This window comes from Pithys albifrons, chromosome 7 (assembly GCF_047495875.1).
Source record: "Pithys albifrons albifrons isolate INPA30051 chromosome 7, PitAlb_v1, whole genome shotgun sequence".
NCBI lineage: Eukaryota > Metazoa > Chordata > Aves > Passeriformes > Thamnophilidae > Pithys > Pithys albifrons.
In genome coordinates, this window is record NC_092464.1 from 45906777 (window position 1) to 45967724 (window position 60948).

At 39.7% G+C, this 60948-nt stretch overlaps 3 protein-coding genes across 4 annotated transcripts; 2 read left to right on the forward strand and 1 right to left on the reverse strand.

Moving 5' to 3' along the window:
• Nucleotides 1–3218: 3218 nt before the first annotated feature.
• KIAA1143 (KIAA1143 ortholog) lies at nucleotides 3219–13793 on the reverse strand. The gene is made up of 3 exons (XM_071561354.1): nucleotides 13654–13793; nucleotides 12750–12909; nucleotides 3219–4672 (listed from the first exon to the last, which is right to left on the reverse strand). The coding sequence occupies exons 1-3, from the start codon at nucleotides 13759–13761 to the stop codon at nucleotides 4461–4463; spliced, it is 480 nt and encodes a 159-aa protein (XP_071417455.1). The 5' UTR covers nucleotides 13762–13793; the 3' UTR covers nucleotides 3219–4460.
• Nucleotides 13794–13929: 136 nt separating this feature from the next.
• On the forward strand, nucleotides 13930–53031 carry KIF15 (kinesin family member 15). Of its 2 annotated transcripts, none has more exons than XM_071561355.1 (35): nucleotides 13930–13997; nucleotides 16129–16171; nucleotides 17422–17605; nucleotides 19005–19081; nucleotides 20550–20587; nucleotides 22382–22479; nucleotides 22836–23015; nucleotides 23714–23923; nucleotides 24024–24149; nucleotides 25609–25731; nucleotides 26394–26517; nucleotides 28245–28336; nucleotides 29620–29829; nucleotides 30926–31103; nucleotides 31512–31650; nucleotides 34004–34145; nucleotides 34481–34669; nucleotides 35566–35673; nucleotides 36475–36580; nucleotides 37109–37274; nucleotides 38972–39122; nucleotides 40122–40207; nucleotides 40633–40708; nucleotides 40968–41054; nucleotides 42335–42439; nucleotides 43257–43379; nucleotides 44802–44948; nucleotides 45882–45986; nucleotides 46283–46447; nucleotides 46901–47007; nucleotides 48341–48413; nucleotides 48965–49002; nucleotides 50662–50827; nucleotides 51190–51321; nucleotides 51627–53031. In XM_071561355.1, the coding sequence occupies exons 1-35, from the start codon at nucleotides 13979–13981 to the stop codon at nucleotides 51708–51710; spliced, it is 4197 nt and encodes a 1398-aa protein (XP_071417456.1). In that variant the 5' UTR covers nucleotides 13930–13978; the 3' UTR covers nucleotides 51711–53031. The 2 variants fall into 2 exon arrangements, with proteins under 2 accessions (XP_071417456.1, XP_071417457.1); XM_071561356.1 differs by having other exon boundaries at nucleotides 52554–53031.
• A 100-nt stretch (nucleotides 53032–53131) lies between these two features.
• Nucleotides 53132–58937, forward strand: TMEM42 (transmembrane protein 42). Its single transcript, XM_071561362.1, has 3 exons — nucleotides 53132–53254; nucleotides 57739–57885; nucleotides 58698–58937. Exons 1-3 carry the CDS (start codon nucleotides 53144–53146, stop codon nucleotides 58836–58838), a joined length of 399 nt encoding a protein of 132 aa, XP_071417463.1. The 5' UTR covers nucleotides 53132–53143; the 3' UTR covers nucleotides 58839–58937.
• Nucleotides 58938–60948: the final 2011 nt, after the last annotated feature.

The following is a 60948-nucleotide window of genomic DNA, read 5'->3' on the forward strand; positions in this document are numbered from 1 at the left end:
ATAAACACTGTAGATTTCAATACTTTGTTATTTTCCTGACAGGTCTCATTCATTTTCCCCAGGAGGAAGTTGCTTCCCAGGGGCTGGTCTGAGATTTTATAGGTTCTCAAGATCTTGGGGAAGTCTACAGGAGGTTGCACTCACTCACATAAAACCCGGGGCTGTGTCTCTCCTGGTTTTAATGGCTATCCTTGTGACTGCTCCCTATGCAATGCTCTCAAGGAAATGGGGCAGAAGGAGAGGTATACGACATGAAAAATGTCTTTGCAGACTGATACCTTGCTCTAGGAACAGGAATAAAGGGGTGATACTGAAGAGGCAGGATACACCAGCCTTTCTGTTTGCTGAATGCACAAAGGATTGATTCATGGCATCTTGCCATGGGAGAGGCCTATAGGTTATTAACCAACTTCAATGGACAAACACTTGCTGAGACTGCATATCATACCTCTTGTGCTGTACAAAAGGTAATGACTCATCTTCAGGCACGCCTGATGCCCTTGAGAATGCAATTGGCTCTGCACAGCCAAGTGAAGCATTACTTAGTTAATACAGTACAGCATAAGGGAAACAATCAGCTGAAACGATGACATTGCTCCTTCCTGCTTCATTATAAATCTGCAGTTTCCTAACAGGATTATATACTGAAGCACTGTAAAAAAGGACATTAAGTCCTGTGATGAAACTTAAAAAATGTGTAATTAAAACAGCTAAATACAGGCTTCTTGTGCTCTGTGTCTCCAAAACACAGTCTCTGATCCTCCAAATGATATTTCTTGGGAAAGTGCTGGACTCAAAAACTATAGGAATACCATTCTGTCTCATCCCTTCCTCTTTAAACCAATGAAATGTACATTTGCAGTATAACAAATTTGGTTTTATTTAAGGTTACAGATGCAACCAAGGGTATGAACTCCCGGGGCACCTGCCCACACATGTATTTTATTACTCATTCTGTCCCCTGTTCTTGCAATTTCTAACTCATAATGCAGCATCTTGATGATTCACCTTGATTTCTAACATTTAGAGAAAGAGCGTGTTTCCTTAAAAGAAATGAGGGTGACAGAGCATCTCACCTTTCCTAATGACATCCAAGCACCTTTGTAATGTAAAAAGCCTCCACTGCTGCAATGCTACTACAGTTCACCAGATTTGTTCCAGCTTACTGCTCAGCCAACACTGCCAATTAATTATTTAGTCTTAATGAACTGGAAAATTTCAAGTATTAAGAAAAACTCTGCAAGATCCCTGTATTAGGTAACAGGCCACATCTGACCAATATTCCCATATTAGGTAAGAGGCTACTCTCACCTTAGGCAGTTAAATGCCTCCCTGACATGCGATCCCGTCAGATCTCGGAAGCTAAGCAGGGTCAGCCCCGGATTAGTACTTGGATGGGAGACCTCCTGGGAAATGCCGGAGGACTTCAATGTCACTGTCCAAGCTCGCTCGGCCGTGGCAGATGAATCTCAGGACTTAAAACGGTGGGGCCAGTTCTGCGCACGCTGAGCCTCACCTAAAATTCACTGTGCAGGCTGTAAGGGCACACCCACGTGGGGAGAGCCCTTCCCAAATCTTCCTTCGTGAAGCCGAGCCACACACTCTCACCTTGTTCCTCCAGTGCTCCTCTCACACTTAGCTGGATAAGCCCCATGAGAAAATAAATACACATACCTTCCCCAGTATGGGAGTGGGAAAGGACAGGGGATAGAGGGAGGAAAACAAGAGAAGGAAAACGCAGGAAAATTATCCTTTTTAGTCCTAGTCCCAGTTCCATGTACTTACTTCAGCTTCCTTTTATTGGAAATTCTTGTGATTATTCTTCCGTGATCCATTGGTTAAGGCAGGTGATTGCTTAAGACAGTTCCACAATTCTTTCCTAAGTGAAAGAATACTTGTTCCCTTTAGTCACAGGTTCACAGGGAGTTGATGGCGTGTGTGATTTTCCTGGTGCGTCACATTAAGAACACTGAATTTTCACATGACTACCTGACCAAAATGCTTTTGTGCATCACTCACACCTCTTAATAAATATATCCAATTAGTTATTGTTAGGTGAACTGGGAGTGAAATACAATGAATACAAAGGTCTCCTCCTGATCAGAGCACTACAAATCATAGTTGGAATAAAGGAAAGAAACTGGGTTTCCGTATCCCCCTTTCTTTCCCTTGCTGTGTTTTCTGCCTGAAGAACAACATACCTTTCATTATTACTTCCAAGTAAACCAAATTAATTTATTTGCATTCCAGAAATCTGTCATGAAGTTGTAGGGAAAGAAGCATGAATGAACAAAAGTACTGCACCCAATATTGAGGTAACCCTCCTTTTACTGGACACCAGTCTGCCAAGTTTTTCACTAAAAATGATAATTCTTGTTTAAATGCCATTACTAACCAGATTCAGACAGTATCTCAATTTTACTTTGAATGTGACAAATTAGTTGCATATTTGTGAGGCCCTCTAATTTTAAGGCAAATCCAACTTCCCTCTGATCTTTGGCAAGCACCTCTTGATAGCCATTTCTCCTGAACTGCCTCCCAGCTAAAGTGAAGAGCTTCCAGACTGTGCAAGAAAAATGTAAGCAAGTACATTTCTGTGCTGGCAAACAGAACCAAAAAAGTTTAAGTAAGCAGTCAAAGGTTAACTCATTCTTTCATATGACTGTCAGCAAGTCAGAGTATTTACTCAGTTGTTGGAAATATACTCAAATATTCCTTTGGTATGCTGGAATGCTACAAGATTTCTCACAGGTGTATGCATACATACATATGTGTGTGTGTATATATATATATATATATATATATAATTAACAAATTCAAGCAAGTTTTAAGTATACAAACTAAACAGAGATATTCATTCCCGGGAAACTTTGGTTCTGTATTTCTTCTTCCTAAATTCACTCTTCTTTTTTGTATATGCAGAATACAGACAAATTATGTATTTACAAATGTGCCATGTCCTCATGGGAATTAGTCAGGTTGTCACACTGTGCCTCTTTGGCAATATGAGACCAGTGCTACAAGAAGACTTTAATATCCACTTATAGGTTTGGTTTCAGTTTTCTGAAAGGACAGCAGATCTATTCATTTCCAAAATCAAGGTGACATGCACTCACTCACACAAACACTGAAATTTGTATCTGATGTTGTGCTGTGGGAAGTTGGAATGTACAGAGCAGTTACAGGAGGCTTCAATGACAGGTGACAAAAACTTCTCACCTTATGTACTGGCATTTTTATTAAAATATCTCTGGACCACTTAAAAGAAAACATAATTTATTGTTTAATACCAGACAAACAAAGCCCAGCTGTTTCACACAGCAACTTGAGATTTGCTCCTCAATGAAGCTTTACAGGCCAAATAATTTCAAATGTCCTGTCACACAGAACTGGTTTCATTGCCCTGTAACTGTACAGTAGTCTCATTTCTTGCTTATATATGGTTACAGAACACACCATACATCCAAACAATTTCAAAGTCACTGGTTCCATTTCCACCACCTTGTTCTCCCCAATCCCACCAGCATTCTATCATTTTGAATTTCAGCACATTCTGTTACAAAAAATGGTGCTGAAATGGTCACTTTCAGGGTACTTTACATGGGCAACTGAAACATTTTAAAACTTTTTATCACATCTGTAATGTTTCTTCATTTAAAATTTCCTGTTTACAACTTCCTACTTGAAAAAAACCAAAATAATACTTTTCCACAGCTTAAAGATACAGACACTTTAAGAAAAACCCCAAAACACCACTAAACCACTGAGCCCTTCAGTGTCAAACTGAAGTGCGTAATCTCCAGTGGTTTTAGCTCCTTTTGCATTAGTTGATAACATCAACTACAATCAAAATCTTTATATGTTGCAATCACAACCATTCAAACAAATTTGACGTTTCTTGGACTGCAGTCACCAAAGTCAGGATTAAGACTACATGATCTTATCAACTGCAAAGGGCTTGTCTGCCAAACCACAAGCACAAAGGTTGTGCAAACTTTTGTCAAACTTTGAGACAGAAAACTTCAGTCTTTGTTTCACAGCAATGAAATCTCTCTCTTTTGAACGTCAAGTCAACAATAACAGGTGAAAAACACACAAATGTTAACTAATGCTATTCAAAATAGAGGAAATATTTTTTAGTAATGGAGGGCATTTTAAAATGTATGTATTGAAAATTCATATAAGCTGGATACATACAGGTATATTTTGCTACTCATTTGTGACCTCAAATAGCTTTTACATACATGGTTAAATTCCCCTTTAAAATAAAGACATGAGACTGTACATACAGTTCCAGCTGAACTGCAAAGACTTAGCTCTTGCTAATTTTATACTACATTTCTCTAGTTGGACTATAGCAAAATAAGAGAGTACACAGACACCATGCTTCAATTTCTATGAAAGTGCTCAGTGTTACTCAGATGTCTAGAAAGAAAAGTCAAATATAAAAAATACAATCCCTAATCATCATTTTCCTCATCATCAAATGAGAGAAGACTGCTGTTTTTCACTTGCTTAGCTGCACTCTGAGAAGTATTTGCTTCTCTCTTAGTTTTCTTTGCTTCTTTCATCTTCTTACTTGAACTTACATTGAAATCCAAACACTTCTCTGATGAACGTTTGGCTGGTTTCCTAAACATAATTTTTCCATCAGCAGGTTCTGGTTCATCATCTATAATAAAGAGAGTAAAATCAGAACTCACCTGCACATGTTCATTAACATGTACAGACTTTCAGGATTATCTTGAGGAAAGATCAGTGAGACCTCAGAGAATATCACAATCATGAAAAGGTACTTTTTGGCCACAAAGTCTGTATCAAGGCACATCCTCCATGCACACACACCTCCTCCATGGCAACTAGCCCTTGAAGGCAATCCTCCTGCAGTTCCTATTAGAAATGGCGTTTCAATAACCAGAGCTTTAGCTTAAAAGAGATTGTGAGCAGTAGAGCTTTCCACACACACTTCATTCACATCCACTTACCAAACTGGAGAGAACAACTTCATAGGATCCTCTAATCCCACTTCAGTATTTGTAAAATTCATGACAACAAATGCACTTATTTCAGAATTATGACATTCTTTAAAGAAGAACGTGGCACATATACAAGAGCTTTTTTTTTTCTTCTAATATATTTTGTCCTGCTGAGACAGCTAATAAGATCACATGGTCATAAACTGCCCTTTTATTAACATAATGGATGAAAGTTTCAGTGTTTCTTTGTATCTGCAAACTCATCAAACAATCCCAACTCACTAATTTTGCTCTTGTACACACAGAGGAGCAGAAAACAATCTTAAAACAGGAGAAGTTCCTTCCATGATTACCAGACAGAGGGGGAAAGCTACTGAACAAAGTAACAGCATCAGGGCAGTATTTCTGGAAAGTGTAACTGTAAAGTCATGAATCAGACACAAAGGCTCAAGCTGCAGTAGCCTGCAATTGTTATAATGTACACACGGCAGGATGCTCAAGAGCCATAGGTTCTATGCCAGATATTTTTCCTAAATTACTTCTGTGAAATTCATTATTCAACAGAAATGTGTTTAACAAGATTATGTGCTATTTAATTATAGCAAATAAATACCTTTTCTCTTTAGCACAAATACTTTCCTCAGTATATCAGCACTATGGCAGAAGACGAACATTGCAGTGTTATCTACACAGCACTGCCTGAAACTCTCCTCGGTGCATGCTCAAAACAAAACAACTAATAAATCTGGTGGCTTAAGGGTTGTGTGGTACAAATGAAGACCAACTTCAGAAGCAAATTTCATTTCAATTCCTCAAGTTTCAGAGAGCCTTTTTAAGAATAAACCTAGCTTAAGAATCCAAGCAGCAGTTCTGTCAATGCTCACTTCTGAAAGGTGCATGTGCTGAAGGGGCTGGAGCACAAGTCTCGAGGAGCAGTTCAGGGAGCTGGGGTTGTCCAGGCTGGAGAAAAGGAGGCTCAAGGGAAACCCTCTTTCTCTCTGCAACTACCTGAATGGAGGTTGTAGTGAGGTGGGAATAAGTCTCTTCTCCCAAGTAACAAGCAATAGTACGAGAAGAAAGGGCCACATGAGGAGGTTTAGATTGTGTATCAGGCAAGTTTTTTTCACTGAGAAGGTGGTCAGGCATTGGAACGAGTTGTCCAGGAAAGTGGTCTAATCATCCCTTGCAGCATTCAAAAATTGTGTAATGTGGCACTCAGGGACATGGTTAGTGGCAGCATGGCAGTGCTGGGTTAATAGTTAGCACTCCATGGATCATAGAGGTCTTTTCCAATCTTAAAAATTCCTTGATTCTATGATTATACACTAGTTTGTTAGAAAATATTACTATGCAGAAAACAACTAACCAGGTTTGTGGAAAAATATTTCAGTTTTGGTGCACTGGAAAAGCACTCCAGTTACAAGGAACTATAAGCAACAACAAACTGGAGATATGAAAAGCATATATCTGAATGGATCCATTGTGAATTCTGCATGGAAAACTTAGATGTTTAAAAGTGCCTACAGTAAATTTCAGGAGGGATGTGTAACTGTTTCTGAAAGATATCACACCTAATGAATCAAAATGCACTATGCATCACTTTTTGCAGAAGCCAGGTCTCCATTTTTGGGCTCAGAGGCTTAATAGCAAAAAATTCCTCTTACTAACTGTTGCATAGCTGCAATGTTTATTTGGAAACACAGATCCTCTAACAAGATCTGAGGCACAGTATAAGGCAAAATCAGAAAAAGAAAAAAGTATCTATGAGAAAAACTCCACTTATGAGCAGATACAACTGTCCATGTCCATGCCAGTCAGTGTGCAAACAATGTACAGCATCTGTACAGCTGTGGAAATAGAACAACCAGCTACTGCACAAGCAGGAGGAGCAAAAACCCAAACCTCAATGGACACTTTTTTTAAAGAGTAATTACTACATTTTTTAGAGTGGTAAATTTAAAAACGTAACTCCTAAAAAGGTGATGAAAGCATATCCACAATAGAAAACTGATAAATAGCTATATACTTGTAATCCATGGAAAAACAGAAGCCAGAGATTTCATTTTTACTAACAACTGACCTGCTACTCACACTGTGACCTGCACAAAGTAAGTTCATTTTGCCCACTAGATGGAGAAACTGTTAAGTATCTTTGCAATATGAATTTAAACACCTAATAAGCCAAGTGCATAAACAGCAAAGCTCAAAAACTCCATCAAAATGGCAACTAGCTCAGCTCTGACCTCCAGGGCCACAATACTATTTGCAGATCATTCTGCATCAAAGGAAATTATTTTAGCTGTTGGCCTGGTTTAACACTGCCAAAATTTCATTATTTGCTCAAGGACATTGCTTTCAGCAGGAAGCCCAGGCCAGCTTTAGAGAGCTGTGTGTGTTGGCAGTGCTTGACAAAGAATGAAGCAGATGAGGAAACACTGTAGGCCTGGCCTTACCTTAGCAAAGTGTGGAAAGAGAGAGAACAGAGAAACTGTGCTTTTTGAAAGAATTTGATGTACCAGTTCAAGAAATTTGTGTTGATTTGTTAAGACTGTTTTTTATTCCAGCTGGTGAAAAACATCACTTTATCCTTTCTGATTTTACCAGGCTCTTACATGTCAGATAACTTTTCTGTTTGTATCAATGACCTGCAAAGAAACTGACTTGCATCAAGCAACGCAAAAAAAAAGACTGAAGAAACAAACTCACTGTTTGCAGCTTTTAAAAGAGTCCTGATAAAAGACTGTGTCACTATTACAAATTACAGAAAACAGGATTTCTGATAAATACACAAAGTAATATATATTAAAACACTAGAGGAGAAATAATAAAATCCACTTCTGATAAATGAGTCAAAAAAACCACACTAGCATTTGAAATTCTGACTGTTTTAGTCATTGCAGCTTTTACCTGGATCACAAACTGGTTGACCAAGAGGAGCACAGTCAGAGGTTGAGCAGTTTAAGAAGTCAAAAAGTCAGAAATTTTTTTATCTCTTTTAATTGCAAGTTATATATTACAAGAGAAAGAGAAGATCTGAAAAAGAAGCACTGCTATTCAATTTACAGTACTTTTTTATTTAGTAGTCATTTGCACTGTCAGCAACACCATTTTTCAGCAGTTTCTGCCCACATGGGCCAATGAGGCAACAACAGGAAACACAGATGTCACTGAACTGTCAGGAACAACAGGAGGAGCAGCGTGAACCCTGTGTCTGTTCAAAGATAGAATGCTGGGAAAAAATTATGATAACCTGGCAAATTGCTTAATGGTTTTTAAGGTCAGAATTCAGGTCAGCCATTTCAGATGCTGCTCTAGTGCTTTCTGGCCACCCGTTCTCCATGGATGCCTTTGGAAGCATTTCCTACAGGAATTCAGCACACTTGGTGGTATGAAGATTAAAAGGCCAGTCTTGCTCTGGTAGTCAGTCTCAATCATTTACGACAACACTTGGGAAGGATTTTGTTACTTAAATACTGAAAAATTAGCTTTGATTTAGGCTGCTGCTATTTCACGTGATGAAGAGCAGCCTGAACTCTGTTACGTATCTGATACAACAGCTGCTTCATCAGAACAGCTCGTGCTTAATCAGAAAGAACTCCAATGCCCAAGACAGCACAGGCTGTGCTCTCCTCACCTCTTCCCTCTCCTCTCTTGTTGTCCTCCCCCAGCCCCAGCATATGGAATGAAACCAGTAATATCACAAGGCTTTGAACCAGTAAGGACACTTTTGCCCAAGTTGGTCATTTGCTTGGGCCAGAGTGTCCCAGAGGGCAGATGGACTAGAAAAGCAATAGAAAAAATCAATTTCATAGGCCGTAACAAATGCTGGGATAAACTGTCTTGCAGTAATTGACATATTTTCTTTTGTGAAAATTTACTTTCTCATAAGACTGGGGTTTTTTGTCTCTAAATAACAGTAACAATTTATAAAATTATGCATAAAACATAAAGCAAAATTACTGTTGATAAACAGATGACTTCTTTTTAAAAAGCCTCTGAGTCTGTGCTCCCTGGAGAAAAATATTTCAATACAGAAGGCATTTTCTCATATAGGAAATGTTCAGGCCTAAGTAAAAAAAATCCCTGTGACTACACTTGCAAAAGCCAAAGGAAAAGCTCCACTAGATTTTGTTCTGCCTTAGGAGGCAACTAAGTGCAGTGTGGGCATGAATCACCCGGTGTTACCAAATTCATGCAGAAGTATTATTTATCTGTAAAAGAAAATGCAAGCCATGGGAACCACCGGTGTCTGAAATTAAAAAAAAAAGGTGCAGCAGCATTAAAATGGTTATAGAAGAAAACGAAAGGATGTAAATGAGATATGGGAAATCCTAGAAAAAATCCCAATCCAAAGCCTGAAGATAAGGTCCTGCAGATGAAGGCAATTGCTACAGATGTAAAGGTGTTGTAGTTTGGAATTATTATGTAAATTCTCTCCCCTGCCACTAACTGCCCATGCTAGCAGTTAACAAAAAGAAGTAGTTAACTGCTGATCACTTAGGTGGGGGCAGGTTGCCTCTTTTGTTTTTGGGGACATTTTTCCATTCTTAGCTCGGCGGAACGTAGGAGCTGGGTGTGTGCTGCCGAGGAGGGAAGCTGCTCTTTTTTTTATTCGCCTGCTCCTGCGGCTGGCTACTGCTGGGACTTCTGGCTGAGCCGCTGCTTTTCTCCCCGCCACGGCTGTTTCTCCTGGTTCCTGCATCTGGGATGCCGGGCCTCTGTTCCAGCCTCACCACCGCCTGCACCGTCACGGCCTGCCCGCCCCGGCTGGGGCAGTGACCCGGGAGAGAGAGAGGTTTGCAGCTGCTTTCCAGGACACGTGGCGGTTCCCCACTTTCAGCTTCCTTTCTTCATTTGGGACAAGAGACACAGAGTTCATCTGAGAGCTCACCCTGCTGCCAGCCGGGCTGTGACACTGATACTGCCATAAGTGTAACTCTTCTCCCGAAGGAAACTTGTTGTTGTGTGGGGTTGTTGTTTTGTTTGTTTTGTCTCTGTGGTGTTGGGGAAGTGGTTTACTCTGGTCTGTTTATAGTTATACCTATACCCATATCTATATATATATTTATTTTTATATATATATATATATATTTATAGCAGTTAGGGACAGTTATCCTTCTTGTATTAAAATTCCTTTTCTTAAATTTGATAGAGTGGCGAGATTATTGTGGAGAAGCCCCCCCCCCCCCCCCCTTGTGGGTAAACATTTGGTTTTTCCCCTCAAACCAAGAGAAAAAGAGATGAGGGCAAAACCTTAGAACGGGAGTACTTTCTGTGTTTTGAAAGATGAACAGTTTGTATTCACAACACACAGTTAGCAGCACATTGCTTGGGATGTGTCAAAGTGCCCCAGCACTGATGCTGGAAAGGAAGATTATCTGTGCAGAAATGCACTTCCCTATTACCTTCTCAGCTTCATGTCATTCCACCAATGATCTCATTCGGGGCTATATATTATGGTCTAGTAGACATTAAATTAATTTCAACCCTGGGATAAAAATAAAAGCAATGTGAAATGCAATCAAATCATGCAGCACCAAACTTTGCTTGTACTTCTCATTTTCAGAACTGACAGTCAAAAACATAAAAGAAATTCACACACTACTCAAAACTTTCTTTATTTAACTGGAAGTAACCAGCTGTCTAAATACCTGCCTCCAACCAGAAATCAGAATTTAAATCTAGAGGTCAGGATGGCCATGACTCAAAAAAGCCACCAGGAAGCTACAGCACAGTCACTTTCCTTCACTAAAAATTCCACACCGTGTCCTCTCGGTAGCAGAGGAACAAAGTAGCACTTACCCTGTTTATTGCCATAAGCCATAAAAAGGAAAAGGAGGCCAAAACCCTGGATTAACAGCAAAGGCAGATGAATAAATAGCAACCCAATAACGTAGAAAAGAGGGCAGCAGTCCCCAACACTCCTGCTACCTACTACTGTGGAGTTTTTTCTTCGAAATGCAAGTTATTACTGAAGGGCTGAAGGTGTAATAAGCAGAGGTGCCAAAGGCCTACAGGGACTCAACACTACCATCCTCCCTATACATAATTGTGTTTTAGGAATGTCTTTGTCCACCAAATAAGTTCAGTCACTCTGTTCAAATAAATACACTTCCATTTCATGCTGTGTATTCAGTTTGGTTGCTCTTTTGGACCTTTTTCACAGCATGGACTCCACCTCAAAAGATTTTCATGGGCAACTACTCCTTATTTGCCCAGCCTTACAAAATCGTTTTTCCTCCTACTGTGATCACTCAAAGTTCAAGTTGCTTACATGAAAAGGAAACCAATGCTCAGAAAGAATGATGGCATTTCTTTCCAATAGGTTGAAATTTCTCCCAACACTAGGACAGTGAAAAGAAATTGTGTGACAACTTCACAAACTGCAACACCAACATCTCTAAGCATTCCACTTCAGTAACAAGAGCCCACGAAGTCAGCCTGAAGATGAACACCTATTATCAGGGCAGTTCAAACATAAACACAGCCCTTAGTCCACTACCTGGTTAGACCCAACATACACACACCTACCTGCTGAAACAAATCAGATGCAGTTTTATTAGTTTCAAGCTAACCTACATTATTAACATTTCAGCTTTTTCATCAAATCTGCTTTTCAAAGAATACAATATTCTTGACGTTTTCTCTCCCACTACTGTTGACTTCTCCATTTATGCCGTTTAAATTTTAACACATTTTAACACATTTTTCTACATAGTTTGAATTTTCAAACCCAAATTGCAAAGAGAAGCTAATGATGTCATATTGATAGCTCATGCTAGGCTTCTTAATGGCTCTAAATTCAATTTACAGCTTCTGTAAATAGCCACAATGGCTAACTGTGGCAGAGGTGTACAGTTGTTATGAACCACCTTTCTATTTCATACTTGTGAGGTTCCAGTCCTACATTTTTAATTGTCAAGACATTTCCACCAGCAACAGTAACAGCCACATTCACTCTGTCAAGTCTTCTGTCAGCAAAAATTAAAGCTACATTTCACCACACCCTGTGTGAGGATTGAAGTTTCTGGACTCTCAAAGCACTTATGTCAACCATACCTGAATGATGAACACTGACAGAAATTCTTAACATAACTGTATTCATCAGCTCTAGTTTCATGTCTTCATTGTCAAACTGCAGCAACCTCCTCACACCACTTCCATCTTTCCATCTAATTCTTTGTAGAAAACAAACATTTTTTTCTGTACCTTGCACTATTGTTTCATCTGTTCAGTTCTGCTGAATATATTTGCAAGTCCCAACACACACTGGGGTTGATTTTAAGGAAGAGATAAGATGGAGCAGTCAGCTCAGTGAACACTTTCCTGGACATGCACACCTGCCATTCTTCCCACTGGAGCACTGACCTCACGTCCCTCCTGCCCAGACACCTTCCAGAACTCAGACAATTCCCTTTAAGGCATCCACTCCACAGCCAAATTTGGCTGAGCTAACTCATGAGTTCAAAAATTATTATCAGAGGTGATGTCAGAAGACTGTGTACCAGGACAGCAACAAAAAGATTAATTTAGGGTGGTGTTTGAAGGCAGGATGGTGCACAATCAAGGAGCACAGACCTGCTGTTAAAAGCCAGACAGCTCGAACACATGTAATGGAGATTAGGAATCACAAGTGCAAATTGGTTGGCTGAAAAATTCACAACAACTAATCAAAGGTAATACTAAACAGCAAAAAACTGAGCAAATATGATGTTCTCTTTTATGGGTTATCTCTGACTACACAAAGAGAGAAATTAGTAGTTTGAAATTCACCTGATTCATTTGACTTTAGGGCCTCTTTGATTTGCTGTTTAATTTTCATGGCTTCTTCGGCAGTCAAGTCCCCTTCCTTCAGCGTTACCACTTGAGGCTGCTCATCCTCCTTGTCACTGCCATTGTCACTGTCATCATCTGCAAGGGGGAGCTGCTCTCTCTAGGAAAGGGAAACAAAAGCAGCTTTCTGAGCTGTACTCGAAACAGGCCAAAGGGAAACGTAGGTCATGGTGGCCGGGCTACCAAAGCTGCCCAAACAAATCACTGCAAGCAGCACCGACACCAAATACCACACTCCTGTTTTCATTGTCTCAAACTTGAGCTCTGAGACAGGACAATCATTTGCAATAAAATTTTATAAACTTTTTGACTTGGAAACTTCAGTGCAGCAACCTACAGTTTGGCAATATTAGAGGAACTGAAAACATCACCTTGTTGAATAGGTAGTATTACCATGATCTACTGAATTGGCCAAGAGACAGACAGAGCATCATCTTTCTTGTGAAGTGAAACAGCTTGTGCTACATTTATTAAAGTTATACTTTTATCTGAAATTCTAGCACTGTTTTTTTTAATAAATCATTTAGACTTCGGACTCCACGGCAGTTTCCCCCTCGGGCACTGCCTGCCCTGCAAGGCCATGAGGCAGCAAAGGCCGGGGGGGGAGGGTGGGCACCGCCACTGTCGCTTTGAACAGCCCACACAGGGGCCAAAGCAAGTCACAAAGGCGATTCCAGTCAATTTTAAGCGGGTAACAACTGCTCTCCTCCGCCCTACAGGGACAAAGCCACGCAGTGCTGCTGCCGCACGGCCCGGCCGGGGAGGCAGGAGGGATGGGTATCACGGCTCCGGAAGCGCCGTGAGGCAGGCGCTGCCCCTTCCCACCCCCGGGGCAGGGCGTTACCTTGGTGTCCACCGTGGGGCCCTCCCGATACCCGACCTGCCGCTTGAAGCGGCTGAGGAAGGCGGGCTCGGCCGGCCGCACGTAGGAGACCTGGTTCCTCTTGCTCATGGCGGCCGCCCCTTCACGGCTCACCCGCTTCCGGCACGCCCCGCGACGTCAGGGGGCGGTGCCACGCTCAGCCAATGGCGATGGTGAGGGCAGGGAGGGAAATGGCGGCGCCCGCTTTGGCGTCACGGGCGAGGCGGGGTCGCGCCGCTGAGCGCCAAATTCAAAGGCGCCGCCATCTTGAGCGGCGCGCGGGAGGTGTCGGGGTTGAGGGATTATCATGGCACCCGGTGTGAGAGGTGAGGGGGGACGGGGTGGTGGCACCCGGTGTGAGAGGTGAGGGGGGACGGGGTGGTGGCTCCCGGGGTGAGAGGTGAGGGGGGACGGGGTGGTGGCTCCCGGGGTGAGAGGTGAGGGGGGGACGGGGTGGTGGCTCCCGGGGTGAGAGGTGAGGGGGGGACGGGGTGGTGGCTCCCGGTGTGAGAGGTGAGGGGGGACGGGATGGTGGCTCCCGGGGTGAGAGGGGACGGGATGGTGGCTCCCGGGGTGAAAGGTGAGGGGGGGAAGGATCGTGACTCCCGGGATGAGAGGTGAGGGGATGGCGGCGGGAGGGACCGAAGGATGTGCCCCCTGCGGGACCGCGGCGGATCCTGCTCTGGGCAGGCTCTGCCCCTGCGTTACCCGCCTGTGGGAACCAGGAGCGGCCGCGCTGGGGGTTCGGTGCCCCCGGGGCTCCAGCCCAGAGTGCCCGCGGGGAGAGCGCTGCCCCCGGCGGGGTCGGGGCTCCCGAGGGTCGGCCCTTTCCCAGAACCGCAGAGTATTCTGAGTTGGGAGGAACCCACAAGGGTCATCGAGTCCGACTCTTACCCTGCACAGGACACCCCAAGGGTCACACCGTGTGTCTCAGAGCCTTGTCCAAACCCTTCTGGGACCCTGTCAGGTTTAGTGCTGTGACCGCTTCCCTGTTCCAGTGCCCAGCTCTGCTCTGCCTGAAGATCCTCGTTCGAATATCCAGCCTAAACCTCCCCTGACACAACTTAATGCCATTCCCAGGGCTGTGCAACACTTACTGATACCAGTGTTAAAATGCACTGCTTTCCTTGATACCTTGTGCAACTGAAGAGTAAATAACTGATCAGAAGCTAAAACATTTCTCAGATGTTGTGAGTCAAAGCAGGTGGGCTCCTGTAGCAGCAGGATATTTAGGCAATATGAATGTTAGAGAAGATCAGCACCTTTGCATGTTTTTATTGAATCTGCTTTTAAAGGGATCCTACTGCAATAAAACCTGTGCACTTTGAGAGACTTTATAAAGTCTTTTTTATTGGAGTATTTTGAGAAATCATATTTCGTTGTCATTTTACATGTTTTTAAATGTGATTACGTTACTTAGTTATTATTTTGACAATATTTTATATATACAATTTCATGTCAGATGCACCTTTAAGTAAAAAATAAGTCACCCGACCTGCCTGTGGGGTGATATGCGTCATCTTGAAATGTGAAGCCATGTGAAATAAGGCTCATATCACAGAATCAATTAGGTTGGAAAAGATCTCTGAGATCACTGAGTTCAACCTATGACCAAACACACTCATGACAACTACACCATGGTACTAAATACCACATCCAGTCTTTCCTTAAACACTTCCAGGGGTGGTGACTCCATCAACCTCCTTGGGCAATCCATTCTAATATCTCTTCACCCTTCCTGTGTAGAAATTCTTCCTTGGTGTCCAACCTAAACCTCCCCTGGTGCAGCTTAAGATTTTGTCCTTTTCTCCCTGCACCTGCTACAACCTTTCAGGGAGCTGTGCAGAGTGGTAAGGTCAGCCCTGAGCCTCTTCTGCTAAACAGCCCCAGCTCCTTCAGATGCTCCTGACAGGACTTGTACTCCAGATCTGCACAGGAGAGTTTTATGCATTACAGAGTGATCAATTTTACTTCATAAAAGTACAAATAGCACAGCTGATCAGTTGTGCAGGTTTAGGGTACTGAGGCTTGGCAGTCCCATCAGTAAAGCTATTTCATGCTGTAATGGCTTATCTGCATTAAGTTTGCAATTTTTAAAGTACAATGGTAATATATAGTACTGTTGACATTTATGTTTCCAATTCTCTGAAACACTGGCAAAACCTTATGTACATTAACTAAAGAAATTATCTGTTGCACACTGACATGTTTTTGCACCCTCATAATGCAGGACTGGAGCGTTCCCAACCTCTGTAACAACTGCAATCCTTCTGCCAAAGGAAGGTTGTTACCAAGTGTTTTTGTGCAGTTCTGATTCATCCATGAAACTGATACTTATAAGGCTCTTTATTTTTCTCCCTCAGTACTGCTTACAGTATTTGCTGTTTAAATGGGGTTTTTTGAACAATAATTTTATCTTGTTTAATTTGTGTGTGTGTGTGTGTTTCACTTTTATAGGAGATTTGCGGGATCCTGCAGTGTCTTCCTTGAACTCACCCAGGTAAAGTAGTATTGGTCAGTTCCCATACGTGAATAATCACACTTCACAAAAAGTGCAAACAAAAACTAATATAACTTTGTGAAATAATTCAAAGATTTTGATCTTTTCCTGCACAGGATTGTTGTTTTTCTCTCCTAACTTAAAAAAAATTGATGGTAAAGCTGTTGCTCTGAGGTGTTGGGTTCTTCTTGGAATGCTGCCATGCAGTAAATTCTCATTTGCCCACTGACTCTGCAGTGAGACTCCAGAATATGTCTGCAGAAATATTCCACTGTGAGGAAGTCCTAAACTAAAACAAAACCCCAAAAGCCCTCCTCCAAATACAGACTGTTTCTGCCACACCTCAGAATAATGTTATCCAATGAAAACATAATTGGCAAGGCAGTTTGATGTGTCCTCAGTCCAGTGTAACATCTTCCCTTTCTGAGCTGCTGGTTGTGTTTTTAGCCCTCTCTTCGGCCAGTCCCCAGCTGCACATTGTAGTCATGAAGATTCTTCCCCACTTTTAAAACTGTTCTCTTCTCTTGTATACAAAAAGTGAAAATCAACAGCACTTATAGCACCCTCCTGCTCTAAATGCCTTTTGGGAAATGATGAAGTAAGGTAAATCCAAGGGTGCTACCACTGTAATTCTTTAATGTTTCATGGGTGTGTTGGTATTTATGCCAGAACTCCTCAAAGCTGTAACACAAGTCATGCCCAGTTACTTATTCAAGCTAAACTTATCCATTGATAAATGAGATGAAATAGCTCGAGGGTGTATTAGAGGCAGGCTTGCTATGCTTTGTTTGAGTCATCGATCAAGAATTGGTAGTTCTTTCCCTTCCTGTGAGCAGCAAAGAAAAACTCTAATAACTGTCTCCTGGACTCCCATCAAGTGCTCCATTTGCCTGTTAAAACTTCAGTAATGAGAAGGATGCTTGAAGTCTGTAGTCTTAGAAACTGCTGAAACCTTTATTACACCACTGGGTTTATATATCTCAAGTTCAGTGTGAAAGGTGTTTTTTTCGAGCTGAAGTTAAATGCAACAGCAATAAATTCCACTAACTGTGTGTTCTTTGCTTTTTAAATCTGCCACATTTTTATCTTCAACAAATCTTGCAGTGAATTAATGCTCAGGTAGAAGTAGTGTGATTTCAGGTCAGGCCTCTGTATGACTTTGCCTGCTTAATCTGAGTGTTGTAATTATATTTTATCAAACAGCTGACAGACCTATTTTGAAGCAATCTAATGCATACAAATGTATTTAGTGTTGAAGGTGATGCTATCAAAGTTTTTGTGAGGGTGCGTCCCCCTTCAGACAGAACCGCATTGACCAGTGGAGATCAAGGCTTGTGTTTGTCTGTTCTTTCATCAAACACCATCCGACTGCACTCGAAGCCTGAGCCAAAGATCTTCACTTTTGATTATGTTGCAAACACAGAAACAACACAGGTAATCACTTCCAGAATCTCCTCTCTATTACAGTTTCCCCCCAAATTTTGGCAACTTTTAACACTAAGCCTTTCTACAGAAACAGTGCCTTAGGTGTACTTTTTTGCAGTGATAGTTTGGTAATAAATAGAGTAAGAAATGCTGCATGAAGTTCTGCTCCCTAAAGAGTTTTGATGAAGTTTTTTAAACTGTTAAGAGATTGAAGTTTGCATTAAAACTGAAATTTACATTTGTAAATGTTACGGTACCACCATAGACAGAAAATAAATCTGCCTGTTCAGACAAACATAAAAATAACTGGCAGTCAGTAGCTAATATGAAAGATGTGATTTGTATTTAAGGAACTTATGAGCTTGTATTCTGGTTGCTATATTTCCTTTTCATCTTTCCATCTTTCAAATGGATGCATTGTTCATCTGGAACAGTAATACTGGAAAGAAAATCCTTCAATTTAATTTTTATAATATTGTGTTTGATGTTTTGAACATAATTTTAATTTCATTAAGACCTACCTGAAGGGAAGTTCTAGCCAGGTGGGAGTTGGTCTCTTCTCCCAGACACTCAGCAATAGGACAAGGGGGCACGGGCTCAAGCTCTGCCAGGGGAAATTGAAGTTGGAGATCAGAAAAAATTCTTTTCTGAGAGAGTAATCAGGCATTGGAATGGCCTGCCCAGAGAGGGAGTGGATTCCCCATCCCTGGAGGTTTTTAAACTGAGATTGGATGTGGCACTGAGTGCCATGATCTGGTAAAGGGAGTGGAGTTGGACCAAGGGTTGAACTTGATGATCTCAGAGGTCTTTTCCAACCCAATCAAATCTATGATTCAATTCCCTGAATTTCCTTCAATTTCTGTCAAACCCCAACCCAACCCAAACCAAACAAAATCTCCCCAAAACCCTGCCTGCTGTAGCTGTTACTTGTAGCTAGGCTCTCCTTGCAAATCTAAGAGAAAAATCTGAAAATAGATGAGGCTAAAAGTTGTGCAGGTTTGTTGTCTGTGCCCTTGCCCAGTGACAAACATTGAAAATTCGCTAGATCTGGTAAGTGCCATAGGCTCGATTTCTGACCCACTGAGGGTATAAACTGTGTAATGTAATCCAAACCACTGGATGAAAATTAATGTTATATATTCAAAAGCTGTTAGTATTATTAAAAGCTGTTAGTATATTATTTTTCTTTGGATTTATCAAGGAATACAATTTTGTCAGAGGGAGTGGTTTATGTCACAAAGACTTAGGGTGTATTGTTTTGCTGTGAGAACTCTGGGGGTCATTGTACATGTCTAATGTTAAGGAGTTCATCTATTTTATACACTATAAAGTTATGGCACAGGAAACACTGATATAAAAGATTCCCAAACGAGTGGTGCCAAATGCCTTCTCTTTCCCTTGTCCCCAGGAATCTGTGTTCTCAAGCGTGGCTAAAAATATTGTGGAATCTTGTATGAATGGCTACAATGGAACCATCTTTGCATAGTAAGTAATTTCATGGTGATTACAGTTATTTCACAGGCAGTTAAATGCCAGCCTGATGCCTGATCTCATCAGATCTCAGAAGCTGAGCAGGTTCAGCCCTGGTCAGTACTGGAATGGGAGACCTACTGGGAATACCAGGGGCTGTAGGTTCTAGTCCTGAGGACTTCACTGGCACTGTCCAAGCTCACTCGGCTGTGGCAGATGGACCTGATGAGTTAAACGGTGGGGCCAGTTCTGCGCACGCTGTGCCTGACCTGAAACATCCACTGCATGGGCTGGAAGGGCACCTGGGGAGAGCCCTTCTCAAATCTGCATTCACAAAGCCTGGCCATGATGTTGATGCTGATGGCAGTTATTTCATAGCAATTGCAACATTTTAGGAGATTGTGCCAATGGGCAGTTGTGGTTTTAAGAGCCAGAGCCTGCTTAATGTTGCAGTAAACTTCAGAAGTGCTTCCTTACTGCTGCACTGCAAGGAAGGCCATAATGACTCCTTTTGCAACACTGAATAGTACTTCTTATTCCTCTTCAGGAGGAATCTGTAGGTGTTATGCGTCTAATACTTACGGCTAATTATGTGGTTTGTAAACTCATTTAAATGTTACTATTTGTCTAAAAGGTAGAAGTTATTGCACTGTTAAATAGAAAGCTAGTTGTTTTCAGTATGTCCATAGTAAAATGGAATGAAAATTGCTTTAACTTGATATTTGGCCAGCTCAATTCTTCAGTGACTCTTAGCTGCCTGTGGGAAAACTCATGAATGATAATTTTGACTTTCAGAATGTCTTCAAGGTAGAAATATATCCATGACTGGTAGTACGAATATCATTATATTAACTCAGTATTTTTTCATTTTGAAAGCTGAAGAGGCACTTAGTTCAAGAAATGCTGATTTATAGAACTAATTAATCAAAACCTTACTGGTTTTGACCCTAGCACAGCTTTTGCAAAACTCTGAAGTCCACTTTGTTACAATAAACAAGTGTGGGGAAATGAAGTGTAATTGTCCTGAATTTTCTCTAGCAAATTAATAACTACATTTAAAAAAAAACCCAACTCTAAAAGAAAAAATACTTTTAAGTCAAATATAACCTTATGTACACTACCGAGTGGCCCAAAAACTTAAAAGATTGACCCAAAGATTAGTTTAATGTATACATCTGAAAGCCTTCATTTTAATCCTAAATTCCCCTTTTTTGCATTCCGACAGTAATAAGGAAGAAAATGGTGAGTGCTGGGGGAGACAAAAGCTGATTTATCTTATGGAATTTCTTGGTAAAATTTGTTGTTCTACTTTTATACTTTTTTAGCTGACTGATTTCTTAGCTTGCCTGTCTCTCTTTATCTCCAGTTTAGAAGATTTTTTTTTGTTTGTTTTGAGCTTTAAGTTCTCCTTAAAAGATGCAGATTAATGAAAAACTCAGAGCCAGAATAAAACTTTATCTAACGTTTGTTTTCTTTTTGTTAGTGGCCAGACTGGGTCAGGAAAAACTTTTACTATGATGGGTAAGTGCACAAGAGAGATTAATCTTTCAATGGTTTCCTGATTTTTTTTGTCTTGAGTTGAAATGTTGTATTGCTCAAACACCAGGGATATGTACGTTTGTTTCTTCCTGCAGACAACTCTAGGAAATAGCGTAGTGCTCAGTGCAGTTGTTCTTGCTTTGTATCAAAAGAGTGAATTACAGCTACTCTCCTCAATCCTTTCAAAGACCTAGAGGGGTTTTTTTTGCTGTTTTTTACAGGAGAGAAGCTTTTCAGTTAAATCATACATTTTTAGTAAATTTTCTCAAAATGAGTATTCTACTGGTTTCCCTTTTTGGCTGATATTCCTTGCATGTGTAGAAATATATTCCAGTATGTGTAGAGCCCTGTTCTAGTATGGATCTTCCATATTAAAATATCTCGAGATTCTCAAGTTTCCTACCCAACTAGACATTTAAGGCCTCTCTGTGTGTGAAGGGATCCCCTTGTAATCCTGATCTTCATAAAGTGAGGACTTGAAGTGCATCCATCACAGAATCATTTGGTTGGAAAAGCCCTCCAAGTTCCTCCAAGACCAATCACAACCTTGTCAACTGAGTGCTATGTCCCGTTGTTTCTTGAGCACCTCAAGAATGGTGACTCCAACACCTCCCTGGGCAGCCTGTTACAGTGCTTGGCAACTCTTTCCATTAAGGAATTCTTCCTGATATTCAGCCTGAACCTCCCCTGGCACAACTTGAGGCCATTTCCTTTCATCCTGTCACTGGTTGCTTGGCAGACGAGGCCGATCCCCACTTGGCCATAACTTCCTTTCAGGTAGTTGTAGAGAGTAATAAGGTCACCCCTGAGCCTCCTTTTCTCCAGGATAAACAGTGTTGTACTTGACATTAGAAAGTTATTGACATAACAAAAATCATTTTGGGTGACATTTTTGAGGACTACATAGAAATTAACATAGGGACAAGTCCACCCCCTCTTTCTGGTTCTTCAAATTAGCTGTATTGCCATTCCTGCACATCTGTGCATGTTCCTGTGGAAGCCCAAATGGTTGATGCTATTTTAGACTCAAGTATGTCTATGGACAGGTAAAATAAACTTTCACAAACATTGTTTAGACTACATAGTAATCTGATATGGCCTGTGTCAAAAATAGCATGGCCAGCAGGCCCAGGGCCCTGTACTCTGCGTTGGTGAGGCCACACCTTGAGTGTTCTGTTCAGTTCTGGGCTCCTCAGTTCAGGAAAGATATTGAGGTGCTGGAGTGGGGCCAGAGAAGAGCAACAAGGCTGGAGAAGGGACTGGAGCACAAGCCCTATGGGGAGAGGCTGAGGGAGCTGGGGGTCTTTAGCCTGGAGAAGAGGAGGCTCAGGGGAGACCTTATCACTCTCTACAACTACCTGAAAGGATGTTGTAGCCAGGTGGGGATTGGTCTCTTCTCTCAGGCAACCAACAGTAGGACAAGAGGGCACGGGCTCAAGCTCTGCCAGGGGAGGTTTAGGTTGGATATCAGGAAGAAATTCTTTCCTGAGCGAGTAATCAGGCATTGGAATGGGCTGCCCAGAGAGGTGGTGGATTCCCCATCCCTGGAGGTTTTTAAACTGAGATTGGATGTGGCACTGAGTGCCATGATCTGGTAATCAAAGTGGGGTTGGATTAAGGGTTGGACTTGATGATCTCAGAGGTCTCTTCCAACCCAGCTGATTCTATGATTCTAATGCGGTTGCTGAAATCTTCTATAATGACAGCTTGAAAAGGTAAACCATTACTTTTGAGTAGTACTAATAATTATTTTTTTTAATTTAAAAATCTCTTTAGGACCATCTGATTCTGACAATTTCACTCACAGTCTGAGAGGTGTAATTCCACGGAGTTTTGAATACTTATTTTTTCTAATTGAACGGGAAAAGGAAAAGGTACATTTATTTTATACTTACTATTGCAGTGAAAGTAATGGTTCACAGTAAAGATTAGCTAAGGCTAGTAAACCAGGTGTGCAGCCAGTAAGTTACCATGTTATTGCCATCATGCATCAAATTTATTAATGAGAAACAGTAGCATCTAATAGTCTACCAAATTACAGTACAGTGTCTTGAGACACAAGTGTAGGTTTCTGGATGCTGGTTGTCGTCTGGGAACCAGAAACGTATAGTATACAGAATATATATGCAAATTAATAGCTTTGGATATGTATGAAAAGAGACTCATTGCCATAGAAGGCTAGATTAATTAACCAAATCAGTTTATAATGTAAATTACTGTGTTTTTTCAGGCTGGCAGTGGAAAGAGTTTTCTCTGCAAATGCTCATTTATTGAAATCTACAACGAACAGATATTTGACTTGCTAGATTCTGCTTCAGCTGGACTCTTTCTCAGAGAACACATCAAGAAGGGAGTCTTTGTTGATGGTGCTGTTGAACAGGTGTTGTCATCTGCTGCTGAAGCATATCAGGTATTTTTTGTCACTTTTTAATGTTTGGTTTATTTATCTTGATGCTTCTTTGGCAAATACTCCTCTTTGATTAAAGCACATTTTTTTCTGCACAGTGTCTGTGATCTGTTCTTCCCCTGTCTCTGTACTGTATAACACATGGTAAAAAAGTCATTTCTAGGCAATTCTTCCTGACTATCCCACACCTGTAATAAATCACATACAGTTCTGGAGTGTGGAATATATGAATTGCAATTACAGTAACCTTTCTCTAGAGTTTACCCTACACATCTCTGAAACAGCAACAGAAAATTACATTTCCTGCTAACTGGGCAGTGTATGTTCCAGAATTGTCAGGTTTATTTCTTCATGAATGATACACATACACACAGTACTTGTGTGACTTCAAATATTTTTTTTCCCTTGGGTACTGTTACCGTACACCAGTATTGGATATGTTACACTTTCAAACAGCAATAGTACTTTTGGAAGAAAGAAGCAAATGTTGTAATTTATACTTCTAATTAAGCTTGACTGTAGCTATATTTTTTCACTTTTAAAATAACTTCTATTGGAAAATAGTCAAAGTCCTTTTCATGAGATTTTTGAAAGGTGTTGCAATAAAATGTGCCTATGGCTGCTTATCTATGTTGGCATTTCATGTATGTAAAGTACAGTCTGAGGTACTTGATATTACTTGATGTCTTTTTCATGCTTAGGTATTAACTACGGGCTGGAGAAACCGTCGTGTAGCATCAACCTCAATGAACAGAGAATCCTCAAGATCACATGCAGTTTTCACTATCACAGTGGAATCCATGGAGAAAAACAATGAGGTTGTTAACATTCGGTCTTCCCTGCTCAACCTGGTGGATTTGGCAGGATCTGAGAGACAGAAAGACACTCACACAGAAGGACTGAGGTTAAAGGTTAGTTCTGTAACAGCTTTGATATCTTTCTCTTTTCAAATGTGCTGCCCTGTTCCATCTACCAAACCCCACTCCCCTTTGTTCTCTTTTTCATTTTTAGGAAGCAGGTAACATAAATCGATCACTAAGCTGCCTGGGCCAAGTAATCACAGCACTTGTTGATGTGGGTAATGGAAAACAGAGACACGTTTGTTACAGGGATTCCAAGCTCACTTTTCTGCTGCGGGTAATATATATCCTCTGAATTTTATATGCTGCTACTTGGGATGTTGAAAAAATATTTGGTTGGGTTTTCTCCCTGTAAAAACCAAAACTCAAGTGCTTTAAAGTTGTTTCAATATTGGGCAAGCGGAAGAAAGCTTGAAAAATATCTTTTTAACCTAAGCAGACTTCTAGTTGGTTTATGGCTGTTAATTGAAGATAAATGTATTTATGCTTGTGATCTCCTATTATGTATTTGCAAGTTTTAAAGAAAAATCAGCACACATTTTCCTCCCTATAATTTGGGAAATACTGTGTATCAAAATGCAGTATTTAGAGATGTGCTGAAACATTTGACATGCTTTCCAGAAGTAGCCTACATGTGCTTAAGTGTTTGTGTGACGTTAAGAATGAGATAAATTTACAGGTTCCTACCTGAGAACTTATAGGCCCTTTTCAAGATGAACAGAAAACAAAGACACAAGCAGTCAAAGATTTGTTGGATGCCAGCACACACCAAAATTCTGTGAAAAGTAACGAACATCTTTAATGTTTTTGTATTATAATATAGTAATTGTGCATAATACAGTATTTGTATCACAACATAGTACTGTGATCACAGCAAAGTTTCCCAAACATTCCATCCCAGTTCTACGTAGATCTTAGATTCATGAAACTCTGAAGAGTTATGTTCTTCCAGTGCAACCCAAAATACGTAGAAGCTGGAAGAGGATTGCATCTGTATCAGCTGTTACTTTAAGTAGTTATTTTTTAGATGTCTGTACTGCAAAGAAATCCATAAACACGACCTTCTCTGCTAGAGAGGGAGAGGGAGAGAGACAGACAGAGACAGAGACTGACAGACAGAGACAGAGAGTGCTGTTGAGGTTTGTGAACTATTCTGTAGTACTTGAGTTTTAGTTTTAGATATAACTGCTGTCTTCTCCAGAGATTTGAGAGCTACTTGTCTAAGACATGAATGTAAAAGGGAGAGGTTCCTTTCATATCCTTGGTCAAGAATCTGTTCATTTGTGATTTTGTTTGTTTGGCACTTGCCACCAGAAGGAAGATGGGTTGGAACAATCAACAGGCTAGATGGTGTTCAACGTAATGCTAACAGTAATCTGCTAATTACCAAGATTAAAGTGGAATTGTACTTTATTCCCTGAATATTTTTCCATTTGTTTGGATTTTTTCTTCTACCTGCTGTTCAGATGTAAAAAGTATCTCAAATTGTTGTTAAATAATGTAGTCAGGGTTTTGAAACCCCAAATATAGTCTTTATTCACAGTCACATCCTTTATATCCACATTGGCAATAAAATCTGAGAAACTTACCTAGCATGGCTATTTGTCAAATGACATTCTTTCTGCAATTTGTTCAAAATGATACACAGCAGCTCTTAGGTTAGAGCTCTCAGCTCTTGGCTTTCTATTGACACCAGAAACACGCAAATAAGGCATAACTTCCATGTTTTTAAATAGGATTCCCTTGGTGGTAACGCAAAAACGTGTATAATCACCAATGTCCATCCAGGATCCAAGTGTTTTGGTGAAACTCTGTCTACTCTTAATTTTGCTCAGCGAGCAAAGCTGATTAAAAACAAGGTAAGAGAGTTACTCCATGTCTTCAATGGAGCAACAAACTATTTCTTGTCAATTACCAACATATCTGCAAGCATGGCAGCTGCATTGAAATACTCCTGTGTTTCCACTAATTCAAATTAATTTAGTTTATTAGAAAACACTAAATTTGTTTTATGACCAACTATTTTTGAAAAGGGCTTGTTTGCTCTTGGTTCTGAATACAGGACAACAGCTGGGAACTTGGTGATGGCTGATAATAGTATGTATTCATTGCTCATTCTCAGAGCACTTCACTAGAAAAGTAAATAAATCTGTACTAAAAATGAAAATCATCATAAAAGTTTTATTTCAGTGTCATTTCAGTTATTTAGATTTACACATACACTAGTACCCAACTGTAATTTCTTGAGTGGGTTTTGAAAATATCTTGGCATTTAGCTGAAACTGCTTTTTTTGGTCAAAAAGCTCCAAACCTTTGTCTACAGAAAATATTAGATATTTTAACCTTTACTTTTATCTGAAGTGCAACTTACTGGTTTCTCAGTAAATGGAACGCTGCTTTTTCCCTAAGTTCTTCCTTTCCTAAGAGAAGCTTTGTTGCTCTGCATTCTCTGACTTTTATCCTGTAAGATTTTTATTTGTACCTTTTCCTGATTTTCCTACTTTTGTCATATTTATGAAAGGCTGTGGTAAATGAAGACACACAAGGAAATGTGAGCCAGCTGCAAGCTGAGGTCAAGAAGCTGAAGGAGCAGCTTGCTCAACTTACTTCAGTGCCACCTGTGCACAGTATTTCTGTACCACAAGGTAAGAGTTGAGGTGAGGGAATTTGCTGCTTCTGTAATCTGGAGGGTTGAAGGCCTTCATTAAGTTTCTGAACAATTAATGTTTCTGTCAGAACTGACTTAGAGAGATTGTATTTATCTTATGGATCCCACTGCCTGTATTTGTATGTAATACTTTGCAGAAATTGTTAATGTGATTTTTATTTTCTTCCTTTCATAAGTTTGGGTACTGGACCCAAACTTATGGTACTGTATTTTATTTTACAATACCTACATACTCTTCCACTTTGTGAAAGGTATGCTGCCTAATCCTTTAAGTAACCAAAAGTTTGCCTGTGATTCCTTGTACATTTACAACAGAGAAGGCACAAAGGTGTTGATAATGTTGCAGTTTTTATAAGCTCAGGCCTGGATCTTTTTCCCCTCTTTCCTTTTTTTCCCCATTCGGGAGGAACCAAAGAGGGACGTTTACTCTCATTAAAAGATCCATTTCAATGTTAGATGAAAAGAGAGTTTTTGCATAACTTTTTCCTTCCATAAGCTTTTCACTAGACCGTTTTATCTGCAATACAGATCCCAGCAGAGCTTTCTCCTATGTTTGTTTCTCACTGAAACACACCACCTTATAAAGTTTGATTGCAAGGTAGTAAACGTTATCTTCTAACTTTTACTGTGTTGCTGAGTGAACTGTTCCCTGACCTTGCCAAGAAACAGATGATACAGCAATAGAAGTTACTACAGAAGTGTGAAAAAGCCTTAACTAACACAAAGCATCTGTGGTTGAGGTTTCCTAAGGAAAAAGTATTTCTCTGTTTGCATACACATTTAGCCAGTGAGAACAAGTCAGTAGCCATGTAGGACACTGACTCACTGTTTATAAACACATGAATATTGACAGAGAGAAAGGGCTCAATGTTTAGACCCGCCATAGAGTTCTGAGGGTAAGCAAGTGATAATTCCTAAACACTGAGGAAGAGTTTTGTGCAGAACTTAATAAATCAGAGCTGTGTTTGTTCTATGCATTTAAATTATGTTTGTAATAGTTGATCACACAAATGGAAAATCTGCTTGCTAGCTAATCTAAAAACATGATGTCATTTTAAAATGTATTAAATTACAATAGGGTAGTTATTATGCACCTAGATATTATGGTGATTAGTATTCCATAAATAAGTAGTCCTGCCTGTGTGAGGATATTCAGAAAAGCTGTTTTGAATTAATTTCTAAGTGGATTATTAAAACCTTTTAATCCCTTGTGTGGACACTTTCCTTCCAGATTAAGCCACTAATTGTCCATATAATTCATGCTTATTTTCCTGAATTTCCTTCTCATAAACCAGTCAGTCCACTTTTATTATGTACAAACTATACTAATAATGCTAATAATGGCTTAGTGTTATCAAATTAATTTCAGAGGGATTTTGCATTTTATAGATATACTTAGCTGAGTGAACTGATTCTTTTATTTTAATAAAAGTTCATTGCAAGGCCATTCAATGCTTGCACAACTTTGCTAATTTTACAATTGTGTATATTAGCTCTGTTCTTTATCAGCACTTGCAGGTGACGGGGAATTACTGTCTCAACAGTATGCTCTGGGTATGGCATGTGATCTTTGCAGAGGAATTCCACTGTTCGAAGAATTTATTTGAATTTTCTCTACGCAGTTGTCATTTTATATATGTAGGAAAACCTGGTTAAGTGGTATTTTAATAAATATGGCATTTGTTTGATTGACTCTCCCTATAGATGCTGTTGAAAAAGGGAAGAACAACATAAATTACATGAACAACTTTCTTGAAGCAATGTTGTTTTGGGAGAAATCAGAAGGGGAAAAGAAGGTAAAAAGCACTAATATTTCTAAGTTTATTCAGTGCACTCTGATGAGAGACCACTGAGCATATTGAAACTGACTCTCCTAATGATTTTCTTTGGTTTTGAATAAAAATACTTTGTCCAAAGACAACGTTTAGTAACAAAGGAACTTAATCAAATGACATTTAAGATAAAATCTGTAGTGCTCAGCAGGACTGCAAAGATGTTATGAGGTTCCACAGGAAGAAAACTAGTAAGGCCAAAGCCTAAGTCGAACTTAATCTCGCTACTGCCATAAAATACTTCTATAAATACTTTAGCAAGGAAAGGAGGTCTAAAGAGAAACTATCCATTATTGGATGAGGGGGGAAACATAGTGACAAAGGCTGAGGAAAAGGCTGAGATACTTAATGCCACCTTTGCCTCAGTTTTTAATAGAACAAGAACAGTTCTCCGGATACCCAGCTCCCTGAGCTGGAAGACAGGGACAGGGATCAGAGTGAAACTTCCATAATCCAAGGGGAAATGGTCAGCATTCTGCTACACCACTTAGACACACACAAGTCTGGATATTAGGAAACAATTCTTCAGTGATAGGGTTGTCAAGCACTGGAAAAGGCTGCCCAGGAAACTGATTGAGTTGCCATCCCTGAAGGTATTTAGAAGACATGTAGATGTGGTTTAGTGGTAGCACTGGGTTAGCAGTTGAACTTAAGGATCAAAAAGGTCTTTTCCACCCAGATGATTCTATGCTTCTGTTCTATCTTTCAAATGCCAACAAGACATAGAATAGCTTTCATAATATGTTTAGTTTTAGGTTTCTTTTTAATTGGGATTTTCTAAAAAGAAAAAAAATAAAATTATAAACTTCTGTTTCACTTAATTTTGAATGTGCTTTTGAGTGTTTGAATCAACAGTGTTTGTTGAAGCAAACTCCCAGTTATTGTGCTTTGGTCATAGCATAGTACTGAAACAGCCAAAATGGATTTGTTTGGTTTTTTTTAAAGAAAGTTATCTGAAACAGGTTCTCTAGTGGTGAGTATCTGCTGTGCTTAACTGAATCCTTAGCCTACCAGATCATACTGGAGTTTCTAAGTACAAGTTTTGCAACATGGTGTGTAAATTGGGTTCTAAGTATGAGCTTTGTTCTCTACAGATCTGCTGCACATGATGGTCTGTGCATTCACCTTATTACTGTTAATTGAGTTTTGCATTTTTTGTCTGCCTGTGCCTGTATACGAGATATATACTTTAAAAATTCACCTAGTGTGGCTTGTTTTCCCACTACTCTGTATATGTACTTTCTAAGGGTTTATTAGAAAAAGTTGCTCAACTAGAAGATCTGTGTGCCAAGAAGGAAAAATTTGTTCAGTCCAATAAAATGATAGTCAAATTCCGGGAAGACCATATTGTTCGTTTGGAGAGATTACATAAAGAGGCTGGTGGAATTTTATTGCCAAAAGAGCAAGATGATCTCCTTAGAGACTTGAGGGAAGAAGTGGAGACACTCAGAGAACAGGTAAGTCTTTGGTTTTTCTTTTCTAGAACCATTTTTTGATGAGAATAGCTCGTGATGGAGTTCTGCGGTGAGCAGATAGGTTTTTTTTAGTAAAGATAGGGAGGAAAGAAAAGGATGGATCATGGGTTCTTTTATAGGAGCATCTCAAATGCATGGAGTTCCCCCCTACAGAAGGGACTATGGGTGAGTTTTAGAGCTTAAGTTTGCACAAGAGGAGAGTTTAGTAAGGGTGATGTTACGGTGGGAGTTTGCCACAGGCCACCTGATCTGGGTTAGGCAGAGGACTAAGTCTCCTTTCAGCAACTCAAGGAAATCTCCAAATCACAAATCCTCATTCTTACGTGGGACATTAAGCTCTATGACATCTGTTGAAAGGGAAAGACAGCAGTATGCAAGCAGTGCAGCATGTTTCTGAAGCATAATGACACAGGTAGATGCCAGATGGACCAGTGAGGGGTGATGTGGGTCCTGGAGCTGCATGGAGAAGGCCAATAGCAAATGACATACTAAGGCTTCATGAGAAGAGGCTTTGGGTTATTCAGATAACTAGTAGGTGTGGTATCATTTGTGAGGCAGTTTTGAAGAACAAAAAAAGCTCAAGAGAGAAGGCAAATTCTTTAAAAGCAATTTCCTCCAAGCACAAGTAGGAAAAAGGAGTAAATGTGTTGGAACACTAGCATGCACCTGTAGCATATAGCTGAGCTTCAGAGTAAAGGGATAGGGTGGGGAAATGCCAAAGTCAGAACAGTTCTTTAATGACCACAGAAACATTACAATGACATGCAAAGACAGTGTTAAGAAAGCCAAACCCCAAAGCTAAAACTTAAAATCAAGAGCAGCAAGGAAAGCACCTACTATTTTATTACCAGTAAAAGAGTTAACACATAAGATGTAAACTCACTGACTTGTTTCAAGAGTAGATTCCATGGCAGTTAGAAAACTAACAAAAAAAATGGGGCAGTTTTAACCACTGTAGGGAACACCACTTCTCTTCCATTACAATTTAATGCTTATTAAAGGTAGTAGAGTAACAGCTAGATAGGTATAGCATTGTCTGGAAAATAAGAACTGTTGAATAAAATATTGTTTATCACAGGTGGAGCAACATCCACGAATTGCAAAGTATGCCATGGAGAACCATAATCTCAGAGAGGAGAACAAAAAACTTCGTTCTTTACAGTCAGTTAAAAAGGCTCAAGAAATTGATGCTCAGACCATTGCAGAGCTAGAAAAAGCTTTTTTGGAAGCTTCAGCCAAAGAGAAAAATACTGGAGGTAAAAATGCAAACATTTTTCAGCTAAATAAGTTTACTGTATTTTTGTTGTGTGCAGCATAGTGTTGAAAATGTGTTGATGTATTTTTGCCTTCTTCAAATTGATACATGAAGACTGATAAAACAAGTTTACTTCATTTTATTCATGTTGGCCTTTAAGCAATAGGAGATTTGGTTTTGCATCTTGTGAACACCATTTATAATCTCATTTTGTGTTTCTTAGTTGTCACAAAGACTGCAGAAATATATTAATTAGTCCATTGCTTTTCATGTGGACTGTTGCTAATACCTATTTTTGTCAGTCTTAATGGCTGCTGTGCTGTTCAGAAGCCCAAAAGCTTTAATTTTAGTAAAACTGAAGATACTTGATCTACTCTGTGATTTCAGAGGGTACGTGTTTGTCCTTTAGGTCATCGTTTCCACACCACCATATCAGCAGAAGGGAACTCCCTGATGTCTGTTGAAAGGCTGAAAGCACGTCTGCTGGAGACTCAGACTGAGTTGGCAAGTTCAAAGCAAGAATATGAAGAATTTAAAGAGCTAACCAAGTGAGACAAAACAGTATGGAATTGTCTGTAATTAAATGTCTTAAGTAATTAATTATATTGATTTTTAAAAGTTAGTTTCAGGTCCTGAATGCAGTCTAAGTTTGCTCTTTGCAAAGAGAGGGCCAAGTTAAGAGCAATGGCCTGCACACAGAACATGTTCCTGTTGAACGTGGGTACTCCCAACTAGGGAACAACCACGACTCAGCCTGAAGGCATGGCTGCCCTGTTGCACATTTCTTTGTCTTTTCCAAAGCCACTCTTCTGTTTAATATAAACATTAAAAAAAAAGCTTCATAACATGCAGGATAATGGACATACCCTGAAATTCTGATAGTCACCTGTTTAATAACACAGGGAAAGTTTGGCTTAGTTTCCATGTCGAGCAAGTATTTTTCAGTAACTGAAATAATACAGATGGAAGCAGTGACAAGAACTAAGAGGAGTTTGTCTTAGTGCAACAGTAGTCTTTAATATAACCACTTTCAGTCTGAAAGTTTGAGGCACCATAAAGGTAAAATCCAAGCACCCCAGAAAATTCTGGCTAACCTGTTGGTTAATTTTTTTGTCTCTACTTCAAAGATTATTTTTTTAAGTCAATACCACTATCTTGAAACTTGTTGCAACAGATTTAGTTCAAATCAGTGCAAAGACATGGTGTTACTACATTTATATCCATTTGTTTTGACATCTAAACATGAGATGAAGGTCTACTTTGTCCTTACTGTAATTGTTCTTCTTGAGGGCAGCACATGAAAGGTCTGACTAATAACTTCAGTGTACGCATATTCATATGCAAGTGAATAATACATGATTTGTTTAACCCCATTTCTGAAAACTTCAGGTCTTGTTATGGAGATACAAGAAAAATCATTGCATTTCCAGCAAATGTAATGCAAGCCTGGAAGGCAAAAGGGACCAGAATTACATATACATATATGTATATATATATATATACACACACACATACATGCATATATATATATAAATTTTTAGTTTGTAGCTAACATTTGCTTTTAATGATTTTAGTGAATCTAGAGTGTAAGTCTAAAACATCAGGCACATGAAAGTTCCATTTTTGCCTCCCCACTTTTTTTTTTCTAAAGTAGCTTTTAATATCCTTTTTGCTTACTCAGGCAATTGTACAAGTCTGCATTTTTATTCTTAGACTTCTTTGTAGTAATTCCCACAAACTTCTTTGTAGTAAATCCCATAAACTTTATAAATAATAATGTTATAATCCACTGAAGCTACCAATTCAGCAATCTATCAATTGTCCTGTATGATTAATTACAATGGTCTATTTATATCTTCATATATTAATTACCTTTTTTCCTACCCATTAAATATATTCCTATTTTATGTATTCCATGTTTTGTGCATGTCTTGCTTTCTTGATAGGGTGTATGCATTTTATTATCAATTACTGACATTTTCTTAGTGGAGTTCAGTCAAACAGAAATATGCTTTTAAGCCTATGGAGTCATTAAATTACCCTAAATTTTAAACTTGTTTCTAGTTTCAGAGTAACTGGATGCTTAATTTTACATGCAAGTGTAACTATATGCTGTAAGTGAACATGTTGAGTATAATAACAATGTCACAAAAAGCAATGTATGTTTATTTTTCTGCTCTCTAATAGCGGTCAGAACTAAACTTACAGCACTCTGTTCCGCAACTTTTGTTGCAGATGCCAAAAACATGAGTGAAAGTGATAGCATTAAAACTGCTGTAAGAGAAAGTAGCATGTTTGCTGTAGACTTTGACCCTACCATTTTGTGAGTAATGCACAACTATCACAGAGGCAGCTTGTAGCTCTGCAAAATACCTACTGAAAATTATCCCTAAATTTCTGCTCAACTGTTGGATTTCAGTTAAAGTACTCTTAGACGGCAAAATAATCTTAACAGAGCAGCATTTCAAAAAAAAAAAAGTCTTTAAAGGATTTTCTTTAATCCTGGCAAGCTCCAGTTCAGACTTCTCATATAACTGGATAACATTTTTAAAGCTTAAAACCATATTGGTATGGGTGATATCACTTTCTCATAAAAGGAACTGCAGAGCTCTCATATCTTATTTCTTAGCGTGTAATGGATTTTTTTCTGACATGTTTAGTTACCCATCTGCTTGCTTCATTATGCAAGCACAAATAAGCTTCTTAACTTTTTAATTTTCTATACATTATTTTTACTTTTTAATACAGAAGTGGTGACTTTCTTCTCAAAATAATGCCTTTCAGTGTTTGGGCAAAAGTTCAGCTGCAGTTTGCTCACTGGCAGTGCTGCAGCATTTTCTTGCTGATGGGAGGGCAAACTGATGGAGAAGTTTTAACAGTAATATCATACTTCCTAAACAGGAAAAAGCACATGGAACTGGAATCAGAGCTTCAATCGCTTCGCAAAGCAAACCAACATCTTGAAAACATTCTGGAGGCAACCAAAGCACACAAGCGCCGAGAAGTGTCTCAGTTGCAGAAGTTGCATAGAGAAAGCCTTAAGGTATGAGAGTAAGTTTATTGAAAGCCATGCACACTTACTCCTGAGTGGTATGAGAATACAGGCAGTCACTTGTATGATCCTTTAACCTAACCAATGTTCTGGAAAGTTCTCCATATGTGATAAACCAAATAGGCTACTTTTTGTTGTGAGTATTAACAGAATGGCTGCTATTGCAATCAGATCTCAAATCTGAGAAAGTGATAGTGGCTTAGAACTAACCACTTTGATAATTTCATTTCATTATTCTGCCAATAGAATTATGAAGTACAATACAGACAAAGTCTTGATTCCATTTTACAGTTAACATAAATACTGCTTTGTAATCTTTATAACAGAACATAACCACTCCAACTAAAGCCTACCAGCTACGGTCTCGCCTAGTGCCGCGAATAAGCCCAGACTGTAACTCTGAAGATTTTCAATGTGTTGAAGAGGTGATGGATGACATTCTCCAAGAGCCAGTTCCTCCAGAAATGAATGAACAAGCTTATGAAGCCATGGCTGAGGAGCTCAAAGTGGCACAGGTGAATGTTCTGAATAAAACCTGAAGTGTATGTGTAACTTTATAATAAGGTGGACTTTGGCATGAAATACTTCCCCCTCACCAAAGCTATTTTAATTTGTATGGGAAACTGAAGCACTTAATCAATACTTTACACTAAACAGTTCTCTAATTATACATTGTACTTGGAAGAGGATTTAAAACAAAAATACTGAAAGAGATTTGAGAGTTAAATATTGTAAGTTGTTTAAGATATACATGGCATCTGTACTTTTACTTTTTTAACCTGATAATTTGTCCTCGAGGAGGCCTCTTTATAAGTCCCTGTTGACAGCTACATTTGGAACAATACACAAGCTTAATGTATAATACAGCATTATTTGAAGAAACCTGCCAAATAATGCTTGTCCTCCATTATATATTAATTGTCTTGTAACGGGCAGGGAAGGTCTTTTAACACATAGAAGAGCACTACAAAGTTATCTGAACTACCCTCTAGAAGCTGGAACTAAGTTCAGTGCATGTAAACCCCTGGCACAACAGCCAAACCCCATCTCTGATTCTCACTATAGTGCAGATCCTGTAAGGAATTTAGCTGGTGTATATTTTGAGTAATTGATTTTTAAATCCTTATTTCTCCAAGATAAAAACACCTGTCTGAAAAGTAAGTGTTTATTGGATTCAGTCCTTGTAGTCTCTGATGGATTTTCCTGTGTTTGGGCAGTTTAGTTAGAAACAGGAGAAATCAGCTTCTTAAGATACCAGTTTATTTTTTGAATGTTCTGTTTTCCGTTGGCTCAGGTCATAAAAATAGAAACTTGTTGACATTTTTATATTTAATATGCACAGACTGGCATATGGCATGTGAGAATAACTGGAAGGTGGGTGCTCTAATTTTGAGTGTCTGTTGTGTCACAGGAGCAACTGAGCACAATGCAGACAAAGCTGGATGAAGAGGAAAGCAAGAATATTAAACTCCAGCAGCATATTAATAAACTGGAGCATCATTCTGCACAAATACAGGAGGTGAGAGAGCAATACAATTCAGGGCTCATTTAACAATTTAATGCAGTCATGCTGCTGTGTTGTCTGGGGAGGTCTTGCAATGTTATGTGCATTTTGAGTTTTGAAAAGTTTACACAGCGTCATAGCTCAGGGATGTGCAGGAAGACAAGGACTTAAAATCACAGAATAGTTTGGGTTGGTTTAAAGGCCACCTAATCCAACACCCCTGGAGTTGGATTGAGCAGAGAAGATTCATTTAACATAACACTGCAGGTTTGACTTTGATTTTGTTGTTTTAACTCTTGTGATTCTGAGCCTGCTTAATATAAACAAATAGATTCTGTTGTGGTTGGGTTTAGCCAGCTTTTTGATTTTTGGAAAACAACAATAGTAACAAGGAAATTTTAAGCTTTGGAATCCTGAAAATAGTATTTGTCTCAATTAGAACTATCTATCAAATATTTTTAAGTCTTGCTTAATCACTAGGGTTGATAATAGAAAAGGAAATAAGGTCTGTATTCTTTCCTGATCAGTCTCACTTTTGATAAGCTCTGTTCTGAGAATATCTCAGCTCCTAAGCTGTGGGCTGCTTTTAAATGAAATTTTTAGATAAGGTAATGTCTTCAGTTATATAAATTATTTTTTTTCTTGGACTTTTATGGATTTCAGAGTCACCAAATATCAAATTTAAAGAAAATAGTGCCCTGTATTAATAACCAGGTGATGAAATGCTTTAATACATTATTGTGTTATTGTTATAGCTCTGTGACCTGGCCAATCCTACATTTCCTTCTATTTAAAGATTTTACTTTTCTTTTTAAGCTTCTTTCATCTGAAAGGAATGACTGGAGTAAAGAGCGCCAGGAGCTCCTTGAACAGATAAAATCACTTGAAAAGCAATTTCAAGACAGTCAAAGCAAGGCTGATAGTAAGTCTATGTAATATTGAAATTTCCCAAAAACTTTCGAGGTGTCTTCCTGTTTTGAATCAACAATAGCACGTGCTGGGTAACTATTTGGGTTGTTAGGTAGTTGGGCATACTGGTTTGATTTTTATTTTTTTTTTTAAGAATGCAGTCTTTTGTACTTAGAGAGTATCTTTGCCTAATCTTGCATGGTATACAATATTCAAAAAGGTTCTTTTTATTCTGAATGTGAAAGAGGTACAGGATATAGTATTTTAAAAGAAAATATTAAATAAAAATAAATGAAAAATCATCTACTGGTCTGTGGAAATGCAGTGATATTGCCTGGAATGTTTTTGATTCACGTTTGCTACTTAAACTTGTTTCATTGATTTCCATTCACAAAGCCTTTTTGTGTGTGACTTTGGAGGTAATTCCACTGAAAATGTGCAGAGTTCTGTAAGACTTTCCCAGCAGGTTCTGTAGTATTATGTCTTATATCTAGCACAGTGTTCCAAATAACATGAAAATTATTTGGGATTATTTTAACAGTATTGAAAAGTGAAGTCCGTGACTTGCGCATTGTCCTGCAGTCTGCAGACAAGGAGCTGTCTGCTGTAAAACTGGAATATAATGCCTTTAGGGAAAAGCAGGAGAAAGAAATGAGTCAGCTTTCTGGTAGACATATGGACGTACAGTTCCAGCTGGACAGTGTCAGGTATGTTGACAGTTGGGTAAAATGCCTTAACACCCTTTCTGGATGCATCCAGTGATTTAGTCCTTCTCTCCTGCATCTGAACTTGCACTTTACATGTCTTCTTCTTGTTTTGTGTTTATTGTCCTTTGTTTATTCTTTTTTGTTTGTTTTGTTTGTTGGTTTTTTTTTTCTCAGTTATTCCATGCCTATTTCAGAGCCATGATGGGGAGGGAACGTGGTGAAATTAGAAGAAATAAAAAAAATGAGGCTGCCTTCTTTTTGCTTTGCATTTTCCCATTAAGTAGGATATACCAATAAACTCAGGGCAGTCCTGTGGTGTAATGAAGAGCACTCTGGACTCCGAATCCCAAGGACCTGACTTGGAGTCTCAGTGGGACCATCCCCTGGCAGTTCAAAGCCTCCCTGCCATCCCATCCCGTCAGATCTCGGATGCTCAGCAGGGTCAGCCCCGGTCAGTACCGGGGGCTGTGACAGTCCCGAGGACTTCACTGTCACTGTCCAAGCTCGCTCGGCCGTGGCAGATGGACCTTGGGACTGAAACAGTGGGGCCAGTTCTGCACACTCTGTGCCTCACCTAAACAATCCACTGCGCAGGCTGGAAGGGCACGTGGGGAGAGCCCTTCCCAAATCTTCCTTCGCGAAATCTGGCCATACACACCTCTAAACTCATTGCTCTCCAAAAGTTAAGTGGCTGAAGAGACAATTTGTCAGTCTGATCACATGAATTAGGTGACATTGTAATGCTGCTTGGAAAATACAAGTAGAAAGAAATCATTAAAAATAACTGAAGTTTGACTATGGAAACCAGAAAAGCTCATTACCCTCTCTGCAATAATAGCCATTATTATTGGGAGATAAAAATCAGTAGAGTTTTGAATTATTATTGGAATTTCTTGGTTGTGTTGGTTTCACATGATGTTGAGTTTTGCTTGTTTTGTTGTGTTTTGGCTTTATGTTGGTTTTGGAGGTTTTTTTTCCTGGAAAGCTTAGCTATGTTTTGCATTATATTAGGTCATGTAATAATTTTTTGATTGATGCATTTTAAAACCGGGAAACAGGAATTGAAATTAAATGCTACAGTTTCATTGATGCCTTCTGTGTTAGTGGAAATACTGACTATGCGGAGAATATTCTTTCTATAGGCCCTCCTTTAATATGATTCACAACACTTGTCTAGCACATCTTTTACCCCTCTTTGCTTTTCACATTTTTGAAAAATCAAATGAAATAAATTTAAGTGCACCATTTTAGAGGGAAATAACTCGAACTTGTCCAGAATATAAAAAGATTAAAAGGCATAAATGACATAAATATCAGCTATGCAGATGTTGATACTGAGGATCCTTCTAACAGAGCTTTTTTGTCCAACCTGTCTAAAAAAAATTTTATTTTTTTTTAATGGTGAACTTCATTATCAAGACATAGTGACTGAAATTTCAGTAGAATTATGTAAGAAGTAAATTATTTCTGGGGATCAGCAAACCTACACTGCCTTTTTTGCCAATGCCACTTCAATTTCCCGTGACCTTCAGAAATCTGGTGTTTCTGAGTTTAAAAGAGAGTTACCATTTATGTCAGTCACTCCTTTCTAAAATAACTCTACTCTGTATATTATCTGAAGATTCTAAAGTACAAATGATTGGAGTATTTTTATAATGACACAAACCTTATCAGAGTTTTTGTTTTGTTTAATAAAGGTTGGAGCATGAAAAGATTCTTGAAGAAAAAGCAAGTCTGCAGGATGACTATGACAATTTGCAAGAAGTAACAAAATTTGAGACAGACCAACTGAAGCAACAACTTGAGGACAGAAAACAAGAAGCAGAAGCAATGAAAACTGAGCTTTGTGTAAGACAGTCAAGGATGTCAAAGGAGTTTATTATACCACAGCCAGATTGTTTAATTTCTGTTATTGTATTATTCATAATAGATTCCACAGTAATAATAATTTCTTGGTGATTTCATTTGGAAGATGTACCCAAAACGTTTTTTCAAACTTGGTGCAAGATTTTTGCAACCACAGGGTACAAGAAATATCCAATAGCATCATGAAATAGTAAGTTTTCGGGCTGAAGAAGTTGCTCTGGAAATGTTGAGGGAGATGGGTTAATTAGTAAAGGAATAAGAAACTTCTTTGGAAAAGAATTCTGACATTGAAATGCTGAGATGACCTTTCATCTCAGGACTAGCCAAGACTAACCTACTTATTCTGTCTTTACAAAGCAGTTGCTTAAAAATTTTCATAGTGGATGTGATCTTGTTAAAATGATCTATGGCTTGTGGGGGATCACTGTCCTGCAATTTAGTTGATGCTGTCCCTGAAAGCCTGTCAGACTGCAGTGACTGCAGAACAGCAGTAAGGTTGCTCAAGGGCTTTTGCAAATGATTTTGTCTGCTTTTCTGCAGAGTACGCTGCTCAGGAAGTTTGAAATAAGTTGTTTTTAGTGTCTAAAGGAATGCAGACAGACTGGAAATTAGTGATTTAAATTCCTTTATTATTTTGATGTTTAATATTTTGAACAAACCTGGAATTTAAAACTGCCCCTAAATTAATCTGCAGTTGAAAATTCTAATTTCTCCCTTCACAACCTTAGATATTGAGGAACATCATAGCTATATGAAATTATTATCAATGGCAGGTGAAAAGCACTGATTACATAATATGAATAAGAGTTTACTTTTGAACTTGAACAAACTAAGGCTCTTTCTGTTTCCAATTAGGGTTTTGGGAGGGGTCAGGTGGGTTTCAGTCATCTTAAGAATTTGTTTAGATTTTATTTTGTTGTGGATTATTGTAAAGATCTTACATTGTAACTTCTTATAGCAACATATATTTTGCTATTCTAGAACCTTTTTCACCTTCTGAAAACAGAAAAAGAACATAATGAAAAACTAACATTACAATTACAAGAAGACAAAGAAAACAATACAAAGTAAGTTTTAATTAACGATGGGGTTTATTTTCATCTGACTTCATTGTTTTTGTCCCATGCTGTGTTTTGTATTTAGATGAGAATCCTGTTTGTAGTGGTGTTTTTCCCCAGGTGGTTGACAATAATTATATAATGGGCTTTTTTATTTTATCAGGAACAGCACTTCATTTTAATGTGTTCAATTAACATGACAAAAGTAATTTTATTGCAAATATAGTTCCTCATGTCAAAAATAAAGTTCCACCACTGATAGCAGGGTATGCCTAGTAACAACTACTGGTCTTTTGTATAGCACTGAGAAGGTGATTACCAAAGAGCTCTTAAAAAATTAAGTGCAAATAAGAATAAACTAATATGACTTGATTTTTGTTAAAGCTCTCTTATGTTTTGATTATATTTCTCACTAGAAATGTTTTCTTCACCAGGGAGCTCTTGAAAGTACTTGAAAAAGCAAAAGTGGAGAAACCTTTCTCTGAAACAGTGACACTGTGTGAGCAGCAGGTACAGCAGCAGATTTGAGTATTTGGATTTGCTTGTGCATTAATAGCAATTTTATTTGTGTGCTGACTGTTCCATTTATTGCTGGTTACCAGCAAAATAAATGTAGAGTGTTCAGGTTACAGATTGTTTTGTTAAGCTACTGCTCAGCTATTCTGGTACAGTTAACAATTTACTTCCTTTCTTTTTCACGACTTGGTGCTTTACAAAACACACTTCAAAGGCAATAAAGACCCTCCCTTCACAATATTCTTTCCTCTAGGAAGCAAAACTGAGGGCATTGGAACAGGAGCTAGCTGCTGCTGAAGAGACTATTGCATCTTTGAAGAAGACAAATGACACAGATAAGGTTTGGGCTTATTTCTGTTACTGATACACAGTTTTGTGGGTATCTGTCCTGCAGCAGAGTGGAAAGCCCAGATCCATTCTGTGATACTTAGTTTTTTGTGCTCTTAGACAATCCTGCCTTTTCCTAGCATAGAGTTTGCAGAGAGGTGGAAAACTGGTATGCATTCAGAGAAAACACAAGTTAACTGAAGATTAAACAAAAAAAAATCAAGGTAAAGCTGTGAACTGGACAAAACATTCAGTGCCTAAATGATGCATAATTCCTCTGGTGATCAACAGGGTCTTGCAGTCAGTGCCATGTTGTAAAGGGCAAATAGAGAAGGTAAGGAAGGTGATGTAATAATGTTACTGTGTATCTTTATTAACAAAATCAAAGCACTTTTTCATGTATTGCACTGTATGAGGGGCGGTCCCATGGTGTAATGGTGAGCACTCCGGACTCTGGATCACAAGGTCGTGAGTTCGAGTCTCAGTGGGGACCGTACCGGGCAGTTAAAGCCTCCCTGCCATCCCATCCCGTCAGATCTCAGATGCTCAGCAGGGTCAGCCCCGGTCAGTACCGGGGGCTGTGACAGTCCCGAGGACTTCCCTGTCACTGTCCAAGCTCGCTCGGCCGTGGCAGATGGACCTCAGGAGTTAAACGGTGGGGCCAGTTCTGTGCATGCTGTGCCTGACCTAAAAAATCCACTGCGCAGGCTGGAAGGGCACGTGGGGAGAGCCCTGCCCAAATCTGCGTTCGCGAAGTCTGGCCATACGTACATACTGTATGAAAGCATGAATAGCAAAGAGTTCCCCCAGAGAAGGTATGGATGCTGTGTGTAAAACAGGCATAAGCAGTCACACAGTGCATTTATTATGCAGCATGATGCAACGATAACTCTTGCTTTTTTATGCTAAAACCAAAGATTTGACATGTATAAGGTCAGAATAATCTGGTATTGTCAGTGCAGTGGTGTTCTTGAATGTGTCTTTTTCCATGTATCCTTAATCTATAGCACTGCTATTCTCCTATTAGAAGCCCATTACGAGCCAAGACTAAATCAGCAGGACAGTTCTGATGAACACAGCAGGTTATTTAATTCTTCATTTAAGTGCTTAGAGCAAAACTCGATGATTTAGCAACAAATTTTCTGTTATTCCTTTACATGTGCAATTTGAGGCCTCATTTTCACGATTGTTTGAAATTTGGGATTGACAAAACATCTACCAAGAAAAGTCCAGTAATAAATTCTATAGATTTTATATGTATTTTAATGGGATTAACTTTTTTTTGTGTTGCAGGAAGTTGTAACTGACTTGATGAAACAGATCCAGGAGTTGAGGTCTTCAATTAATCATAAAACTGAGTCCATACATGGACTGACAAGAGAGCTCGAGGATATAAATGTATGTTCTGTCATTTTGAAGGACATGGTATCGTTCTTTAGAAATGACATGTCTTATCATGGGTCTCAAACAGTATAACTTGCTGTAGCATTTTAGAAGGAAACTTCTTTGTTTTGACATGTTGAAATCTTCTGAACATTTTATGCCTAAGGCTGTCTTGAAAACTGAACCCTCTCCACGTGGTGTGTAAAAAGCTGTGTCTGAAGGGACCTATTCACATCCTGTAAACTACACTCAGCTGACAGTCACATTTAGATATTCTCAGAAATTAGCAATTTAAAACCTCAACAATTGAAGCTGAATTGTAATTTTTTTTTGAGGGAGTGAATTCTTTATATTGCTGATATTGCTATGTTATACATCTGAAAGCAAGAACTAAAACTGTATTTGAACAACTGAATAAATATGATGCATCTGCTTTCTTAAAATAGATCTGGTTTTCAAACTGATAGAACAACCCACAGAATGCTTTAGATAGTATATTATGTGTGAACTATGAATTCAAAAGGTTCTACAGACAGAACGTGGATGAGACAAATTTCTATATATGGATAACTTTCTTGTAATAATGGTTGTAGTGGATAGTATGTATTGTGGTGACTAATTAACATAAAATTAATAATCTTATTCTGTCATCCTGACAACTAATTTCTAAAAACATAGTTTGTATAATTTAGGAAGTATGATGTATAATTCTGATTTTAGTCATTGAGACAGGTTTCTAAGTGTTTTCAATTGTCATCATAAGATTTGTGATGTACAGTTGTATTCTGTTTGCCAACTTTCCTTGATAAAATTTTTCTCTAAAAATTTGTAGTGCAAGTATAATATTGTTCTGGCTGCAAAGGAAGAAAGCAAAAGAATCATAGAGGATCAGGAAAAGAAGATTGAAGAACTGAAGGAAGCCTTGGAGGGAAGAGATATAGCTGACAACATTGAGGTAAAAACATTGATGTTGGTGTATTATGATTATTTGTTTAACCAGACCAATTGGATGTGGGTTCGCTTAAAATATTCGTATAAAACTTAACCTCATTTTAGTTCAAACTGTAACTGATTAAGCTGTTTTTAAAAGAATTTTTCATGAGATACCTGACAAATTCTGTTAAATTATCACGTCGTTTGACATAAATATTTTATAAGCTGGTTCATAAAAGCCTATGCTAAAAGCCTGGTTTAATTTTGTTAAGGCCACTAAGGAATCATCAGCTGAATTTAATGGCAGTTTTAGATTATGCAGCTGAGAAATTAAAATAGATAGAAGAATATATTATGTTTAACACTATCTGTTCCCCTACTGCTACTATATTCAGTAACATCTTTTCTATACTCATAATTTTAACTAAAAGCTCCACCTGCTGGAAACAGATTTAAGATGCATTGTTGATTCAGCTGTGGGATTGGCTTTTAAAACTGAATCTTTCTTTAACTCTTTTCTCTTACTGCTCTTGCCGCTATTTCGGTGAACGAGTCCATCAGTGAAAACCACCCACACCTCCTTGCATGTAATTTCTGTGAGATGATCTGTCATCAGATTTGCCAGTCCAATCTTATGGCACCAATAAAGTCTTCCAGAGAACTGTTTGTTTCTCAAAACTCATTGAACAGAGCGGAAATATATTTAAGAACAAACTACGTTCATTAATAGTCATACCTAAATTTGACATTCTGGAACCCACAACTGAGTTATCCATCAAATGGATCACTTCAGGGTTTTGTTTATGGTGTTTTTTTGTAACTGAAGTACCAGTTCTTAACCCAATGTTATCCTTAGGTGTATCTGGCTCCTGGTAAAATCATAGTGTTACTCCTTGACTTGGTGCTTCATTTACTAATTTCTTCACGCTTTCTTGACTGGAGAAGAAGAAATAATCCAAGGTGGCATTTAAAATACCAAATACAAATTCTCCTTTTAGGTTAACATGCCTTGTGTAGGCATGATGCCGTGTCAGATAGTGTGGGAGAATAAATCCAGAGGTATCTACAGAGTATCAGTACACTGAAAAGGCTGTAACTGCTTCAGCATGGATTAAATTCTACACATTATTTTCTGGTTTCTCATTTAGAGAACTGTATCTCTTCTTAAGTACACATTAAAACAGTGGTTGATTCCAAAGACCTTCCACAAGAATCAAATTGTGACTCTACTGCAGATTTATAATTTTTGTTCTGCAACCAAGACCATGGATATGAAAACATGCTAAAATAAGAAATTTATAGATGAATTTTTGCTACAATTCGTGATTGAAAAGTGGAAGAAAAAGAGAGATGCTTGTAGCTGTTAGCAAAACACCTTGAAACAACTGGCGTAGAGTAATGACTTTAACATGTCTTTCCTTACTCATCCAATAACTTAAAATAGAGAGACCTTCTTAGTGAAGAATTGCGTCACACCACTGATCAGCTGATAAGTCTGACAGAGGCCTCCAAGAAACACGATTCATTGCTCCAGTGTGCACAGGAAGACATAGCAAAGAAGGAAGCTGTAATCCAGGAACTTAGGGAACAGGTAAAACAAGGAAAGTTTGATAATTAGGTCATTGAGAGGGAGTTGTGCTTTATTGTAGCTTTTGAAAAGGTTTTACGTGTAAATTTTAAAGCATCTTGTACAGAGTCCTCTTGATGAAGAGCAACGCTCCTTGTAAAAGCAAAGTAGGCCAAAAACTTCTGAACAGAGGCTCGATAACTTTTAAATGTTTTGGAAATAATGTCTAGAGATAGCAGAGTAAAATAATCAGTACCTGTAACAACTGAGCAACCTGAGGTTATTGGCAGTGTCAGTAGGGGATTACTTTTTCCTCTGCTTAACTTACCCACAAACAATATCATTATCTAACAGAGATAACTGTTGAGCTCTATAACTTATGTAGTCTGAGGATGATTTGGAGCTTTTGCAGACTAAATGTCTATGTTAAGCCTTTGTCCAAATTTTAGCTCTAGTTGTCACAACTGTCATAGTGCTGAGTAATATATTTGTGTTGGCAAAAACTGTAGTAAGTTATTTCTGGAAAGATGAGTTCTTTTGTCAACTTGGGAAAACTGATCAAATCTACATCACAAATATCTTTGTATCAAATAATGTTTTGACCAGTAAAGTTTACCAACAAAGTTCATAATAGTTTCTTCTGTACTAGCAAGCCCTTAGAAAGGTAGATCATACTAGAAGGGCAAGAAAATCAAATACCAACAAGAAAAAAAATTCAGATTAACTACACAGTATATGGTATAGAATGTATAGATGCTTTCAAAAATGCTTGTTACATACGACTATTGAAAATTTAACAGTTATTAGCTAAATATACAAGAGAGTTATGAAAGCGAAGTCTAAGTTAATCTAAAATATCTTGTGGTGTACTTAAGCTTGCTTAAAATAGAGACTTTCTATTTTCTTTTCTAATTTGTGTGTATTATGAGCTAATTTAATTCTTACTGATGTTTCTAGTTGGACAAAATGACAGAGGAGCTGGAGAACAGGAAGAATGAGTATGAACTAAAAGTGAGGCAAATAGATTGCTTTGTGGACTCATCTTCAGTAACATTTCCTCAGGTATGGCAGTTGTGAGAGAAACATTTTCATTATAATGACTGTTAAAACTCACTGAAAAGGGCTAATAAACTTTACATCTTGACTTCAGGCTTGGACCAGAAATTACAATGTATCAAGAATGGTCAATTCCCATTCACATAGTTTGTAACTTAGCTGTATTATTGATGATTTATCTTCCAGGAATTTATTAATATGTCTCCAATTAAGTAATAACACACATTAGCAATACATAGGGGAAACTATTAGCTTAGTTCTTTACTAATAGTTTGTGTGGTTTGTTTATTTTAACCTGACAGTGTCCAAAAACTCCCCCTAATTTTGATGTCAATTTGGCAAAGCTCTTGGAAACTCACGAGCAAGAAATAGCTGATCGCAGAGCCTCTGCCATAAACCTGGAGCACCTTGTACACGAACTGAATGAAGAGCGAAGAGCTAAAAACGATGAAATCCTAAGGCTGAAGGTACTGTGAGCTGATCCCTACAGGCAATTTGTAAGGTTAAAATAAGACAAAATACAGAGTTCAGATTTTGAATAAGCTCTGCCTGGTCTCTTAAAGCAGGAAGGCAGTTTTTGGTCTTGTCTTTACCTGAGCTGGTAAGAAATGGTGCCAGCTGTCTTGAGATGTCAATATATCTCACTTTCCCAAGGACAGAATTGTTTTGTGTTCATGGATGTCAAATGCTAATATTGGTTTTGCTGCTGAAGCTGTTCTGACCTCTTCTAAATCAAGTTTCTAATGCAACTATAAATGGAAGGGTAATGAAGATATTTGCCAGAGAACTGTGCTTGTTTTCTGATAAATAGTTTTGTCTTCTGTTTTACTTAGAAACATGTTCAACCAAATATGAAAACAGGAATTCCAATTTGGTCTTCCAATAAAATGTTTCAAATGTCTTTATTTTTCCATGCTTAGGAACAATTAAATGAGTTGGAGAACTTGCGTCTGGAAATGCAGATATTGGTGGAAAACAACCGGAGTTTACAGAGCCTTGTAGAAGCTCAGAGACCAAGCAAGAACAGGTAAAGTAAAATAAAACACAGAAAATCTGTCTTAACTTGAAATAATTACTTAAGATAAAATTTACAATTTTTATTTGAAATACAGTCTTACATATTATATTGTTTGTACACTAGGAGATTGGCTCAGACTTTTCTATGAAAACTGTTTACTGGCTTGTAAATATTATTCCTTTTAAATCACAAATTCTTAAATGCAACACAGTTTTATAAAAGAAATGGAAATAGAGTGTAAAATAATTACATACATAGCCATTCCTGTGTATTATGTATTGCCATATCACTTGTGGAGTTATGGGTTCATTAGACAGGAAATGGCCACATGAATTCAATGCAAGTTTTAACACAGACATAAATGAACTTTTAAAGCCTCCAATATACTATTAGCCTTTGGTCTATTCAAACCACAACTCATATCAACTAATAGGAGCAGGAAATTGTTAATTTTATCCCAAGATCCTAAGTCAGGAATCCAGCAAGTGGGGAACATAAAAGTAATCCTTTTCTGTGGAAAGACTGGGTCCAGGAAACCTACTCCATAAACTGTGTGAAAAACAGAGCCATGGAATCCAGTGTTCGATGGCAACATAACCATTCTTGTTTTCCTGTGATGCCTATTTCAATTCACAACACACGTTGAAATGACTGTTGCAAAGCATTTGCCAAGCAGAAGGCCTTAGAAACAACATCATCATTCAGTAACCCACCTGATCTGTTCAAGATTTTAAGTTACTGAAAATAGTGGTATTGCAATTGTAAAACTCTTAACCAATTAAGTTCCTTCCTTATGGCACACTACAAGGATGAAGTGGTCCCACTGATGTGTGGTTTTGTGGGTTATTTTTATTGTATGGTGTTTGGTTATTTCCATCCAATGTCATGTTAATTAAACACAAAATAAAAAGTATTGAAGTCTTCTGAATACAAGAATCTTTTACTTTCTTAACTTGGCAAGATCACTGAGCAGTTACTTTATGGGAAGGAGTTGCTTTCTGCAGTCAACATACATGTGAACATCATCAACTAATAAAACATCTACCTCGGTCACAAAGCTCTCTAAGGAACAACTGTATTAATGTTTTAACAACTGTATTAACTGTATTAATATTACATTTGTAATTGTTTTAATGAAAACAGTTTCTCTCTACTAAAAGGAAATGTGGTGTTCTTGAAAAATAGAACAACCCTTCCAGAGTTGTTTCATGATGTTCACTATTTTCAGTATGAACACATGTGAAAACAACTACACGTATTTACTGGTTTCATCTGGATAAGATGTTTTTACAACTGGTTTCCTCTGTTTGTGAGAAACTTTCCTCATTCTTGCATTTCCTAGTGATCAGAAACACCCCGATGTTCAGTACCTCAAAGAGAAAGAGGAAGAGATTGCTGAGGAGAGACTTGCCAAGGTTTGTTATCCTTCTCATGTCAGTTACTGTTGACCTGCTGTGAAGTATTATCATGTCTTCTAATTCACAGCAGTGAAACAAGCCCTGATTTCGCGTGAATTCTAACAGGCAAAGCCTGACACTGAGCTCTTAGGGTTTCTCTCTGGGCCTAACACCAGTGAACTGGGTGTCAGATTGCACAATAAGCAAAACTGGATTCGGATTGCTAAATCTGACGCCTTCCCACAGAGCTGGAAAGTGAAGATTGTGTCACTTGCTCATGCCAGGTCTCTGTCAAAGGGATGTAAATGTTACAGAGGAGATTGCCCTGGATCTCCCAGACAGAAGAACCCCCTATTAGAGCCCTGCTGTGCATGAGTGGGCAGAGATACTGCCCTGGGTCAGCTGTGCATATAGCAAAGATATGAACTTAAAGTGAATATTGGAGATGTGAGCTACTGTGGTAGGATCTGGAGTGAGATATGTAGCATCAATTAAGTGACAAATAATTTTAAATATATATCTCTATGTTAAACATTAAAGCTGTATCTAATGCTTTTGAACTTTTACAGAATAAAGCGATGGAGGAAATGCTGAAAATCAAAGCAGAGTAAGTCTAAATATTGTTCCTTGAACTGGAAATTTGTATTAAAGTAATTAATGACAAAAAAGCTGTATATGAGCAATAGAAATCTAAGATCTGAATTTATAAAAGACGTAATTTGGAAATGTTTACACTTCTGCAAGACACATTGAGTTCTTACTCTTTCTCATCAGTAGGTGGTAGTAGCACCTATTACTATATTTTCTGAAAAGAGAATAGCATTATATCAAGACAATCCTCTGAAACAGGTAGAACCATAAAAACTTAAACTGGAAGGAATATTTTTAATTGTTTAAAGTTATTTATTTTTTGAGATCTTATACAATCCTAGAGCACATTCCTTTTCAAATTGAATTGAAATGCTGTTCATTTCTTTATTAGTATCATAAATGTTTTAAAATTTTAAATATAATCTAATTATTTCCTTTTTATGCTATTTGTTAAAAGTTTTGCAGTTCATCTTGAATAATTAAAAGGTTTTATTATTAGAAGACTCCTAGATTGTGCTTGCACTATTGTGCAAGTAGTCCTCAAAATTCAAATGTTTTGCATCTTGGATGGATAGTGGCAAAGAAAGAAAATACTGAATTAGTAGATAAAAATTAGTTTGAAAATGTTGGTCCTCCTATTCTTTGCCTAATCCATATTGGTTCAGGATTCATAGTGGCTGAATCTTCTAATATTTGAGTTATTTACATTAATGGAATGCTTTCTATATAAGTAACTTCTTTTAAGGATCAAGATAGGTTTTTATGCAGACAGTCATTTCAAAAGTAATTCTCTAGTCTGGAAATTAGGGATTATTTTGCTATTTGATGCATTGGGGTTTCACACCTGTCTGGTCTCTGAAATACACTTGATAACAGTGCTACAGTGTCTCATACAAACTAAAAATGCACAAAGAAGGAAAAGATTCTTTCCTTATTAAGAAAATGTCTTGACAAATGCAGCAGATAAATACTGTTTGTGTAGAGTAGGCCTTAAACACCAGGTTTCAGTAAAACAAAACTGAGGACAAAAGCAATTTAGTTTATACAATATTTGGATAGACTTGGAAAATTACTAAAGTTCATATAATCAGTAGACAGGCTGTGAAGTTTGATCATTTGGTTTAATATTCTTCAGACTTACAGACATCTTGTCTGCTGGAAATGTTTTCATTCTATCCAAAGTGGTGGTCCTTCTGTTAAGAGGCCAAACAAGCTCAGCCTTTGGAGCTGCTCAGAGGTGTTTCTAAGCAGCAAGACTATTGGGGGAAAAGCCACAGACAAACAAGCAATTTAGGGGAAACTTGAAGAGCAGCTGAGTTTAGCTGGAAAATTTACATTCCTTCGGTGAATTAATTCAAAGTGTTTTAGTAGGTGAAGCTTCTGTTTTCTATGAGTGGAGTTGGATATCCTGGATTGCAAACAGTTCCCAAAGAGAATACAGTTCCCAAAGAGAAGAGCAGCTCCAAAACATTGCCTGGTTGACAGAATCAAACACAAGAGCTGTGAAACAGAATGACATTTTTCCTTCCCTTAGCACTAAGTTCTAAAAAATATATTGACTCAAAAGGGCACTTTAAAAGGAGCCTCCTTCCATGTCCAAGCCTGACTTAAAGTAATTAAGTTGTATGCCATTTATGTTGTTCTTTAATGTTTTATGATTCTTTTCTATTGGCAGATTAGAAGAGACCAAAAATATCCTCAGAATCCAAGAGAATACCTGTCATCAAATGACTCTGGAGATGCAACGAACAAGAACTTTGGAGCTCAAAGCTTTTAATGAAAAAGAAGAAATTAGATCAAAACTGGAGCAAGCATATGAAGAAAAGGACAGAACTGAAAAGGTTACACATGTATAATCCTTCTGTTGTCTTTACAATAGAATCTTACTCAGCAGAGGTAGAGCTGTTTTGTCTTGCAGTTTAGTTGTATGTTTAATGTTATTCTCTGCACTAGTGGAGGTCTGGGTATGGAAATCAGTGTGGCAATTTGTAATACAAAGCAAATAGGGCTCTTTTTGCCCTTAGAGGGATCTAACATAGTATTTAAGGACAAATACGTATTTCCTGAGTGAACCAACTCTTGCATCATGCGTTACCACAAACTGAAATGTTAGTACATTTATAGCTCCAAGAAGCTATTGCTTCTGAAAAGAGGGGGAGAGGCTACTGCTAAGAGGTACACAATGTATTTATATTAATTACAGGAAATAGAATTGCTGAAGAAGCAAGTTGACTTTCTTGCTGAGGAGAACGGGAAACTACTTGGTCATCAAAATCTAAACCAGAAGATTCAGCATCTTGTGAAACTGAAGAAAGATAACGCAAAACTCACTGAGGTAAGTTGCAGAGTAGAACAGAGATGAAGTAATGGCCTGACATAGAGGAGAGCTAAGCTTTGAGGATGAAAACTAATTCTTGCTCTTCTGTTAGAGAGTAATGGAGAGACCTCTGATTTTATGCAGTTACGTCAGTCAGGGCTGGTCTGTCTCCTCACAGGGCCCAGACAAAGATCACCCTGTTTAATTTCCTCAAGTATCGAGTGTATAAAACACTTGAACAAATGTAGATATCACTTATTTAGGAATACAAAAAAGTGAGGATAATTGCCTTAATATACCCATGGTTTTTTTCTGTTTTACAGGAGACTGAGAAACTACGAGTTGAAAATGCTTTTTTGAAAGAATCAAAAAAATGTGACATTTGTAGACATTATGATCAGCTGTAATGACACAAATAAACCTGCAGAGCCATATTTTTTAAGTGTACAGAGTAAGCAAAAGCCATTTGTCAAACTTGACTCTTGCTTACGTCCTGGAATAATCAAGTATTTTAGTTCATAGATTTTTTTGCTGGTAATAACTCTTAGTGAAGGATGTTATTCCAGCTATGTGGGCAGCTTCCAATGACATATTAACAACTTTCTTCAATTTTCAGTTTCCAAAACTGATTTTGTACAGGTGCTGGAAGGTACTTCCTTGGAACTTTTGTAACTTGCCACGGAAAAGCTTTCTCACTGGGAACACACCTGGATCTTTGTTTCCTTTTATGTGTTTTTATTTAGGTTCCTACCTCTACTACCAGAGCCAAAATTTAAAAAGCACAATTCCTTTGTGATAATTTTTTTAACTAAACATAAGATGAATTTACTGGGTTGCTTACAAGTTATTTTCATATTGAACTTTGTTCAATAAAGCAAAATGTGAATTAAGTAACAGATTTGTAAATAGTACTATAAATATATTTTGGCTTTCTGTTCTTTCTCTGAAATTTAAATGCTTTTCAAACCTTTTTTCCCCTCTTAGAATTTCCTACCATGCTAATAAGAAGTCTACTATAAGACTAAGTATTTTGCAACCATTTTTTAATCAAACAAGTTAATGTTATGAAAGATGATGTGAAAATATGCAGAACATTTTAAGAGTACAGCATAATTTAATTGCTTTTAAGATTTATTGCAAATAAGTAAAATGTTTAGTGGAGCAAAAAATGATGATTTTATATAGCAATATCAAACGCTTTTTTTTTAACTGCCAGTAATCCTATCATGGTTTTTGGCTTCTTCATACAGGACAATTACCCACAAGAGCTGGGGCAAAAGGGAATAAAGAGGAAGATGTGTGTCTGGTGATGGGCAGGATATACCTAGTGAGTTTCTACATAATTCAGCTGGCAGGAAGAATTTTTACCAGCTTATCAATAAATTTTAAAGTTGCCTAAGTTCAGTTCCCACTTGAGCTTTGATGTGATGTACAGAAGGAAAAAGCTGACTTTAAATGGCATAGGAAGTTTGGGTTTTTCCTGTAGACACTCTAGATCGGATCAGAGTGAGAGCGGTTCGTCAAGGACCACAGCACTGTTGTCCCTTGTGTGCTCTATTTGCTACTGTCATGTTCGAGGTTTACCATGTTCCCTTCTTGTTTCTGTACTATTTCCTTAGTAGGCAGCAGTTTCTGCCCTTTTTCTGTGTTGTACGTGGACTCGCGTTGTTCTCCTACTGCCTCCTTTTCTGTCCGTTTGTTCCAATAAAACCTTTGTATATAAACGAACACCGCACCACGTGTGTTTTATCCCCTCTCACCTCTCCGCGTCCTTCGGAGCGCGCCCGCCCGTGCTGGGGGTGGCGCTGCGGCGGCCGCGCCCCGTGACCCGTGCTGGGCCATGCGGGCGGGCGGCGGGGCGGCGGCGGCGGCCGCGGGGCTGCTCGGGGCGGCGGCGGCGGCCTTGGCGAAGCTGGCGCTGGGCCCGGGCGGGGAGGCGGCCGGCGGATGGGTAAGGGCAAGGACGGGCTGCGGGCGGGTGGCGGCTGCGCTGCTGCATCAGCCGAGCGCGCCGCTCCTTCCTCCTCCGCTCCCAGGGGCTGCCCTGGCGTATGGGGAAGTGAAGTCGGGTCTGACTGTGAGAGCGGGGCTGTGACTCACCTCCCGGGGGAGCACAGCCTGGCAGGGCTGACTAACGCGCGGTGCCGACATCAACAAGCAGCAGGGAGAGGGAAGCGAAGCGGAGGGGATGTAAAGTCAACAAGCGTGGTACGGGAATGACCCGGACCAACCCTTCATTTGCAGTGGTTCTACGTCAGGGTTTCTTCAAAAGCAGGAAGTGAGTGCTCTTTAGTATCAAACGCTTGTTAGCCACTGGTTTGCTAATAAGATTACCCTTCTCCCTCTTGTTCTGTCTCAGCTCATTCCTTACCAAAGCAGACAGGTGGAGCCCTTGATTTCCACTCGGCTGGTCCTTGAGTGTTAATTCGTGATGATCTTTATCGCGGTTCTGTTTCTCAAACCTTGTGCTTGAGGTTACCTGGGTCTGCTGGCCTTTCACCTCACTTACCTGCAGGAGTGAGCTGTGGCACAGGCACGGATTGGTACACGAGGCTGTGCATGAGTGGGGAGATGCTGATAGGCAGCATACGTGTCTCCTAAAACACACTGGGGAGATTAACTTAGGTACAGGTTGTTATATGGCAAATGTACGATTGGGTTTGAAACTCGGTCTGAAACAATCCAGCCTTGCACCAGGAAAAAAGAAAATTGACCTGTATGATTATTAGGGTTAAAGAGGCAAAAACTCATTATCTGCCAATCCTGTTGATCTCTTCTGATATATCAGAAAGGAGAATAAAAAAAATTAAAACCAATACTTTTCCTACCTCCTCCAAAAAAAAAAATCCTCAAACTGTGTTCTGTGCTGACAGAATACCAGAGCATGGAATTACTGAAAATGTTGACAGCATCTTTTCTGAGTATTTTTCTCTGTTGACATTTATAAAAATATTGCGTATTTGTTTGGGGTTTGTTTGTTTGGGTTTTTTTGTTGGTTGGTTGGTTGGTTGGAGTTTCTTGGGTGCTATGAAAAAGTGTCACATGATTGATGTGGAATGTTGCCAGTGGGTCAAGGGAGATGATCCTTTGCCTCTGCTCAGCCCTAGTGAGGCCACACGTCGAGTGTTGGGTCCAATTCTGAGCTCTCCAGTGCAAAAAAATAGATAGAGCTATTGAAAAGAGTCCAGCAAAGGGCCATAAAGATGATGAACAGACCAGAGCACCTCTTTTGTGAGAGAGCTGGGACTTTATCCTGGAGAAGGGGAGGCTGAGGGGGGATCCCATCAATGTGTAGAAATACCTGCAGGGAGGGTGTTCAGAGGATGGAGCCAAGGTCTTTCCAGTGGTGCCCAGCAACAGGACCAGAGGTCATGGGCACACCCTGAAACACAGGCACTTTGCTCTGAACATCTGGAAAATCTTTTTCACTGTGAGGGTGACTGGGCATGGGCACAGGTTGCCCAGGGATGTGATGGAGTCTCCATCCTTGCCAATACTTAAACACTGGATGTCGACATGGACAACCTGCTCGAGGAGTGACTGGCTTGGACCCAATGGAGTCCAAAGGTCCCTTTCAACCTCAGCCATGCTGTGATTCTGTGACTGTGTTCCTTTTTTCTGTATAAATTGGTTCCTTCCATTTTCAGGTCAATTTTTGACGAAAAATTAATCAGTTTAGCTGTAAAACTAGCCAAGTTTTATGTAGACTCCATAATCTTCCTGGTAGCTTAAAGTGTGCAGGACTACAGACACTGAAGTGTTTCAGAGGCTCCCTTTGTATCCTGCATGCTTGCTGCGAAGACATTTCTGCAGAGCAGCTATGAGGCAACAGATTGGAGGAGTTTTGTGTTCAAGGAAGAACAATGCAAGTCTCTAAGTAGAAGAGCAGCCATCAGTTGAGCAGCATGGGACACACCAGCGAATGTTAAATATATGCTGATGCTCTTAAGAGCTGATGATGTAGGGTAGCAGGATACTCAACAACAACACAAAGAGGGATTTCCTGGCCAGAAGGATGTGTTGTGATGGCTAAGCCTGAGAGCAACCTGACCAGGAGGGGTCATTTCACTTGAACAAAAGTTTTACTTTGCTTTCTCTGCTCCCCTGCCAATCTTCATCTAAAATTACTGCCACTTCAGAAGTGATTCTGGGTTATCTGAAATGTACACTGAAATTAATCTCTGCTTAGAAAAGCAATCAGAACAGTAATCCTTGACTCACTGGGGTGGCTCAGCTAAGTCTTAAGCTGGGAAGGAATTTGTATCTCCCTCCTTCCTTGTGGGGAACGAAACATGTGGGGATGTTCCTGTCTCCCTGTCTGCATGCCATTGTGGCCACTCCACTGCCCAGGGTGCAGAGGGACTTGACCTTTCTCAGATAAACCTTCCTTCTGGGCATGTGCCACCTGCAGAGCATACTGCAACTCATTTCCCTGGCTCTGCAGAAGACCAGAAGAAATACCTGTGGGTTCAAGGTCACTTTTCAACATAGCATAGTGGTGATGATGGTGGGACCCAGCTTTGCTTCACCACTGATGGTCTCACAGACTAATTCAAGTCAAGACCTGTGGAGGTCTCTAGTCCAACCTCTGCTTTGCAAAAGGATACGTGTGACCTTCTCCAAGGTTGGAGAGTCCATGATTCCTGTTCCATGCTTGGTCACCTTTGTTTTTTGTTGTATTGGATTAAAATGTCGCTTGATTCAAACCTTACTTGTTTCTACTTACCATATCCCAAGTCACCTTATTGAGGAGCCTGGGCCCCATCTTCTCTAGACCCTCAGATGGATAGTTCAAGACAGTAACAAATTCTCTTAAAGCTTTTTTTTTTTTTTCCCTGGCAGCATAGTCTATTTCTAATCTGAAAATATACTGAATTTAGGGGAAACACAGAGACTTTTTGTGCCCTCTTATCTGCCTGCCCACTAGTGGTGTGTGGATGTACATAACTGCCCTGAGGAAGGTAAAATGGTCTGGTCACAGAGGCAGAGGCAAACCCCATCCCAGGGTGAGTCATAACATGGCAGACATTTTCTTCATCAGAGGAGTGGTAATAGCAAGGCATGGTTGTCCCTCTTATCCATCCCTACAGATTTTGCCAGGGTGGTGGTGGGAAAACAAAGTACTTCACTGGTGGGACTGGTTTTTGATTTTTACTGTTACCCTAATCAAGCGTGAGACCTTTACCACAAATGGAGCAAAATGAGGCTACATACTTGCACCATCCTTTGCTGGAATGGGGTTACCCTGGGAGAGGTTGCGTGAACCATGGAGCAGAATTTGCTTTGCAGTCTTTTAACTTGCAACATCACTTGCTTCATCTTTGCTTCATCCCTGTGGCTCCCCTCTGCTTGCAGAGGGGAGCGGAACACAGTTGATGGCCCCCATTGACTTGAGCAGCTGGTAGGGGGCTGCAGTGCAGCCATTCCCATGGGATGGATGCCACCTCTCAGCTCTGTTGGTGACTTCACACCTACATTTCTGTTTTCAAGATGGATCCCGCCAGGGACTGAAAGGTGACAGGCTGTGAAGCCCTGATTACTGCATGCTTAGATAAGGCTTTGCTTTCCCTTGCCCTTGTGTGCTCCCTGAGTGTTTGCAAGTCATATTCTGCCTGTGATCTCCCTTGGTGTCTTCATGTCAACTACATGCCATCCATGGTCTGGGGAGATGGCCTCAGCAGCTTAAACTAGGAGGCAGCAAGGGAGGCTGTGAATGGGGAGGGCTTTTTAGATACAACTGTGCTCTTTTTTAGACTGAGGCTGTTGGCAGGTTATCTAAGGAGGGAGGCTTTTACTGAGGACCTAATTGACATTGACAGCACTTGAATTCAGAGGTAATTATGTTGCTGCTAAATGCTGGAGCAGACCTCTCAGTAAATCTGCTCTCCAGTGAGTGTGTAAGATAAGGTGTGAAGCCCCTCAGCTCTGCCTTTGCTCACAGAGAGCTCTGCTCTGCCCTCACTGCAGCAGGAAGGCAGGCCAGGTCCTGGCAGCTGGTGGGGACCAGTGCTTTGGGACCACGGTGTCTCAGTCCAGATTCACAGCAGTTGGGCCCTGGACCACACACAGCACCTGCATTTACATCTTTGGTGTTTCTCCCTGTCAGGTCTGAATTTCACCCTTTTCTGTACATCCTATATGTTAGTGATGAGTGAAGGGCACATTGCTGAATTTTGTGTCCACCACATCATGAGCTGGACAGTGTTCTGAAATTTGTCTTCTGGCATGGCAGCTGCTGCACCTTGTCCTAGCACTTCTTGGCCTGCAGCCTGAGGCTGGACTCATGGCAGGACATGCCAGGCTCACACTCCATCCAGGGCTGTTTCCTCACTTCCTGTAATTCAGCTTCAAAAGCCCACACCGCTGGGTTTGGCTCCCAAATGCCTATGAATTAGTGAGGTGAAAATACACAGGCTTTTCATTTCTGTCCCACAGCTGCCAGTCCTGCTTCGTGTCAGCTGTGTTGGCTTGGTGTTCGTGTGCAATGCAGTGATGTGGACAGTCTTTGCAAAAGCCTTACGCCTCTCCTCCTCCTCGGCTGCTGCCTCTGTGACGACCACAGCCTCCAACTTCATCTCTTCGGTGAGTAGATCCGTTCCCCAGGCGCTGAACCTGGGGGGCACAGCTGTGTGAGAATGCTGGATGCCACTGGCCTTAGCTCCTCTCCTGGCACAGCCAGCATCCACAAAGGGAGGGTTACAAGCAGACATGAAATCAGGCCTCAGCTGCTCTGATATTTGTTCATGGCAGAGGCAGTGGAACTTTTCTGGGTGATGGAGGAGGAAGAGCGCTGATGCCCTGCATGGTGCCTTGAAGCAGCTGTAGAGTTTACTGAGCTTTAATAATTGCTAATGAGAGCTGGAGCCAGGAGCTTTGCTTTCTTTTGTTTTGCTTTTCCTTGCAACACCTCACCTGTGACAAGCCAGAGTCACCCTAGCTGGGTGTGAAGATGTACAGCCTCTAATGACAGTGAAAGGATCTCTGACCCACAGGTTTATCCTTTCTGCTTTTCACTCTTGGCAGCAGTCCATCTTGTTTCTGTGCTCCAGCTGACAGACAGCTCATGGTGGGGTCAAATAATCGACTGGAGCTGCCCAGTCAGTGCAAGGTTTGGCTTCTGGGAAGTGCTGGGAAGGCAGCAAAGCACACATGCATTTACCCATATCCTGCTTTGGGACCACAGTGTAGCTGTTCTTTCAGACTGGATGGGAGAGTCAGTCATTTCCAGCATCACCCACAGCAGCCGTTTCTGTTGGTCATCCCAGCATGAGTTTCCTCAAGCAGATTTTTGACCAGGGCTGCCTCTCCCAGCAGAAGTCCTCACAGCTCTGGCAGTACAGGAGGCTTTGGAGCAGCTCAACCCAGCAAAGCTTTATGTCTCTCTTTTCCTTCAGGCCATCCTGGGCAGACTACTCTTCGGGGAGACGTGGACGCCTCTATGGTGGGTTGGCCTCGCCGTGACGCTCTGCGGGCTCGTGCTGCTGCACACGACTGCGCCCCAGCTGGTGCAGGTCCCAGCAGAGAAGGAGGAGTGATAGCTGCTGAAAGGGGCATGGTCCCATGCTGCCCCTCTCCAGCCTGTCTCGTGACGGCATCCCCAGTCACCACTGGCCTCGGAACAAGTCAGCCATGGACCTGCTAACCCCTGCTCACCTGCTGATTTGCAAAGTCATGTTGGTTGCATCTTTTGTGGCAGGTTGGCAGTGGTGTGGTGGCAGTGACAGCCTCGGAGGGAGCTGATCCACTATGAGTCAGTATTGTAAAAATCAGGGCCAGAAGCTTATCAGCTGTTCCTCCTCTTCACACCCTGCGGCTGTGGAGCTTTCCCAGTTCAGGGAATGGTGAAAGTAAACATGGTGGCTGTGGAAGGTGCCTGTGTGTTAGTACTTTTTCATAAAGGAATCTATTCCAAAGTAGAAAAGCAATCAGAAGCAGATGCTGAAGGCAGCTGATACCTCTGCTCTTCCTGGCTTTCGTGTGTGTCTCTTGAAATGGCTCCATACCTGCTGCTGCCTATAAGGCTTTGGAGCCATGCTTTAATTCTTTCAGCTTCCTCTATCAGTCACATACACCTTTTAACTTGCCATTTGTATCTTGACGCCTTTAATATTCCCTTACCCATTCCTGACATGTGACTCACTGTAAGGTTGCTGCTCTTTCCTTTAAACTCTTAACCAGGATAGGGTTTTGATCACCATTCCTACTGTATGTAGGTCAAACTGTAATTTTAGGACAATACAACAGGCATCATGTGAACAATCAGCTGCCTTCAGTAGGACTGTCAGTGTTCAATGCATCTACCATCCCACTGAAGCTGACAATTGCTTTAACATTTGGTAAAATGAAGTTTCTAAAGCAGTGGGGTTTTTACACCTCTGGATGATGCATATTCCCATTCATGTGATCTGATCCACCAGATCACTGGTATGCAGATGATCTGCTGAATTTTGCCTCAGTGATTACTTCATTTTCAGATGTCAACATGGTGAATGTGCCATGAATCAACATTTGTAAGGTGTCGACTCCATTCCCCTGCCCATATCTTTTCTGGTTCTTTGGAAATTCTGTAGTTGGAATCCTAATTGAGAAATATGATGCCTATAAATGTATGCATCATGTTTGTGATAACATTTGTTTGCTCTGGGCTTGCCAGGTCGTCTCTGTCTCCCTGTAACCACAGAAAGTGAGTCACAGCTGTGGCATGTGCAGCAAACCTAAGGACACATTTCTGTGAGCCTCCTGTCAGGTCTGTCATGACTGGCAGATCTGCAGTGCCAAGCAGGAATATAAAATAGACTTGTGAATGGAAATGCCACTAAAGTTGGGTTCATGCCTTTTTCTTCATGTCAGAAGGAAGAAAAGTACCCAGAAGAGGTCAGGAGCTGTTTGCTCCAAGTCCCCTGCTCTGCTTCAGGAGACCATCCTCTCTCTCCACATCTGGCAGACACGTCACAAGAGGGGCAACACCTTTGCCTTTCACCTTAGTGTGCTCTTAAGTCTTCCCCTCAGAGAGGGTAGCTGCATCTGTGGTGGGAGAGAGAGCAGAGTGCTCTGAGTGCCTTTCCTTCTCACCAGCACGGGTCTTCGCACCTGAGGAGCTCCATGCGTGGCAGCAGTGATAGAATGGGACACATCCAGCCGCTTGGGAAGCTGGGACTTGACACAGTCCCTCACAGGTCTGCAGATATGACAGCCAGGAACTCTGCATTTCTAAGTACATCAGGTCCCTTTAGATCTTCATACATGATGGAAAATTAATGAAGCCTGATTTATTTGCCCTTGTTATTAACTCACAGCCAGCTGTAATTCATGCAAACAGCAGAAGGACCAGAATCTTTGATTGGTTTGGCTGTTTCCCCATTTCCTAACAAACCATTTGGAAAGTTTTTTAACATGGAATATCTCAAAACTGACATTTCTTTACCACCATCACTGGACATCAAGGTTTAGGAAATGTTTGCTTGTGTGCAGAAAGTGTGGGCAGTGCTTTACCTGGTGATCCTGATTTTTAGGGCAGATTAACATAAACTAAGGCAGTAAATTCTGTCATAAATATTTGAAGGTAGGAATAGAAGTGAGTTTTCCTCCAGTTCCTATGGGAAGAAAAGATTGCTGAGCAGAATCTCCCTTCTCTGTGTACACGGG

Excerpts from the sequence above, each read along its gene's own strand:
- KIAA1143 (XM_071561354.1), bottom strand. The coding sequence starts at position 13,761 with ATGAGCAAGAGGAACCAGGTCTCCTACGTGCGGCCGGCCGAGCCCGCC. Across the intron at positions 12,910-13,653 it reads GCCCCACGGTGGACACCAAG|AGAGAGCAGCTCCCCCTTGC; the intron begins GTAACGCCCTGC and ends TCCCTTTCCTAG. Across the intron at positions 4,673-12,749 it reads CCTAAAGTCAAATGAATCAG|ATGATGAACCAGAACCTGCT; the intron begins GTGAATTTCAAA and ends TCTTTATTATAG.
- KIF15 (XM_071561355.1), top strand. Across the intron at positions 25,732-26,393 it reads CAAAGCTGATTAAAAACAAG|GCTGTGGTAAATGAAGACAC; the intron begins GTAAGAGAGTTA and ends TATTTATGAAAG. Across the intron at positions 39,123-40,121 it reads CAATGAAAACTGAGCTTTGT|AACCTTTTTCACCTTCTGAA; the intron begins GTAAGACAGTCA and ends TTGCTATTCTAG.
- TMEM42 (XM_071561362.1), top strand. The coding sequence starts at position 53,144 with ATGCGGGCGGGCGGCGGGGCGGCGGCGGCGGCCGCGGGGCTGCTCGGG. Across the intron at positions 53,255-57,738 it reads GGGAGGCGGCCGGCGGATGG|CTGCCAGTCCTGCTTCGTGT; the intron begins GTAAGGGCAAGG and ends TCTGTCCCACAG. Across the intron at positions 57,886-58,697 it reads CCTCCAACTTCATCTCTTCG|GCCATCCTGGGCAGACTACT; the intron begins GTGAGTAGATCC and ends CTTTTCCTTCAG.